At 38.8% G+C, this 60,948-nt stretch overlaps 2 protein-coding genes across 2 annotated transcripts; both read left to right on the top strand.

The window, feature by feature from the left end:
• The first annotated feature begins 3,527 nt into the window (after positions 1-3,527).
• Positions 3,528-20,004, top strand: LOC139710228 (UDP-N-acetylglucosamine transferase subunit ALG14-like). The gene is made up of 5 exons (XM_071622158.1): positions 3,528-3,622; positions 14,100-14,245; positions 15,142-15,264; positions 15,737-15,796; positions 18,300-20,004. The coding sequence occupies exons 1-5, from the start codon at positions 3,544-3,546 to the stop codon at positions 18,468-18,470; spliced, it is 579 nt and encodes a 192-aa protein (XP_071478259.1). The 5' UTR covers positions 3,528-3,543; the 3' UTR covers positions 18,471-20,004.
• A 4,084-nt stretch (positions 20,005-24,088) lies between these two features.
• On the top strand, positions 24,089-55,579 carry LOC139710229 (TLC domain-containing protein 4-B-like). The gene is made up of 8 exons (XM_071622159.1): positions 24,089-24,203; positions 32,213-32,446; positions 33,670-33,759; positions 39,987-40,045; positions 45,711-45,805; positions 50,212-50,285; positions 54,066-54,208; positions 55,410-55,579. The coding sequence occupies exons 2-8, from the start codon at positions 32,268-32,270 to the stop codon at positions 55,577-55,579; spliced, it is 810 nt and encodes a 269-aa protein (XP_071478260.1). The 5' UTR covers positions 24,089-24,203; positions 32,213-32,267.
• The last annotated feature ends 5,369 nt before the right edge of the window (positions 55,580-60,948 follow it).

Below are 60,948 nucleotides of genomic sequence, written 5' to 3'. Positions count from 1 at the left end.
CTCCCAATGTTGCTGACAGTAATTGCCAGTAGTTGCGCCCGATGCCCCCACCCCTTAATTTCCAAAGCGAAAGATAAATATAGCTACAAACGGGAGTTTGAGGACTGTAAATGTCAAAATTTTCAAGCTCGCTCGCTTCGCTCGTTCGCATTGAATCGTTATGCCACTCTCCTAATGTTGCTGCCAGTAATTGCCAGTAGTTGCGCCCGATGCCCCCACCCCTTAATTTCCAAAGCGAAAGATAAATATAGCTACAAACGGGAGTTTGAGGACTGTAAAATGTCAAAATTTTCAAGCTCGCTCGCTTCGCTCGCTCGCATTAAGTCGTTATGCCACTCTCCTAACGTTGCTGCCAGTAATTGCCAGCAGTTGCGCCCGATGCCCCCCCCCCCATTTAATTTCCAAAGCGAAAGATATAGCTACAAACGGGAGTTTTGGGACTGTAACATGTCAAAATTTTCAAGCTCGCTCGCATTGAATCGTTATGCCACTCTCCTAACGTTGCTGCCAGTAATTGCCAGCAGTTGCGCCCGATGCCCCCCCCCCCCCTTAATTTCCAAAGCGAAAGATATAGCTACAAACGGGAGTTTGGAGACTGTAAAATGTCAAAATTCTCAAGCTCGCTCGCTTAAAATTTGCTCGCTCGCATTGAATCGTTATGCCATTCTCCTAATGTTGCTGCCAGTAATTGCCAGCAGTTGCGCCCGATGCGCCGCCCCATTAATTTCCAAAGTGAAAGATATAGCTACAAACCCCAGTTTTGGGACTGTAGAATGTCAAATTTTCAAGCTTGCTCGCTTCGCTCGCTCGCATTGAATCGTTATGCCATTCTCCTAATGTTGCTGACAGTAATTGCCAGCAGTTGCACCCGATGCGCCCCCATTTATTTCCAAAGCGAAATATATAGCTACAATTAAAACTCCAGTTTTGGAACTGCTGATGTAGAATATCAAAATTTTCAAGCTCGCTCGCTTCGCTCGCTCGCATTTTATTGTTATGCCATTCACCTTATGTTGCTGACAGTATATAATTTGTCGATCGTTTCACACCGTCATTCCATAATCCATGTAAGGAAAACTTACAATGTTCCTCAATGACTGCGTTGTTGAATGTATCACATTCCGTAATGTATTGTAGTCCCATTATTGCTCACGCACACACGCACAAGCATACAGACCGTCAAAATTACTTTATGGTTCCCCCCATGTTTCGACCCACCGTACGCCACTTTACATATATATATATATATATATATATATATAATAGATGTGTGTGTGTGCGCGCGCGCGTGTGTGTGTGTATGTATATATTGTGTAACTATGCATGGTCGAATCTTGAGCCCCCTCCAATGTTTGCCCCCCCCCCCCCCCCCCCAAATCCAAAACTGCTTCCGGCGCGCCTGGTATAGGGTATTACTATATGGCCATCATTATTTCCCCGCCTTCTGAAGAAGGTAAGTCAAGTGCCAAAGTTTGAATATTGCCAGAAAGTAATATGTGAGATTCTTTATTTTTTTAATTTCTAAAGCATTTCACCCATCAGATTTGACTTTTATTTACCCCCACCCCCATCATTATTTTATCCCCATATAGTCCATATCCCGACAGGCAGGTAAAAGGTGGATAATTGTGTGGGGAGGGGGGGGGGGGGAATAGACACGCGCAACTTTGAAATTAGCCTAAGCATCTCAAATTTGAGGGAAATACAGAATTATACCAAATTTCGAACATTTACTCAGTAATATGAGCACAAAGGGAAATGAAAATGGGAATGTTAAGGATGATTCGGAAAGAAGAGGGTGTGGCTTCAAGTGGCACCAAATCCCCAGAACGCGCCGTATACGCCCACCATTCAAATTCAACTCATATTCAAATCAAATTGTATTTCCAACATCACTATATTATCATGCAGAGCCGAGGGACTCCAACCCGTTGGATGAGCTTGTTTGCAGTATAATGCAAAACTTAAAGCCTTCATGATTACAGAAATGAAGGATTCCATTAAAGAGTCGGTGGCTATGGTGCTGACTAAATTCCAAACAGCTCAACAGTAAAAGTAAAACGGACCTTGTTCAAGCAAAATTATCAGCATTTCCAAACGAGATGTTGGAAAATGAAGAAGACAAGTGTCGCTGAACTGGAGACGAACCCGTGTCGCCAAGAGAGTTTAAGAGACCTGAGGGGAAACATTGTCCAAGTTTAGATTTATAAAAAAAAAAAAAACTGACAAAACTGGCATGGCTGGTGGTGAGGAATGAGACATTGCTGGCAAACAAAATTCATGACAGAAACTTATATCATTGTATTCATTGGATAGAAAGCTCGAACAAAATTGTCTAATTCCTTGTCATCCTCGCAAAGTATTTGCATCGTTTCTCTCATGTAGTAACACCTCGCTCATTTTAATACTTTGTGGCTTGCACTCTCAGTCAGGTGAATTTATTAATGGAGTTATTGATACATTGTAGGCCTATAGGCTCATATTGGTACGCCTAAACTGCTAAAACCAAACAGACCGGGCCCGGAGGGTTCAACATCAGATTTCGATTGTGCAGATGAAGGGCATTCTACTTCTAAATACAATCTAAATTTGAAAGTAGGCCAGATGACACAGAGCATAGCGTTGATTTAATTAATCACTTTCATTATAAGAATGCCTCGGTATGCGGCACGCTTTGTTCGTTATTTTACAGTGAAGTGTGGTATGATGGCTGTATTTCTTTTGTTTCTATCAATTTGATGTGAGTAGAGTACCACCTGAATTGAAAGCGGGAAGGGGAGACAGTTTATGAAGGGAGATGAGAAGAGATGTCTCTTCCCACCTCCCTGGTTCATGGCATTAAGGGCTCAAGAGGGGGCGTGGCCGTTGGAAGGGATGTTGAGGAGTTAGGGGAGGTTCTTATTTTGGTCGTTTCTTTTTTATTCGCTGTGTCGTTTTGTATTGTATTTTTATGCAATATTTCAGTAAATTAGCTGATTTCTGTGTAAAAACAAAAATAAAATGTCTGATTTATCGTTTGCTGTGAACAATCAAAATAAAAATATTTGATAATGTACAAGATGATAGTCATTGTGTGAATTTGGATGAAATGAACAAAACAAAATCGTTTGAACTTGATTTTTACATGTCGCGTTCCATAGTTCATAAGGCTCGTGCTATCCACAGATGGTGCTACCCGTGGGTGTGTCGTGTTTTGTTCCACACACGGAGGCTTCATGGTTCGGTACCGGTTGTACACACCGTTGAGGTTGGGTTGAGATAGTTGGCACGATCTTATGACAACCAGCAACACAAGCTACACAAGCTCGATTCGAAGCAGGAGGTAGTTGTAGGTTTAGGTAAGGTTTGTTGCAGCATAAAACTGTACCACACCGTGAGATGGTTACTGCACAACACGCCAGTCCCTGTCGAGACGAATCAAACTAACGTTAAACCCACGCACAAAGAATGACATCGCAGACGAATGTGCCGCTGGCTGCTGCAGTCACAGTGTCAGTGGGATCGATCCTGCTTGGTGTTGTCATTGTCTGTGTTCTCAGATTGATGATTGTCTTCAGATCACTAGGAAAAGTCAAACCGAAGTGTGTGAGGCGATTAAAGACTCTGATTGTGGCAGGATCAGGCAAGTGACTTTTGAACATGTATTGTCGTACCTGCCTGGTTCATATTGACTCTCAGACAACAGACGAGTTTTATTAACCCGTAATTTGCGTAAACTGCTAATGACAATGCTTTTAAATACTTAAAGCCTGACGTTATTAAAAGGCTAACGTATTAAAGTAAGTAAAGGCCACTTCTGTGTTTGAATTTATTTATTTTCCGCTAAAAAGTCATATCACATATAATCATTGCATATAATACATACTGGTACATAAAATGAACAGAAGGATGGCCCTATGCCTTACTGCGATCAGCCCCATACGCAGGCCCATTACGCTATGCGTATGGGGCTGCTGGTCACAGTTACCCTATGCCCTACTCAGCTCAGCTATGTTTGTCATCAACACAGCTGTTTTCCAGAGCAGAGGGGTCCGGACTCCTAGAAATTAACAATGTTTTGGCCCTGCTATTTTATTAAGGCTTAAGCTACACTTTGTGTCGTTTTGTTATTAAGAACAAGTAGAGTCTATTAAAAACTCCTGTTATTTTACTGAAACACATTTAAATTAAAGTAAGGCGGAAAAATTAAGTTTTATAAAAGAAGTGGCATTTTACAGCCAAAAATGATGTCAAAATATATGCATTTTCGCACAAAGTACCACAGAAAAATCTCAATGAGGGACTACATGAACATTGATAACATGACTCACAATTATGCAAATATCTCAGTAGTGAAAAGAGATATGTACCTGAAATTGCTGTTTTTGTGTGCTAAGATATCAATGTCCAAAATTGGGTAGAAAATTTGGAAAACCAGGAAAGTTTGAAATATATTATAAATTGTCATTTTTTTTTACAACAATTGTAATTTTCTATTGTTATATATAAATGTTTTGGCACAAAATATGAAAATGATGTTTGAAATTTATCAAAAGGAAATTTTGTTAGTTACAAGTTGCAATTGTCAATGTATCCTCTTCAAAATGAGGTCTAACATGGCATAAAACACCAGAAATATAATAGTTTGAAATAATTTCCATAATATTTGTGTGGTCCAACAGCTAAAAATGCTAAAAATACCCTCGGCAGTTTATGGGTTGAAGTAATGTGTCCAAATCAGTTTTACATTCATTGTCATTACCTCATCACCTTACAATGCAATGGCTCAATACTCCCATTTTGGCAGCGTAGCCACAATAATGCTATATACATTGTTGTAATTTAGTCTAAATCATTCTTCTTTTTTGCCAAATAAACATTAAACATTAAACAGTATCTATGCTGTACTACTTAATTTTTAATTTCTTGATTATAACAACATTACTTGATGCAATATACTTGTTACAAATTTTCCCTTGTTCATTAGAAAAAGAAAAAAAAAAGAACTTAGTGAAGCTTGACTTTTTGTGCAGGCCAATTTGAATATGGGAGATGTCATTACCTCTCCTTTTTTATTGTGTGTGGTTGTGCCCTGCAGTATTTCGGGTTCCTACAACTGTTTTTTTTTTTATTTATTTTTTTATAGAAAAGCAACCTGTTTCTTTTTTCAGAAGCAATAATGCAACTTTTCCAATTGCAATTTGCAGTTTGGATTTATTTTCATTCAGGACAACTTGGACAGGACTTGAAAGCCATTGGTCCCATACGGAATTTTTAAAATTTAGACCTACAGTACAACAGTGTACATCTTCTTCTGTACTGTTGGCAGGCATAATGTGGACGTGTTTATGTACAGTGCAGATTGAAATAACTACATTTTCTACAGTGCAGCTAAAAACACCCCATTCCTTTCTAGCGGAGTTGATTATCCTGCACCAGGTGCTTAAACTGAGCTAAAGTGGTACAGTTAAAGGTATCCTAGGGCAGTACAATGTATCTGCAGTACATTATGGGTGAAAGTGGCTTGAATTGTCCAAAATGATTACAAGTATAGTTACAGTTTCTGGAACATCACCCAAGTTTGGGTTTTATGCTTGTACCTGCAAATTCACCATGCAAGCAGTACGATTTATACCTTAGAGTGAACCATCACTTTAATAGTAAACTGAGGTGTTTGTGCAGTAGATCAAGGCCACCTGTCACTATGACCCTGTCTTCATTCAAAATGTAAATTTGATTTGGAGCAACTTGATACCTGATGAAGTGATTCATCAGCAGCTCACACAGGAAACTATACTGGAATAGGTGAAGTGAGCTATCAGAAGGAGTGTCATGATGTGCAGGCAGGTGGTGGGCCAATGTAGCAATTGATACAGTAAAGTATACTCTGTCAAGAGCAAGTGAAAACCTATTCAATGTATTTAAATCATGTGGGAACCTGCAGGTGGCTGCATCAGGATCGCTCTTGATGGAGGGGAGGGCAGCCTTTGTAACACTGGACATTACTTTATAACCGGAGGGCCAAACCCCAAAAACTCGCTTATTTAACGAGTGAGTTGCACTCTCTCTACAAACTAAGTAGACCATGCTTATTTTCAAGTTTTTATTGTAACAAACAACATTCCACTGGTCTACCTCAAAAAATTTGTTGCGAAAGCCTCCAAATCCAAGATGGCGTCCAACATGGCCGCCATATTTACTGAATTTGTTATTTGAATGATAAAATTTGATAGCAACATCAGATTTCAACAAATGAGATATCATATGAAAGAGAATCAAATTTTCTACAAGTTGATACCATTTTTGTGGGTTATTGTGATAACTGGATTGAGATTTTAAGGAAAAAACACTCATTTTTTGATATTTTTCTGAAAAAAGGAAAATCATGAAAATGCTTGATTCAGCATAAATCAGAGAATAACTAAAAGATTATCTTGAAACGTTTCAGGAATCTTGTTTGACATATAATTAATATTTGGAGAAAATTAGGGGTCATTACCGCTTTTGGTTCAGGAGTAGTAATGTCTCAAACTTGAAAACTCACTATGTAAAAATGGGCACGTTAGTTGTGACCAAGACCTTGTTGGTCATAAAAAAGTTTGCGCGCGTCAAGACTACTACACGCACCACTGGCACTGGCGCGTGTAGCAGTGCCAGTGGTGCGTGTAATAGTCTTAGTAAACGCAGACTCTTTCTTTGACAAACAAGGGTTTGTGCCTGCAAACGAACTTTTCATACCAAGTGGTAGCTTAGGTGACAGTGATCGCTATTATTTCAAAGTAGATTGTTCTGAAGCAGATGAGATGAAGCAAAAATATCTTTCAAATAGAGGTAGAAGCTGAAACAACCTTGCTATATAGAAAGTTTCTAACAAAATTTGGATCAATCACTCAAAAAAAAAATCAAGATTGCAGACCATCAAAGCTGACATAGTGTATTGCACCAAAGTAGATGTATTATTTCGATTTTGATACATTTTTGTCTGTTTTGCAGCATCTATATGGTTTTTATATATTCTTAAAATTGTAATGGTATTTCAAACCATCTTAAGCTTTTATGGAGACATTGTTCAGAATGCACCGTGAACATTTCAATAAAAAGTAAAAAGAAATAAATGAAATTAAAAATGTCTATGAAAACCATGTAGAAATTAACATCTTTCCCATATAATCAATATTTGGAGAAAATTAGAGGTCAGCATTGTATTTGGTTCAGGAGTTATAATGTCTCAAACTTGAAATACCTTTTTACATAATATCATGTATTTACACGCATCTGTTTCCAGAGATGTCACAGAGGGTCAAATCCAAGTTTGTGCTTACTTTTCGAGTTCCACTCTCTCTATAAATAAGACCATACATAATAATTATTGAACATACTAAGCAATGTTTCGTAAGTACACCTCAGAAGATTTGTTACAAAAACCTCCAAAGTATAGATGCGGTCCAATATAGGGTCGCCATTTTTATTGAATTTAACATTTCAAACATAAAATTTGATAGAGACATTGGATTGCAGAAAATTTGATGTCATATGAAGGAGAGTAAAACTTCCTAAAAGTTGATACCACTTTAGCTGTGTATTGTGGTAAATGGGTGGAGAGGGTTGTTTGCTTCTCTCTCTTTTTTTTTTTTTTTTTTTTTGGGGGGGGGGGAGGAAATTCATATTTTTATACTGTTTTGAAGAAAGGATGAAATGTGAAAATGCATGATTTTGTATTTATCAAAGAAGAACTGAAGAATTATTTTGAAACCTGCGATTGAGATTGAGATTTACTGAGATGAGACATAATTCATATTTATGGAATTACAGGCAATATCATAAACTGTTGACAAGTTAACATCTAAAACTTAAAAAAATATATTTATGCATTATAAATTTTGCATACAATGTGATTACATGATCACATGTAATACTGTATTGGTCTAGTGACTTACAAGTGCCTGTAAACTAACTTTTCATGCCAAGTGGTAGGTGACGCTGGTCGCTATTACTGTATAGCATTTCATAGTAGATTGTTCTGAGGCAGATGAGATTGAACAAAAAGTATTATCCAAAAAGAGATAGGAGCTTGGAATTTGGCAAAAATTTTGCCAATGTGTCATATTTAGCGACAAACATAGTATCCACACAAAATTCAAGATGGCAGTAATTAACTGAGGTTGTCGTTCAAGGCATCATTTACCATAAGTGCACGTAAAACAAAAACCCACCTCTAGTTAATTCCTCAAACTAGTTCTAAATTGTGAGTTAGGGATAGAACAACTAATGTACAACGTTCACCTTCACAGACATGTGGGTTGAGTGAATGCAGCAATATTAGTAGAGCACATCATTGAGAGTTTGACAAAAATCGGACAATCCGTTCAAAATTTCTGAATTTTTGAAGTTTCTGCTCATTCAAGGCTGGATGAGAAGACTACTATAGCTTGTTATGTCACATGAGTACAATGGTATGAAGAAAGAATAAAGAAAATTCAACATATTTTCACTTTTCTCGCATAACAAGAGAACACTTGACTTCTCTCTTTCAGAAGGCAGGGAGAAAATAATATTACCCTTAACATATGTAAGTAAAAGAAATGTGCACTTTATTAAAAAAGTAAAGTTTTGTGAAATTCTCTTTTTATTTTCTTTGTATGGTTGTATGCATATGCCATCATACACTGTAGTAGTCTTCCCATCCAGCAGTGACTACGCAGATACTTAAAAAATTCATAACTTTTGAACAGATTGCCGATTTTCCTCAAACTTTCAATGATATGTTCTAATAATATTGCTATACATTCATTAAATCCACATGTCTATGAAGGTGAACTTGTCCTATAAATTAGTATAATCAATGCAAAATATTATTAGATATACTAAATAGATCTGATAAGAACGTTTGTTTTTTTATACTAAGCTGTTAACAGTTATCATGGTTATGGTTTTGTGCAAAGAAATGGTGATATCTCCGTGTGTTTTAGGCTTTATTATAATTTTTTTACATGGTAGAATGTTTGTGATACAACCAACCTGCACATAAATCGAATGTGATATCTCTCCCAATGATAAACAATACCTTTTGTGTGTTGCATCAAAGTTAAATCTCAACTTATAATTTTTTTTTCATATATTTTTTCAATCTTCTTATATTGCTGTCTATTATATGTTTCTATACATCTGAACGATATTGTACTAGTGTAAACCATATTGAGGGTCTTTTTTTTTTGGGGGGGGGGTGGAACTCATTCTAGTGTTTCGGTAAGGCTCAATCTTTGATAAAAAAGAAATGCTTCTGTATCAAATTATGCTTTTTTACTTGTATGTTACTCTGCTCTTGTAGAAACGTGAATGATGATGGTACTACACTGCAAAAAGTCCGGTGTTAAATAGTGAACACCGAGCTGGTGTTAAATTTTCGGTGCTCATTTATGGTGTTGAATCAACACCAACGGGTGTCATTTCCAAATTTTAAACTGTTTTTTGAAGAGTTTCTTAGTAACTGCACTTCTTGTTGATTTTTAATTTAAACAAGACGATCAAGCATTTTACATTAAAATACTCGATTTTTGAAAAAATGTGAAAATAAATTTACACCAAAGTAACACCAGCTGGTGTGGTCTCTTATTGAAGCTGGACGGGTGTTAAACCATTGATATTAACACCAACATATATCAAATCAACACCATGTGGTGTCATTTTTGAATTAACACCAGTACAGTGTCAAAATAACACCAGGTACAGTGTCAAATTAACACCACGAAGTGTCAGGTGAACACTTTTCAACACCATCACAGTGCATTTTTAACACCTGTGGGTGTGGTCCTTTATTGAAGTTTGATCGGTGTTAGATTTAACATCCGTGGTGTTAAATCTAACACCGATGTTTTACAGTGTATGTGTAATAATGTCCGTATATAGATCCGTATAATAGATGTCCTTGAAAGCCCTTCTGATCCCAACCCCCCCCCCCCCCCCCCCCGAAAAATCCGACATGGCCTCAATTTCTCAAATTTGCTTTTAAATGTGTTGTGTGAAATTACTTTTCAGTATATTCTTCTAATAAAACTGTCCAAATTGATTTTTCGTACTGTATATTCACATTTACAAATAAGCATGCTGAAAATGTATTTACTGTTAATAGATTTTTCTTACATTGTTTTAAGGCTGATTTCATGTGGGTTATAATAGTGTCACAATTGATCTGAACTTAAGCCATTGTTAGATGCTTTCCCATATTAGATATCAGGATCACTTGAGAGTGAAAATGTTAATTTTCATTCATTTTAGAGTGACCTCAGGGATCACTCGAAGAGTGACGAGTGATCCTAAGGTCATTCTAAAATGAGTGAAAATGAACATTTCCACTCAAAATTCATTCCAATTTTACTCTAATTCACTGTTTTCTGTTATTCACTCCTTCAAAAGTGAATACTTCCACTCGATTTTTTCTTTCTTTTTCGGAGAGTAGAATATCACTGGTCTTAAAAATGTCTCCATAAAAACCTAAGACAGTTTGAAATAGTATTACAATGTTTAAAATATGTAAAACATATAAATAGATAGCACAACAGACAAAATTGTATCAAAATCCTGATAATACATTTAATTTGGCGGAATCAACTATGTCAACTTTGATGGCTGTCATCTTGATTTTTTTTTTTTTTTTGGTGGTTGATCTAAATTCTGCCTTAACCTATCTATAACAAGACTGGTGCCAAGTTTTTTGCTTCATTTCATCTGCTTCAGAACAATCTACTTTGAAATAATAGCGACCAGCGTCACCTGAGCTACCACTTGGTATGAAAAGTTTGTTTGCAGGCACAAACTATTGTTTGTCAAAGAAAGAGTCTGCGTTTGCCAAGACTATTACACGCATCACTGGCACTTCTGCACGCAGCAGTGCCAGTGGTGCGTGTAGTAGTCTTGACGCGCGCAGACTTTTTTATGACCAACAAGGTCTGTTTCAACTAAAGTGCCCATTTTTACATAGTGAGTTTTCAAGTTTGAGACATTATTACTCCTGAACCAAAAGCGATAATGACCCCGAATTTTCTCCAAATATTAATTATATGTCAAACAAAATTCTTGAAACGTTTCAAGATAATCTTTCAGTTATTCTCTGATTTATGCTGAATCAAGCATTTTCATGATATTCCTTTTTTCAGAAAAATATCAAAAAATGAGTGTTTTTTCCTTAAAATCTCAATCCAGTTATCACAATAACCCACAAAAATAGTATCAACTTGTAGAAAATTTTATTTCCTTTCATATGATATCTCATTTGTTGAAATCTGATGTTTCTATCGAATTCTATCATTCAAATATCAAATTCAGTAAATATGGCGGCCATGTTGGATGCCATCTTGGATTTGGAGGCTTTCGCAACAAATTTTTTGAGGTAGACCAGTGGAATGTTGTTTGTTACGATAAAAACTTGAAAATAAGCATGGTCTACTTAGTTTGTAGAGAGAGTGCAACTCGACCTCTGTTTTCAGCTTTTGGCCCCCCGGTTATTAGAATTGGGCAAGTCCAAGATAAGGTCCCCTCAGAAGGCAAAATTTCATCTTTGCTCAATATTGACATATTTGGTATCATTTTGAAGCTGATGAGTTGAAGTTTTGATTTCCATGGAGGAAAAAAGGATATTATGTAAATTTATGCAAATTTCAAGGGCTTCATTTGTATAAATGTAAAACACAGCATTACATATGGGACATTTATACAAATTCATATTTATTCAAAGGAAAGCAAATGATATTTAATTAATATGTGGACATAAGAAGTTCATCAAATAGTTTAACTTGGTATGAAAATTTAGGGATTATGCAAATGATTATGCAAATTAGCTCGTGTCCTATCATGAGATGTCCCATACGTAACAAAATGAGGTCATTTTTTTTAGGTTTTTTCTGAAATTGCTAAGGTTATTTGAATGCCCTTTCGGCAAGTTCTAATTTATTGTTTAGAGAAATTAGATACCATAGAAAAACGAAAAAACAGTAAAAGAAATATTCTTTATTAGGCATTGAAATAATGTTACGTATGGGACAAATGCGTTACGTATGGGACATCCTCATATATATTGCATGTGAATGCATACAACCTAGCTGGGAAGGTCTCTCAGTACACAAATGGTCAATCATCCTGGAGAAAGCATCCCAACTTTGTAGCTACTTTTTGAGTTATAGACACTTGAAACAATACTTGTACTTGACTGAACAATTTTCAGAAAGGGGGAGGGGAAGATGGCAAAATACACAATGAAAATCAGCATTAAAGGGATGGTATAGTTTTTGTAGAAATGGGGATTCAGTTTCCAACATTTTATGAGATGACTGGAAACCAATAATATGAATTACTAAAGAGCATACAATTCTAAGACTAGAGGAATTCAAAGTTAATTTGATGGAGATCCAATTGAAACGGTTGTGATATAAAAAAAAATAATGAAATAAAGTAAAATGATTTTTTTTTTTATTGCAAGTGATACACAAATTGTCCTTATTCAGTTTTCAATAGTAGCCACAACAAAATTCATGGGTATACATACTGAGGTGTGACTCAAATCAATGACCTGACTGCTAGACAGACATCATACATCTACTCGATTACTGGAATTCCACGCAGCAGGTATTGCTTATCTATTAAAATTAATATTTCTTGTGTCAAGTTGTTTTTTATTGAAACTAAATGGCAAATTGCCCTTCATCAATGGAAGTAAACACTTTAAACTATTCAATTTTTTAGTAGTAACTATCCTGATAAAAAAAAGGGCATACATACTCAGGTTGGTCATAAAAAATATAGAATATGATTGAATATGATTATGTTGGTAAATATTTGGGGGATGTTGTTCCCTTGACAATCTGGATCAGTATTTGAATAATTTCAACTGATTCCACCTCAATAATTATGCAAAAATTTGTTTATGGGTATTTTGCAAAATTATTTTGCAAAATACCCATAAACATGGTTCTTCACACACTAAACGACTGGGGGACAAAGGGCATGCATACTCAGGTTGGTCATAAAAATATAAAAATATGATTGAATATGACTATGATGATGAATATTTGGGGAATATTGTTTCCTTGACAATCTGGATCAGTATTTGAGTAGTTTCGACTGATTTTACTTCAATAATTATGCAAAATACCCATAAACATGGTTCTCCACACACTAAATGAATGGGGGACAAAGTGTCCCATACGTAACTGTCCCATACGTAACACGTCATGTCTGTCTTTAATTAGAGCCTGTAATTAGAGCTTTTTGCCTAATGACATGAAACTTACCTGTGATAATCTTGAGTGTTGTGACTTTCATCACAGTGAGTTACAAGTTGTAGAATGAAATACTTTCAGAGAGTTTTGAGGTTGAAAAAAATGTTCAAAAAAACAAAATTTTTCTGGTCCCATACGTAACGGCACATATTTTCTCTTCTAGAATATAATTGTCAAGGTCATTTTTCTCAATCTTTTACATGATTATACTTCTCCTAGATATCAATCACCATGATAAAGTTCAATATGATCAAAGGCCATTAACACTATTTTTCAGGTCATAAAAGTCTCTGAATGTCCCATACGTAACGCGCGTGTTATCTTGGACTTGCCCAATTGACAGTTGAGCGAGGCAGCAGGATTATATGCCAGCAATATGATGGTGACCATATATGCAAATAGACATTTGACTATTTGTTTAATGTTTATTGTGTGTTTGATTTCAAGAGACATTTTCAACAGTAGATGTAGTTTGAAAGAAAAAGCTATTGGACTGATGTTTGATATTAAATTGATAACAATGTCAGCTTTGCTCCAAAGTGAGTGTTAGTGCTTGCTGACCTGATAATATACAGTTGTTCACATTTTGAGATCTGATCGGCACCGGTATTTCGAATAGATCGTGCATATGATATATTTTAATAGGTAGGCCTACTGATAAGCATGTGTAACTGCAGATAGCACTTGGATAGTTTCATGTGACATTATGGAGCAACGTGGACTGTGTTAATTGTGATAGAGTACTTTTGTCAGTAATAGAATCTAGTTTCTGTCATTTTTGTCCATTAAAGTATGCATCATTTACAGTAGTTTTCTTCCTTTCCAAATTCAACCCTAACATATTTGCAGGTGGCCATACCACTGAGGTCCTGCGTCTTCTTAGCAGCCTGTCAGACATTTATGCACCCCGTGTGTATATTCTTGCCAACACAGATAAGATGAGTAAAGACAAGATAAGAGCTTTTGAGGACAGCAAGGATAGCAAAACAAGAGAGGTAAAGTTCTGAAAACTAATGAGTCCACAGAGAAGACAGTTTTAAAAGATCATGGATCTATCATGTCTCATGTCTGCTCCCTGTTTAGGCCAGAAAAGCCCATGCTCTGGGCTTGCTTCCATTGCAGGGCATCTGTAAAAAGTGGCTGCTCATCACACCGCCTGTGCCATGTTTTCAAAAGGGGGGGGGGCACTTCTGGGTTTCATGAGCTAACAGGCAAAAAACAGGAAAAAAAAAGGGCCTTCAAGCACAACTTTTGGTGCCACTTCCAGGTTTCTTCAGTTGACAAGCAAAAAAAAAAAAACCAAGGGGGGGGGGGGGGTCTTTAGCTCATCTTTCTCATTCTACTTCCTCGTTTCTTCAGCTGACAAGCAAAAAAAAAAAACCAAAACAAAACAAAACAGGTCTTCAACACATTACCGTGCTTAAAGGTCAAGGTTTCATTCTATTTTCTTTTTTTGTTTTTCTACTGCCACTTCCGGGATTATGGAGTACAGTACTGAACCGGGAAACGTATGCGTGCATTGTCACATTTGTGTTGAATAGGATCAGAGTTGATATTTTTGTGTGTTTTTAAATTCGTGAATAGCACCCCACAAGTCACATCGCAAGGTATTCTTAGAGTTTTGTAGGTTTCACTTGGGACAGTGATCCAGAAAAATATGTTGGTAAATGTGTATTTCTGATTTTGCTCATATTTTTTTCTGCTTGGCTATTATGTCAAGTTAACTCTGATCTATGAAATGTTTCTTGTTCCTATGTTCATCTGTTACTTTGAAAGTTTTCTCTGCTGTGAGTATATTGAATATTTTCCCTCTGTGGCTAAGGCAGATTTGTTTCATTAGCTTCAAACATACTTTACTTATAATTTCAGTATTATTATTTTTTTCCTCCAGTATATCATCCAGCAAATACCAAGGAGCAGAGAAGTTAGACAGTCCTACATCACAAGTATTCTCTCCACCCTGTATGCAACTGCTTATGCCTTCCCTATCATCTTTCGTCATGCTCCAGACCTGGTAAAGCAACAGTGAATAATGTATAACCATACAGTGTTGTTGTATACACACTTTGTTAAAATGGATGAAAAAATGGTCTCTTCTTTTCTTTTTATTGATTTATTATCGATAGCAATTCTCATAAAACATATGAAGAAACTATAAAAGCACTCCGAGAGTGCAGACCTCCGCCAAGCAGCTCTTTTTTTGTTCTCAAAAAGGCCCTTTCCACAGCTTGTATGTAAATTTTGTGCTCTGCTATTAATCTTGATGTTCTTTATAAAGTTAAGATTAGATTATGACATCCATAGCAAAAGTTAAATTCATTTTCATATTTCTAGTATAGTAAGAGGATATGGAGTGAGTGCTGTAAAGTTATTGACTGTAATGAGCTCTGCTAAGATATATAATGTACCTTATTTTAAGCATCTATGTCCCTTATGCCAGTTCAACCTCATTTCAGCAAACTGTAATTATGTTTCACTGATCACAGGTTCTCGTCAATGGCCCAGGAACCTGTATACCATTATGTGCAGCTGCATTTGTAATGAGGGTAAGGTTATATTTTCATCATTGCAACCTCGTGTGCATTATGTGAAAGATGTATATTGACATTTTAAGTTCGATGATTTACCAATAGTAATTTTTATTGCTCATGAGGTGTTACGCATACCATGATTGGCATACATTTGTTAGAGCTTCAAAAAGGCTCAATGTGTATTGGCCCTTGTAGTGTAGTATTATAGAGATCCAGAGACTTGTATTTTGCATAGCACTTTTGTACGCCCTGCCATTCTCACATCATAGAATACTCTCTCAGTCTGTATAGTACAAGTATTGTGTTGTTTTAAAAACCCTTTGGCCTGAATTCTCGAAGGTGATTTAAACTTAGACCATGATCTAAGATAAGCATGAAATAGGTGTACCTTTGACATGTGCGTATCAGTGCACATTTGTTACTAGACGTCTGTTGGCATATGCAATCTGTCAGTCATATTTGTGCAGAAGAAATTTGCATAAACCATGGTTTAAATTTAAACCACCTTCATGAATTTGGGCCTTTCTGTCTGATAAGTGTCCATGTGACCCTGTGAAAAAGGAAGTCACAGGGTGTTAACCCTTTCTGTGCCTGGGATATTTGACTGAGTGTACAATTCTCTGGGGTTTTCTATACCATTCAGCACCCAAAGCACACAGAGAGTTAAAGTGTATCTGTACACAGAAATTTAGTTTTCTGACATTGTAGGTTATTGTACTGGTAATATCCCTATGAAATATAAGAGTGCAGCGTTACTCACATACAGAGATATAGCAATATATAAAGAGACATAGAGCAATCTCTAAAATGCCAAAAATCACATGCGCCTTGATCTAAGAGTAGTCGTAATGCGTTATCGACTGCATTCGATTACGTAGTTTGATAATTTTCTGTACGATCAGTGTACTACAATACCCTCAAAATACGCAAACGCACACAAATGTCCACGTATGCAGCTAGGTTGGTGCTGCCGTGCCACACCGGACCACTGACCAGGCAGCCACGGCAGCATCTACTCATGCGGATGCATATGGTTCGATGAGGCGATACCGATAGACAGTATTTGATATAGCTGTGTGCAGAAGGAGGCGAACAAAGGAAACGTGCACACATTGATGGTCTACGCGCAGCTACTATTTTCAGATCTGGCTACTATTGCAAGTTAATATTTCACAGTTTTGGGCATTTTTTGTGATGGGATAGAATTTTCTCTAGAGTTCTTAGGACATGCTCTCACACCTCTCAAACTTAAATTTTAGGGGAGAGATTCCCTTTAATAAAAAGGGGCTTACAGGGCAGTTGCATCCAGGATAAATCTAGCAAACGGCAAACCCTAGGAGGTTTTTGTATTTTTTTAAAAAATCACTATTGTAGTATACTCTCTTCACTTGCACATTTGTGGGCAGAAGTGAACAATATGTAAAAATGAAAAACAAAACAAAACAAAGACTTATATCGTTGTTTGGCAACATTTTTCTTTCAGAAGAGTGATTATGAGTCTTTAAGATTTCTGTCATAGGATTATGAGCACGAACATATAAGCATCATTACTTTGCTTTAAAAAGAATAGGAAAAGGAATGTTTACTGCACTGAAAGCTAATCCAAGAACAAAGCATGTGTTTCACCTACACATTGACATGCATTCACAGGTCTGTATTATGTTTTGTGACGTCAGTATGTTGCCGAAAATTCTCATGTCATGATTTTGATAGTTGACTTTTCCTATGAAGTTATATCAGTATTGTCTGTAATGTGGCATTGAAATAAGCTAGAATAATGAAAGAAAAATCAACTCCAGGCAAACAAAGTAACAATCTGTCAATAGCATTCTGGCAAATTGACTATCTTTCATGTTCACTTTCTTGATGACCAATGTACGGCAGGATGGTACATGTAGGTAAGCAATGAAGCTGTTCATGCTTGCAGTGTGGATACTTCCAGGCTGGTGGGGTCATTTATCAGCATTTCTTGGGATGCGTTTGAACGCTCTCCTAAAGTGAACTGTACCGAACCATACCCGAGCCAGAGGAGCGTTCGAACACTCCTTGAGTGTATCATACCGTACTGAACCGAGCCAAAAGTTCTCGATGTGCTCCAAAATTGTACCAGCGTACCAAAAGTTCGCATGTGAAGAATGCGCATAGCATGCACATAATGTTGTGATGCAAAGTAGAGGTCATTCTCTTTGTTCGGGACATCTGTAAGTAGTTTAAGTGCGCCAGGTGAATGACCCTCTTGCTACAAATGCGTGACTCCCTCTAAAAATAACTTATGAGGTACGCTTTCTCAACAGAGCGCTTGAACGCTCCAAATCTAGCACAGTTCAGTATGGTACGCTTTAGTTCAGTTTGCTTTGGAGCGCTTGAACGCACCCTATTATACATTGTTTTCATATTTCCTGCTGGTTGTGTGCTAAATTTTGTAGTAGTAGTCATCCATGTAATGAGAGCATAGTTGCATTCATGTATTTTTTCTTTCCGCTCTCTCTCTCTCTCTCTCTCTCCCCTGCCCCTCCAGTTTCTGGGCTGGAAGCCAGTCATTCAGATCTATGTAGAGAGCATCTGCAGAGTGCAGTACCTGTCAGTGTCTGGCCTCATTATGTACTACTTTGCTGACCATCTCATGGTCCAGTGGCCAGCCCTAAAGGACAAGTACCCCAAGGCAGAATACTTCGGCAGAATAGTCTAAGGTTCTACTCTCACCTCTGAAGAACATAGGACAATGATCCACATATCATCATATAGTACAGTCTTCCAGCTGATGGTGGCTTTATACCCCAGAAAGTAAAGTGTGTGAATATTCTATGATGACGGTCCCAAGGAGTTTTCATGGAAGAAAGCGGAAATATGCATCCACACAGGGTAATCTCATAACAAGGTCATCGGGTCCAACTTACTTGTCCTCATTACATCTGCATCGTGGTCCATTTGTATCTGTACACTTGGAACATGCTCATAAATGCACTAGGTGTATGAGCATGTTCTGCTATGATAGAGTTTATACATGATAGGGCGCAATATTGATGAAAGTTCAAAGAGTATTCTTGCCAACAAACAAACAAACAAACAAATAGTACTTATTCTGGACTCTTCCTGTCAAATGATTTAGGTATAACAATCGTGTTGCAGACTTGATCTGTCTTTCATTATGTATGTTAATGAATCTTAACATGTATGCATCGTCTTCATATTGTATTAATCACACTACACAACACAGTTCCATTAGAGGCAAGGTTTGAATAACAAATCTGGTGCTGCTCTTTGAAGACAGCTTTGAGCGCAAGAATTGTACCTTATGAGAGTGTACTTGTAAAATCTTGTGCCAAGCGATAGCGCTTTGTTCCATTTCTGACGCTATATGATTATATGGTGGATTTTTTTTTTTTTTAAAGGAGAGATTGCAGTGAAAATATGCTTTTTAAAGGTTTAGCAGAGGCATAAATTCTCAGTAAATGAATATGAAAGAAAAAAATTAATATCTCTCTTTCAATAACAAGTAGGTGTGCACTGCCAAGAATGGCATGTGACACTGGGTTCTATATGCTCATGAGTAATGGATCACTCTTCTGAGTTTCTGATTTTGTGGTATGATCAAAGTTTCAGTTACAAAATACAAAATATTCCAGGTATTGATGGACAGCACCCCATTCTTATCTGTCAAACAACAGTGCGAAATAAGGGCAGTTCTAAGTCTGTCATACTTCTACAGTGACACCTCCCAAGCAATTGACACATCACTCTTATCCACCAAGGCAACTGGCACTCAGATAACAGTTACACATAAACATCCAGTGCCATATTTCTGTGAAATTGTCAGCAACTTGTTGCCATATCCATGCTATGAAGTTATATGCAGAGAAATGTGAATGTCTTCCATGGACATAATTGCATACACGTAGGAAGTGTGAAAGAAAATACAACAGTATTAACCTAACAAAAACAACGATAAAAGGGAAGATGGAAATCTGTCAGAGGGAAAAAAAAAATTGTCATTTTTATATATCTGTAGATGTTAATTTTGTCCAATGTAAAATGAACTAGGGGTCTGTTACAGATTGATTGTAAGATTGATGCGATTCTAAAAGTTACACTCAATGTGCTATTAAATATGTGCTTTAAATCATGCGTAAGTACAGTTGTATCTTTATGAAACAGACTTACGATCAGGATTGATCTTACATTCAATTTATTGAGTTATGCTCAATAAATCGAGCATAAGATCAAATGATACTCTTCATGAAACAGGCCCTAGACCTGACAAGTGCTTTGACAAAGAATACTGTAAAACATGATATATTCGCGGCATGAATTTTTCGCGAGTTGGAGCCGAAGGCCTTTTTCGCGGCATGAAATTTTCGCGAACTGCCACTGGCATTCAATGCATATAGTGTAGACAAGAACTTTCGCGTGCATTTTAATTTTGCGAATCTTGGCGCTCGCGAAATTCGCGAAATTAAAATGCACGTGAACATCAATCATTTTACAGGTTTACTGTATTAGTATGACTGAATCAAACGTCTATAGCTATGATTTTGTGAAAATATGTGAAACATGCATATGGCAGATCTTGACATTAGCAGTAGTTCAAAGCCACTAAAAATTTATGTTGGGCCACCAATTTCTTTCTTTTGGTGGCTCGAGTGGGGAGCTGAAATCCAAAATAAATTTTTATATGTCCTATTATTTCGGGCTTATATTTCTGTTTTGGGCCACCAAGCTTTCAAATTCTAAGTGTCAATTCTTAGTGTCAAGCCCTGCATATGGTGTAATCCAATTTTTAGCTCACCTGAGCCAAAGGCTCAAGTGAGCTATTGCGATCGCCCTTCGTCCGGCGTCCGTCGTGCGTCGTCCGTCGTCCGTCGTCCGTCGTCCGTCGTCCGTCGTCCGTCGTGCGTCGTGCATAAACTTTTTACATTTTCATCTTCTTCTTGAAAACCCCAAGACCGCTTTTCATCAAACTTGGCAGGTAGCATCCCTAGGGGGTTAGGAACTCAATTTGTTAAAATGGGCACCATGCCCCACCCAGGGGGCCCCCAGGGGGGCCCAAACCCCCCAAAATTAAGGAATCTGTAAAAATCTTCTTCTCTAGAACCAGAAGTGATAGAGCTAAGTTAATACTATGAGTTAGTACATTGATGACTATAGTTTCAAGTTTGTTCATGGCAGAATCAGGGGTGCCCCCCTTGGGACCCAGGGGAGGGGGGTGGGGAAGGGTTCTAATGGGGCCTAAATTGTACATTTTCATCTTCTTCTTGAGAACCCCATGACCCATTTTCACCAAACTTGGCAGGTAGCATCCCTAGGGAGTTAGGAACTCAATTTGTTAAAATAGGCACCATGCCCCACCCAGGGGGCCCCCAGGGGGCCCAAACCCCCCAAAATTAAGGAATCCGCAAAAATCTTCTTCTCTAGAACCAGAAGTGATAGAGCTAAGTTAATACTATGAGTTAGTACATTGATGACTGTAGTTTCAAGTTTGTTCATTGCAGAATCAGGGGTGCCCCCCATGGGACCCAGGGGAGGGGGTGAGGAGGGGTCCTAATGGGGCCTAAATTGTACATTTTTATCTTCTTCTTGAGAACCCCATGACCCATTTTCACCAAACTTGGCAGGTAGCATCCCTAGGGGGTTAGGATCTCAATTTGTTAAAATGGGCACCATGCCCCACCCAGGGGGCCCCCAGGGGTCCCAAACCCCCCAAATGAAGGAATCTTTATAAATCTTCTCTAGAATCAGATGTTATAGAGCTGAGATAATACTATGAGTGAGTGCATTAATGACTGTAGTTTCAAGTTTGTTCATAGGAGATCCAGGGGTGCCCCTATTGGGTGGGGGGGGGGTGGTTGGAAGGGTCCAAATGGGGGCCTGAATTGTACATTTTCATCTTCCTCCTGAAAACCTCATGATGGATTTTTGTCAAACTTGGCAGGTAGCATCCCTAGGGGGTCAGGATCTCAATTTATCAAAATGGGCACCATGCCCCACCCAGAGGGCCCCAGGGGGCCCCAATCCCCCCAAATTAAGGAATCTTAAAAAAATTGGGCCCTTATTGTACATTTTCATCTTCTACTTGAGAATGCCTGGTCAAATTTTGGTAGAGCTGTGAATAATTTAGATTAGTGACTGCGTGAAAGGTGAACTTGCGATACTCAGGTGAGCGCTAGACCCGCGGGTCTCTTGTTTTTTGCTGAGATCAGCTATACCCCCTATGGATTCATGCTTAAAAAGAAAGTTTAAATACTGAGATCCCATCATGTTTTGTTTTTAGTTAGTGGAACACTCACTGGCATCCAAAATGTTATAGCACCCTCTCCTCTCTCTCTTGTCTCCTAACCCGTTGAGGACGGTTTGATTTTGCTACAACACACATTTCCCATAGACACCTGCCTGAGTATACTCGGGACTCGTCCTCAACGGGTTAATGAAAGGTCACAAGATTACTAGATGCAATGAGTTCCACCAGTAGTGGATATTCAGTTTTAAATTGTTAGTTTCAAGATTCATAGGCATATATTTCAAGATCAAGAAATTTTCACTCCTTGACTTGTGCATATACTGTGCTGAGTACAAATTCAAGTACAAATCACAAGACTTTTCTGTAGTCTGGTGTGTTCTCTGTTGTGAGGTTGAATAATGGTCTGTCATGCGCCAGATTCAGAGCTACCAAGTCTCATGCATTCTGTGTGAGACTCCAGCATTTAGGGTTCATCTCACAATCTCACACATGGCACCCATTTTTTTTTTTCACAATCGGGACCATGTAGCTCAATGGATTAATAGTTGCAATTGAAGGTATATTTCCCTTTTGTCTTTTGGAATAAGTAAAAAATAGTCACTTAAGTATGCACCAGATCGCACCATTAAGAGCTAAAAATTGTAAAAGCTCCCTACCATGGGAGGGGGGACACCACCCTCCCACACTGTACACTGTACAGTGCACTGTATTAGATTTTCTTTTTAATAGCTTACCATATCATAGTCCTCATTTATTAAATTTAGGTTGATGATGTGCAATAGTTTGCATGAGCAGGTACCATTGAAATTTCCTGCATTGTGTTAGGGCGCTGTATGAAATTGATCTGTGAATGCAGTCCATGTGTAGCACAGTGTATTTTGAAAAAGCAACATTATGAAGTTGTTACTGCTGATATTAGTAAAATTTACTTAATGCTTGCAAGTGAGTGCTATATTTAATAGAACATTTTGGCTTATTCTGATTAAAATAACAATACACTGTATTGTCTGAAAATGTGACCATTTTTGTTCATTTGAATTCCATTTATTGTGTGTGTATATGTGCGTTCTAGTTGTTTTTTTGAGGCATGGTAGAAAGCGTATTTTTTCTGACAAATTTGTTTTCAGCCAATCAGATGCAAGGATTTCAGTACCTTTAAGCAATATGTCAGACATGCATGGTCAAATAGATCTTTTCAGTTCAGTTTAGTTTATCTATTTTAAAAGGGAAGGCAAAGTTTTGGTTTAGATGGGGCTGCAGGAATCCAACTTTGTTGTGTGTCTGTGTTTGTGAGATATATGAGAAACCTCTTATGAAATATGAAAGAACATGTAATTCTTAGAGGAATTCAGTTTATTTGATGAAAATTTGTCTTGAAATGGCCGAGATATCCAAAGAAGCGGTCCTTATAAAATGTAACAGGCAGGCCACAGCTTTCATTAGGATCTCTTTGTTTTACCTTGTTTTTGGATATCTCAGTCATTTCAAAACCTATTTTCGTCAAATAAATTTCAATTTCCCTCTATAGAATTGTGTGCTCATTTCATGGAGTGGTTTCTAAGTACAGTACCGTGTACACTGTACCGGGTATCTCACAAAACATTACAGTACCGGTACAAGCTGAATCCTCATCTTAACCAATCCCTTTAACACCAAAAGCCAAACATAAGTGCAATTACATATAAAGTCATTAATCCATTAAAATATATATATATACAAAGTACATATGAATGGCTTTCAAGGTCCCCTTAGGTTTTTCTCATTACCGGCACTCGTTTACACCGGTATGATGCATTGAGTCCAAGACAGTGTTCCAGTTTAGTGAACAAAAACCACTGCCGACCCTCGACTCCTAGATTCTCTGCTTGAATCGGTGGCGTTCCATAGCTGCATTGGGCTAGGCTGTGTGTGCGCGGCGCATGCAGTGTGTACGTTGTATTATTGTTCGTACATCGATCTTTGGACGGCTTTAGAGGTGGTGGAAGATCCTGTACGTACGTACGTGTAGGCCGATCGCGATACGATTAGATAGGATGTACAATACAACTGAACAAGATGAACATTAACAATAGACGACTGACCTCGGCCTCCGCGACCTGCTGGCCTGCCACGGATCAACGGAACGGGATCTGACGCAATCTTCCACTGTCATCTGGTTCTTGCTGAGCTGAGGCACTGCCTAAGAAGGTACAAAAGGCACATATTATGAGATAGAGTAAGACGCAAAAACTTTGGGGAAATTAGATAGGGTCTCTGACTGAGATACTTCTCTGCTAGTAGTGCTACCCGTGTCAGGTCAGGTGGGGGTTGGACCAGCGAGGTGTTGCCCGGCGGCCGCCGGCGCGGCGGGACTTCAACAGTGGTTGGTACGGTCTCGCGGCGTTCCGTGAGGTGAGGCCGGTTGCGCCAGTAGTATGCTTCGACTTTCACGTGTGCTTCACATGTGTCGGTCGTTGCTGAGGCATTTAGCCGCGGAACATTTTTCGGGGGGGGGGGGGGGGGGGGGTGCTGCTGACCCCAGGGGATCAGACTCAGAAGTCGATATGTTAATAAGGGGATCCGTTAATAATTATTGCTTGAGAATACCACACTCTGTCCACTACAGCCCGACCAGACCAGACGCTGTGCTCGTCAGACAGACGGAGCCTCGGCTCTCACCATCAAAGTGGGGAACCACGACACAACTACAAAACTTAGACTATATCAATTTATGCATGACTTACCGTAGTTTAATATGGGTAAACTCGGCCTAGTGCTGTAGCGGGTAAAGTTGGCCCCCAGCGCGCACAGTAGGTTCTACAACTAGGATACTTGTATAATGCGCGCGCTGGGGGCCGACTTTACCCGCTAGGCCGAGTTTACCCGTAACTCAGTATAGACATCAACATTTGTACATTACTCACATAAAGTGCATGCTTATACAGTCCGGGAAACTCGCTCACGAGGACTGCCCCACCTCATGAGGCCCCCCGGGAGGCCTCATGAGGCCTGCCGGGGGGCGTCAAGAAGCCCCCCCATTCACTTTTTATTCATCTCACATCTGACGTTAACCCCGTCGCGGGGCGCTGTAACAAGGTACGTATTTGTCCGTACTTATGGGGTCGCTGCTGCAGTTAATCTGACGTATGAATTGTCTGTGGGTAGTGGAGGTCGGGTTTCATCAGGGTGTATCGTTAGATGGTAGGTTTGCCTACAGCAAGCAAGGCAGGAAGGGTAGGAGGGAGTTGGTGGTGGAGGCGGTTAAGGAGAAGGAGGAGGAGTATCGCTTTGTCAAGGCTGTACAGCAGGGAGTGTAGGGAGCATGGACTCGATGGGAAGGGGTGGAGCAGAGGAAGGTGTCATGGAATGACCTTTGGTCAATGTCCTCTGGAGCTGTGCGTTTCATGATCAGTTCCACCTTTGATGTTTTGCCGTCTCCAGTAAATCTCCAGAGATGGGGCATTGTGGAGGATGGTGGATGAAGATGTGAGATGAACAAAAAGTGAATGGGGGGCTCATGAGGCGGGGCAGTGCTCGTGCAGGGCAGTGCTCGTGCGGGGCAGTGCTGGTACAGGTGGGCAGTCCGCGTGAGCGAGTTTCCCGGACTGAAGGTACAGAAGGTACATAAGTACTTAGAGAGCCCTCACAATAAGTCCATTGAACCAAAAAAATTGCACTTTCAAGTGCAATATCCGACCGTCGGGGTTCATCGTTGCAGAATTCAAAATGGCGCGTTAATCACTCAGCAAATTATGCGTGTGCGTGGCTTGAAGTGCAGCGATCTATTGCGTGCATGCACTCTTTGCTAGCAGCACGGTGGACAGCGTGACCTTTAAATGTGCATTCAGATCGCATGAACTGCCGATTATCAGAGGTACCGTTCGCACATGCTGCATAAATCTTCATTTTTGGTAAGTTGTGAAATGTGTATGTCAATATCGATAACATAGATATGTAGTGTCATTAATGAAGATTACATTTAATGAGTTTGAGGTGACAAAAAATGATGTCAAGTATCAAAACTCAAAAGCGATCGTAAAGGGATCGCTGAGCTCTCTTTGTGTTGTGGGCCGTGCCGGTACGGCCCTGTCGCTATTTATACAGCGACTGGGCTGCGTATAGTTAACTGTCCACAGGACTCATGCATGAGTCATGGGCATTCGCACTACTACTACTACTACCACAGCCCAGGCTCATGCAGAGACTCCAACCCCAAGCACCTTCTGATCTGGAGATTCTCCCGCCTGAAACCCCTAGCAAACGGGAGACTCCAACTTGATGTGCGCGAAGTTCCTTGCAGTGTAGGGTTCTAGATGCTCTCTCGCGCTATCTAAGGCTTATTTTTCAACATACAATGAAATTAAGTAAGAAATCATTTCAAGCGGGAGAAATAAAATCTCAAGCGGGAGAACGGGAGATTCTGCAAAAAAGGGCTTTCGGCGGGAGATCTCCCGTCGAAAGCGGTAGAGTTGGAGTCTCTGCTCATGTGTACTAATGAGAATAGCCAACTGCCTGTGATGTCGATGGTAATGTACATACAGGTATGGTATTACCGGACAGCATGGCAATTCCGGGCACACACATTTTTGCGTATGACATTCAATACGCACGAAACTTCGTAGATTAGCCTCAGAGAGCGTTGTGTGGACCAAAATATAAAAAAAGGCGACATAAAAATGTAAAAAGTCAAAGAAATTCACATTTTACCTCAGATTTAGAAGGAGTCGATTTTGCACAAGGTTTTATCACGTGAACTGTTCGAAATGTTCAAGTTAGACATTTTACGTAAAATATGAAATTTGAGCCTCATTTGCCGATTTTTTCTTTGTCGTCCACTCAGTAAGAATGTGTACGGTGATTCGTGCGTATGAATTGTGATTGTGGTGCAAGGATAAGGTGTGAAAGACGTCGATTATTCCATTATGAAAATCGTGTCCGGAATTATAACGCTATTTTACACCGCGCAAAAAGACAACTTTTTGGAGAGGGGTATATTTGAAGTCTATTTTCCAAAACTCGAAGTGAATGATTTTCATAATTTTGCTGAATTCGTAATTTTCAGGACTTTGTGAATAACTGGTACTATTTTTGGCTGAAATGAGTACGGAATTCAGAGCCACGAAAAAAAAGCGTCCAGTGATACAATCAACTCTCCAACATATCCTATGGTACAAGTTTTCATTAAAAAAAAATGGAAGTACCCTACAAAAATACCACAGGATGTTCTTATGTGTATATGTATGTGTTTGTGTTTGTGTTTGTGTGTGTGTGTGTGTGTGTTTTGTGGATCCATATACCACAGGACTACCACAGGACAATACCACACAGCAGTACTTACTACATCTATAGCTAGGAGTACCACACAGCCAAAACCTCACAGTATCGCACAACACATGTTGTCTGATACTGTGAGGTTTTGCCTTTGGGGTACTGCTGTGTGGTATTGCGCAGTACCACACAGCGATACAACACAGATGTACTAGGTGTTTCAAAAAACATTTCCCACTTTTGATCATTAATAGTTCAAAAACTATTCATCCGATAAAACTGTTACTGATATAAATAATAGCTACTTATTCCTATCTTTGTCTCTCCTTCTCCCCCTATTCCTCTCGTATCTCTACTCCACATCTCTTCCGTATTGATACTTACGTTGAGAATCACTCTCACAACGTTATCTTTTCCCCATATTTCTGCAAATTCTGAATGGAGAAATATGAAATTTGTATCCATACTTTTGTACAGTTAGACGAATTTTTCTGTGAATTTGATGTTATTTTGATGATGTTTAAAGAAGAATGTGGGTTACGGGGCTTTGGAAGGGTCGGTTGAGAGTGCTATATGTAGGGTATATAAGTCATATGTGATAACTCAGCCATCAGAATGAAATTTTGTTATGAAATGTAAAAACAGTGATTTAATTATATTTGGGGTTGTGCAATCACATTTCGAAATACCTTTTATTTATCAGTCATGTAAACCTGATGTTTTGTGTATGATGTTTTGTAGTTTTAATGGAGTAGAGGCAAATCAGTCGTCACAGTATTTTTTGTGTAATTCTGTTTGTTTTGACAAATGCGGAATATGTTCTTATCTTGCATAATGCTCAACTTATTGATTTCTGTAATTATGATATTTTCCCACTTATTTCTATCACACGTGTAAATGCTTTATTCTGTAATTGTCTGAATGTTTGAATTTGTATGTACATATTTTATGTTATATTACACGCAATTTAGCCCTTGGGCTACGAGATGTGATATGAATAAATAAACCTTTCAATAAATAGCTAAATAGTGTACAATTTGGTTGAAGGTAATTTGAATCTGAAAGCATAAATCAGTTTCATTAAATTTAAGATTGATTTTGAAGTAGGGTTTCAGATTTTGGTCAAATTTTAACCCTCTGTACAAAAATTGAACCTGCACAGGAACCAATGATGTGTATGTGAGTGTGTGCTGACAATGGCCCTGAACAATGGACATGCCTGAACCACCTGCTGACTAGGTGTCAGTCTCGAGCTCCCAGGCACATGAATGCTTAATCAATAATTCATGTGGATTGCCCTTGGCACTGCTAGTCTGGATTCATGCACGGTAAAGGGTAAAATGCATGCACATGGAAAAAGAAAGCACATGTTTCTATGTGCTTGCAAACACCACATTCCATTCCAGCTGGCAATCATTTTCATTTTTTCCTTCACATATCACTAAATTTGAGATATAAATAAGCATAAATGATCTAAAGTTCCTCATTTTTATACAACTGTCTACTAATTAGATAGTCTGACAAATTTTTCGCTTTTTGATACAAAGAAATCATTTTTGGTAAAGAGTTCAGCATTTATCATTGGGGCGATATGTTTCACAGTAGATTTATTTAAGGCTCCATTTACACAAGTGTATACTCTAATTGATTTTCTTTGCTTCATGTCACCATGTTTACGATAGAACAGAAGGTATTCATTGTAATTTCATATTTCAGAAGTAGGGAGAGCACTGTCGAGACCCAACGACAGTATCGGCAGGCGTTTGACTTTACACAGATACTGCCAGAGGCTGAATAAAGACTAGTTGTGCTAGTGGAATTTCTCATTAATAAATAATGAAGCATTCAAACCCTAACCATTGTTTAGGACCATTGTCATGGTGTTAACCACACACTCCCATACACACCCATTGACCCCTGTGGAAAGTGAAATTTTGTACAGAGGGTTGAAAATAGAGCAAAATCTGGAACCTAACTGTGAAATTAATCATGGATTTCATGAAACTGATATATGCTTTCATATTTAAACCACCTCCAACCAAATTGTACACTATTCAGCTATTACTCATATCAATGACAGTGTCATCTGATATATAGTTTATGAATTATTAAGAATCAAAAGTGGGAAATGTTTTTTGAAACACCTAGTACCACACAGAAAAACCAGGGTACAGAATCACACAGCAGTACCACACAGCAATATCTCACTGGAGTACCACACAACAAAACCAGTGAAAATATAACAGAGAGTACCACACTGCAAAACCGTACAGTATCGCACAGCAGTACCACACAGAAGTACCACACAGCAAAACCAGAGAAAATTACAACAGAAAGTACCAGAAAATACCACAGGATATTCCTTTGGTATTTTGAGACATTTACCACAGGACTACCACAGGACAATGGCACACAGCAGTATCACACAGGAGTACCACAGAGCAAAACCATACAGTATTGCACAGCAGTACCGCACAGAAGTACCACACAGTAAAACCTGAGAAAATACAATAGAATTAAAGTACCACAGGATATTTCTGTGGTATTTTGGGACATATACCACAGGACTATTACAGGGCAATACCACACAGCAGTACCACACAGAAGTACCACACAGCAAAACCACATAGTATCGCATTGCAGTACCACATAGCAATTCCACACAAATACAATAGAAAGTACCACAGAAAAATACCACAGGATATTCTTGTGTTGTTTTTTTTTTCTTTACATGTTATACCACAGGACTAGCACAGGACAATATCACAGAGCAGTACCACACAGGAGTACAAGTCAGCAAAATCACAAAGCAGTACCAACTGGAATAAAAAACAAACAAACAAACCACATATTCCACAATTAATTGATAGATGAGTTATGCTGTGATTTATAACAATTGCTTTTGCATTACTTAATACAACTCAGTCTTCTTGAACTTAGCAGTGTACACTGCCTGCACAATTTACAGCTGAAGTTTGAATATTATTTTAATGAAGTGGGGAGCTTAAAATCAGCCTACAGTGTTCATATGTACGAATGATTATGGCCAGTAAAGTGCACTATACAGGTGATAAATCAACTGTGGTGTTTCGGGATAAAAATGATAAAAAGTTCTTGTATGTGTTCAGGTGCTTGTCATGTACAGTGTGTCTTTAAAAAAAGTTAACCCAACTTCAACAGCAAATTTTCAGAAAACTATAAGATACTTGCACATTATTTTTTCATAGTTAGATAGTCCAATAAGTCCTCTATCCAATGATAACACGTAGGTTATGTAATTCTCATGCATGACTGAGCATGATTCAACTTTAGTGAATGGGTGTGAAATCATCACTGTGGCAAGTTATTTCTTGCTATTGTCATGCATTCAGGGCATATTTGAAGTTCAATTTTTGTCACATGTTAGGCCTATGATTACATAACAACTTCAGCAAAGGTTGTTCCTGACACATTCACACTTCACATGCTTTACAAACATGGTACAGTTGACAATTGAGCATAGAGTATTCCTGGTAACTCGATACCAGGAAACAAGAAGTTTCGTGGAAGTTCAAGAGGCTTTTCGGGTGCAGTTCCCCGACAGGCAGCCTCCAACAAAAAGAGCCATCTGGTACAATGTGAGAAAGTATGCTGATCACGGAACTTGCCACAGAGATGATTTCACACCCATTCACGAAGTTGAATCGTGCTCAGTCATGCATGAGAGTTACATAACCTACGTGGTATCAGAGGACTTATTGGACGATCTAACCATGAAAAAATAATGTGTAGATATTTTATGGTTTTCTGAAAATTTACCGTTGAAGTTGGGTTTACTTTTTTTAGAGACGCACTGTACATTGCATGGACCTGGTATGTTGTACATGTACAAATGTATGATGTAACTGCAGAGTTTATATGGATATGGGTAGTAAGTGTTTGGATGTTTGTGTGTATCTGTGCATTAGAGGCCAAGGTGGTTTAGTCAAATGCGTACGCAGACGCACGGCGCAAGTTTCCTATAGAGACCTACGCTATCAACTCCTCTTTAGCGCTTACGCTTTGGCCCATTTCCCCCGAGTCTGAAGAAGTCCGATCCACTGTAGTCAGCGGTCCGATCACAGTTCGGCTCATGATTCGGCTGAGGAGGATGGCAGCTTTAGCAAACTTCTTCTGTGATGTCATACTAAGAAGCACATAACGCTTTCTGGCATCACTACAGACTGCTTGACGCGCAGAGAAGACAACGAAGGCAATGTTACTTAGCAACACCTACACGCTTTACTCTTGATGACAGCTCAACTTCAGCAATCTTCGTATCATGCTAACGGTGATCGGCAGTGGTATCATCCAACAGCGCCCTCTAACCTACCGGGACTATGCCCCTTTAAAATGTATGTGTGTGTGTGTGTGTGTGTGTTGGGGGGGGGGGGGGGGTATTTTGTGTGCATTCAAAGAATTGCATTGACATATTTCTTTCAACTTGCCATTTTAATCATGTGTAGGCGCTACATTAATTTCTAGGCTCCTGTTGCTTGACAGGCAACCCTCATATTTTCCTAAAAATAGCTCTAGGGTTAACTTGAAATTCAGATGGCACTAAGAGTGAAGACTAAAGAATGAGTTGTTTTGAGCAACAACATACAAATTGAGGTGGATATCAGCGCTTCCCATTTATATTTGTTGTTCAGTGAGTGTTCTTATTTTGTGAAAATTGGCAAAAATTTCACAATTCAATAAATTACGTAAAATTTTGTGATTCAGTTTTGATAAATTTTTCATCTCTGTGTATAGAAAATGTACTCTTTATTTCCAGACATCTTTTAACTGGTCTGGAGTTCCTCTTTATAGTAGATGAATGGAATATGTTGTCATGTGACTTTAAAAACTAAATTTTTGTCCTTTCACTTTTCTTTTAGCAAAAATTACATTTTGAAATCAAAAGTTTACCAGTCCTGTTTGTCATTCAGTCTTGGACCTGCTGAGCCTACTGACTTGGAAAACTGCTAAAGGGGAGAGTCAAGGATGGCCAATCATAGTGACATTCCAGAGATTGTCTTTGATGACTCCTACCTTCCGATTGCCATAAAAACCTTCATCTTCTTTCTTGTGGCCTCCTTCACTGTGACACCATTGATCTCCTGGTACTCCTGCCTCACCTACAGAGATATCTCTTCATACCAGAAATATGACTGGAATACAAGGTACTCTAGGTCACAAGATATTTATACATGGCTAACTTTATTGTTGGAATGCTCAGTTGCAAGGAAAACATAAAACACTTTCCATACTGGTTAGTAGTAGCATTAAGTGGACAAATTATGTGAAAGTGGAATTTTTTGCTCTCAGTCAAGTGAGATTAATATTCAAAGTGCTGGATATATGTTTCCAGCACTAATGCCAATTCATGTAGACAAATATGAAATCATGTATGTTTATTTTTGTACATCATAGTTTACAAGTTAAAAAATATGAACACTGCTTAATATTCAACATTTACTGTATTAAGTGACATAGCATCATAATATGCTTGCCATGGTCAGGATTCATTATGTATACATAAACAAAAGTCCAAGTATGAATGTAGGTTGAGTGAAAACAGCAAATTAGTATGATATCCAGTGAAAATTTGAGGAAAATCAGGCGATCCGTCCAAAAGTTAAGAATTTTTAAAATTTTGGTGCCATCATTGCTGGATAGGAAGACGACTACACCATGTTTTCAGCAAAATAAAAGCGTACAATATTGTGTACTTGTCTTTCTTCTTTTCAGGAATTAGAGGGAAGTATCATACTTTTTTAACATAGTACCTTTAGCAAGTTGATGGAATGTATACTATTCATGAAAAATGAAATTTTTTTGATTTCTTCTTATATTTTCTTCATATTGTTCAAAATAACATCATGAACTGTAGCAGCTTCATCTGGCACTGATGGCAACAAAACTTCGAAAATTCACTTTTGAATCAATTTCTTCTCAAACATCCGCTTATGTGTTCTATTAATATTGCTGCTTTCACTCCATTAACATTTATATTTAGGCTTTGGTTTCCTTTAATTATTAATTCATAAACACAAATTGGGCTTTGTTTTATTAGAAAGGATGGAGTGATATTGAATGAATTTTACTATGTCATTGCAAACTGCCAGAAAATTGGTTAAGAATTTTGACAGTCAGTACAAATATCTGACCTAAATTAGGGAAATTGCAATGAAGTTGCCAATGAGGGCAACCGTACGTGATTGCCAATGCAAGCAATGATGTAATGCTGCGATACTTGATGTGTTTCTAGACTTTCTTGGCATAGATTCAGTTACATGAATGTGTGTGTGTGTTTGTGCATTTATTTGTAATTGCATGGTCATACACGTTACGCTTGATTGATCTTATGACACAAGATGAAGTGAATGTTTCTATTGCCTTGTAGAGTGCTGTCCTGTGTACACGCTGTCTTCGCCAGTGCCCTTGGTTTCTACAACCTTCTCTTTGATCAACCTACTTGGGAAGATCCAGTCTGGTGAGTAGGGAAACCCCATGAATGCTTCTGTCATGGTAACACATCAGTATGTATTATTAGCTCACCTGAGCCAAAGGCTTAAGTGAGTTACTGTATACACCATATACATTTGTATTTCGCGAGTCTAAATTTTCGTGAATCCAAACTTCCTGACGATTTCGCGAGTGGTTAAATTCGCGACCGTGGAGTCCTTTACTGAACGCAGAAATGTGTACGCGTACATCCCATTCATATCGGGATCAGAGTCAGTATTTTCGCGTGTCTTTAATTTCGCGAATTGCAGCTGACTCACGAAATTCGCGAAAATAAAAACCTCGCGAAATATTCGGCATATACAGTATTGCAATCGCCCTTCGTCCGGCGTGCGTCGTCCGGCGTGCGTCGTCCGTTGTGTGTCGTGCGTGAACTTTTTACATTTTCATCTTCTTTTTGAGAACCCCTAGACTAATTTTTGCCAAACTTGGGAGGTAGCATCCCTAGGGGGATAGAATCTCAGTTTGTTAAAATGGGCACCATACCCTACTTCGGGGGCCCCCCAGAGGGGCCAAACCCCTCCCCCGCAAAAAAAAAAAAAAAAAAAAAAAAAGATAATAATTAAGTCATCTTAAAAAATCTTCTTCTCTAGAACCAGAAGTGATAGAGCTAAGTTAATACTATGAGTTAGTACATTGATGACTGTAGTTTCAAGTTTGTTCATGGCGGAATCAGGGGTGCCCCCCTTGAGACCCAGGGGAGAGGGGTGATGAGGAGTCCTAATAGGGCCCAAATTGTAAATTAATTGTAATCTTTTTCTTGAAAATGCCATGATGAATTTTCTTTAAACTTGGCAGGTAGCATCCTTAGGGGGATAGAATCTCATCCCCATCGAATGGGCACTGTGCCCCACCTGAGGGCCCCAGGAGAGCCTAAATTGGGGCCTAAATTGTCAATTTTCATCTTTTTCTTGAAAACCTCATGGTGGATTTTTACCAAGCTTGGCAGGTAGCATCCCTAGGGGGATAGAATCTCAATTCCATCAAATAGGCACCATGCCCCCCCCCCCCCCCCCCCAGTAAGGAATCTTTAAGGATTTTCTCTAGAACCAGAAGTGATTGAGCTAAGTTAATACAATGAGTCAGTATATTGGATTGATGACTGTTGTTTCAAGTTTGTTCATGGCAGAATCAGGGGTGCCCCCTCCCCTTGGGACCCAAGGGAGTGGGGTGGAATGGGTCCAAATGGTGATGTAAATTGTACATGTTCACAGGGTTCTCGCCAGGAATTTCTTCACGCTTGTCGGCATTTATGCGCGCTGTTCTGGGGGTAGGTACGGGAGCCTTCGCTAATGCTCAATACAACACAGATAAATCGCCGCTAAAATGCCACTAAATGCGACATTTTCACGGAGATGTAATGAACGTTGTGAGGGGCATATTCTCACAGAAATAATGCAGAAACTCCATACCTTTCGTTAGCGGCAGTTCCTGAATAATAAATGAAAGAGAAGTAGGTGCCGATGGTGGAGGTTCCGATTTCTTTTAGGCCTTTCCTGTTTCACTGTTGCAATAATTACTAGTAGCCGCCTCTGCATCGCAACAACGCGCGCCGTGTTGCTTTCTCGCCGTCTGCTCGACCACGTGGTAGGCCTATTGCATGCAGATGCGCGAGAAGCGATCGAGAACTTTCGGGACATCGTTGCACTTTCCTTTCTGGGTATACTCAAAGGGTATGACATCAAAGAGATATCATACAAAAATGTAATGATGGTCATTATTCCGAAGGTTTGTTTAATCATAAAATGAAACGATTCATTACTGAGTACTTTGAAGGTTTGTAATCGAAAACAACAACAACACCAAAGGTCGGTACTACAGATGAATGTTCAAAATAAAACTGATTTCGTTCGAAGATTAACAAGCATTTTTTCTTTATTATTTTCCGATCAACGAACCTTCAGAAAGGAATCTATCATCTATCATCGTTATTGCTTCAGAATAACAAACCTTCAGAATAAGAAAACACCCTTTTGGGGCCGTTGTTGTATTCCGAAATTATACTGGCAGAACATTCGAAATAACAAAACTGATTTCGTTTGGATATAAACGAATATTTTCTCCTTTATAATTTTTCTATTAACGATCATTCAGAATTAAGAATGTAGAGTATTATTTTGCCATTATTCTTTCGGAGTAACGAACCCTGAGGGTAAGAAAACTGTAACCGTTTTCATTTCTTCTTTATCGTTTTCCGATTAACGATCGTTCAGAATTAAGAATCTAAAGTATTATATCATTATTCTTTCGCAGTAACGAACCTTCAGAGTAAAAGAAAACTGTAACCGTTTTGGGGCCGTCGTTTTATTCTGAAATTTCACTGACGGAAACGTTCGAAATAACAAAACTGATTTCGTTGTGAAATGAACGGACATTTTTTAAAATCATTTTTGGATTAACGAACCTTCAGAATAAGGAATGTAGCATTATTTTTTCATTAATCTGTCGGAGTAACGAACCCTAAGAGTGAGAAAAGTGCAACTGTTTTTGGGGCAGTTTTATTCCAAATTTCACTGGCAAAACGTTCGAAATGACGCACTGATTTCGTTTTGAAATTTACGGACATTTTTCTTTATTCAATTTTGGGTTAACGAACCTTCAGAATAAAGAATCTATTATTATTTCATCATTACTACTTCTGTCGGAATAACAGACCCTTATAGAGTACGAAAACACGCTGTTTTGTGCCGTCGTTTTATTCCGAAATTTCACTGGCAGAACGTTCGAAATAACAAAACTGATTTCGTTGTGAAATGAACGGACATTTTTTCTTAATCATTTTTGGATTAACGAACCTTCAGAATAAAGAATCTAGCATCATTTTATCATTAATCTGTCGGAGTAACGAAAAAAAAAATGAATCTTGGTGGCGATAACTGATGCTGGTGTAGAGAAAAACAAAGACAGCTCGCTCAAAAGATGCTTCCTTCTTTCAGTTTATTTTCTCCCCAATCATTCCTGTCGTTCTCCTCCCATGAACCCTTGCCATGCAGGGACGATGAACAAAACAAAATGTTACCGATGCTGCAATAAAAAATAAAAAAAAGAAACACGTCCTCAAAGCAAATTATCTACACTTTTCAAGTTGAACAAATTGATGTTCGTAATGAAGAATAAAAAAAAAGCACGACCTCAAGCAGTGGGGAAACTTGATATCATGGCTTGTGGAAATTTCCATGAAATTTCCACGAAAGCCAGGTGTCAGATAAAGAATGTCGCGCGTACTGCCACCTTGCTTCAGTGGTCGTAAACAGCGTGTACATAGCATGTAAACCGACTGGGAACATTGATGAATGATCATCATTTATTTTCTGCCCGTGAAGGCCCCCTAACCCACCTTTTAACAAACCAAGCCAGAAGCACGTGGAGCATTACGTATACGTTGAACTTGAAAGACCATCATGACAGAATTACTATAAATTTCGACCCGGAGAAGGAAAATGGAATATTCACGAATGACGTTTACAAATCCATAGAAATTGAAAAGGCTAAAATGGAACGCATGGCTTTTTAGATTTAAAAGAAAATAACCCACTGAAACTACCAAAACCTAAATAACAATTTGCATTTGCTTACTCCATCGCACGTTCTTTTTTCTTTTCTTTTTTTAACGAAAAATGGAGTTAATTTTCTCTCTGCGGCAATGCTTTGAACGCATCTAATTTTGCGTCATTGCCGATGGCCAGCTTCCTAAAGAATTGATACGAATCCTTTCAAATATACGAAACAAAGTCTAAAGATCCTGGATCCTGGCGGTGAATTTCGGTGGTATTATAAATCCTGCTCACTATCAAAATTTAATCATCTGTTCCTTGCGCCATTTTACCAACCAACTGTTCCTGAAAATTTCATCCTAATCTGTTCCCAAATTTTGACTTATTTTGCGAATAGAGAGACAGACAGGCAGACAAACTAACAAACAAACCAAAGCAGCCAAAAAAAAAAAAACAACCTTTGGCGGAGGAGGGCATGCATTTCATATCGTTTGTTTTTGCGTAACCCGACAACAAGCGTGACAACAAGCGAGCACGTGTCAGCCTTCCTCAGCCTCCTTCGGCCTCCGACCCTCTCTTTCCGTCCTCTCTTTCCCTCTCACAATACACTGTACCGTTGTACACGCAGGCGGCTGTAAGTGGCCGGCTGGGTGCTTGTGCATGTGTGTGTGGATCCCAAATCAGAGCGCATGTGAGTGAGCAAGTGTGTGATGTGGTGTGTATCAGCAGGGAGGTCAGACCTCCCTGGTATCAGCTAGTACGTCGCTCTGTTGAGCCGCGTTGTTGTGATCGGTGCGGTGACTGCGTGGGTAAATTTTTGCGCTTGTATAAGTATGTAAACTGCTGCTGCTTTCAACATCTAGCTTCTTTTCTCGCCAGATAATAAAGACTGAAAAAGGCGAGAAATTGGTCTGAACTTAGCTCGTCAAGCAAGTTACCCTTGTCGGCAAGTTCACGCGTGGTGTTACCCTTGTCGGCAAGTTTTACCCTTGTTGGCAATTGCTTCTTCAAACCGCACGCTTGTCGGGGCCGACAAGGGTGATATACGCTGGCGAGATCCCTGGTTCATAATCGTTGAAAACCCCTTAATGAATACTCACCAAACTTGACAGTTAGCGTGCCAGGTGGTTAAGATCTCAATTTGTTCAGCAGGGCACCATGCTCCCTTAGGGGATCCGAGGGGGCCTAATTCCCCTCCCCCCCACAACATTAAGGAATATTTACAATTCTTTAAAATCAGAAGTGATAAAGCAAAGTTACTGAGAGTTTGTACATTGATGACTGTAGTTCCAAGTTTGTGCATTGATTCATCTTCATGCTGAAAACAACATACCACAGGTAATAGATTTTCACCAAACTTGGCAAGTAGCATTCCTAGGGGGATAGGATCTCAAAGTGTTTGAATGGGTACCATGCTTTCCTTCGGGGCCCCAGGGGTCCAAGCCTCCTAAATTAAGGAATATTCAATAATATTCTTCATCTAGAATCAAAAGTAGGGCTTTAACCCTATTCTAACTGGGCTATTTGAGACCAAGTTTTTACTGGTCTCAAAATACGCGGGAGACTTCAATGCAAAAAGTCATGAAACGACACGGCAAAATCTTTGCGCGTCGCGGAATCGTGGCGCGAAATGTCGAGGGGGGGGGGGCCAATTTGACACCCCCCCCCCCCCCCCCCCCCCCCCCCCCCCCCCCCGTTGGAATAGGGTTAAGTCTTTTTTTCCAAACTGCATAATCCAACATTCTATAAAGTACAGTGTGCTTGGCAGGTATTTTTTACCAGTGTGATGGAATATGGTATGCAAATGGACACCATACCCCCAGCTCTCAAAGCTGCCCCTGCCCCAAGTTTCCAATGTTCTCAGGTAAGAGTCTGCAAGAATGCATGGAAGGTGAACTTGCGATACTCAGGTGAGCGCGAGACCCCCGGGTCTCTCGTATCTTTTGCCTTACTTGCAGCTTTATACCGAATTTGTGTGTTCAGGTACCGGTATACAACCATATAATGGTACAACATTTCCATGGCATTATGTTGTTCTACTGTAGCTGACATGTGATGTAAACCTTGTACAGTTTTGGATAGACTCTGACTGATTTGCTCTGTGTATTAGAGGTACTTGATAAATGCTGAAGAATGATGTTACTTACAATGTTGACATCACTCATGAAGGCAAGTACATAGAGAACACACCCAATGGAGCTGTAATGATAATGTACAAGTCATTGTTTGTTTAATAGCCACAGATCAGATTAGAGTTCAGGAGTGAAAGCACTTTCCTGTGACTGTATGTATTTGTGCAGTGATATTGCAAAGTCACAAGATAGACTTGGCAAAATAATTTTCTGGACAGATTTGAAATCTTACAACTGTAGAAATACCATCCCATTGATTTCAAGAGGGGAAGAATAGGACTTTGTTCTTTGTGATTCACTTGAGTTCATGAATTGTGTGCGGTTGACTTTTGTTAAGATGGCGGAACCATTTTGGTCTCTGAGTCTTCAATATCCAAGGATTTTGTAATTTTCACAGATTCGTGATTTAAAAACAATTCAGACTGGTTGCATTGGTATTGAAATACTCATTGAGAGGAATGGAGGTGAAAAAACAACAACACAGGAGTACTTTATTTTGTATTAATGTTTATGATCAACTCATCTTCATGTGTTTACATTGACCCAGTTTATAATTGATTTTTGTGCAGGGGAACATCATATTTGACCAGAGCAACAATAGCAATAACAACTGGATACATAAGTAGTGGTGAGTTACACTGCCTTTACTTTTTGTCCATTATATTACAGACCTTTGTTTCACAAATCAGCTCTATTTTTCTTTTACTTTTTATTGTGTGATCATACATGTATACTTAAACCCTCCCAAACTAACTTCTGCATCAAACAGTAATTTCATATTTCAATAGATATCTTTTGAACTTATGGTATATAGCCATGTAGCCTTTTGACAGGGGTTGAGGTTTATATCCCCAAGTTGGCACAGCTGCAGCTGAAATTGAACTAAACCTAGTAACAGTAAGACCCTGTGTGAATTCTCAGTGAGTAGATAAAGCCGCTTGGCCTCTTTGATACTGGTTGGGATTACTTTGTTTCCAGTGTGAATTCTCTACCCAACTGCCAGAGGCCAATCATCAATCGCATAATTTCTATGATAACAGCCCACATCCAGTATGCAAATTTCATGCAAATGAATTTATTCAACCATGTTACAAGTTCTCTCCCACATACACAACACAAATGAAGAGGTCTGTCTTTTGTATTTCAAACTTGTTGAACTCTTGACATGCACTGCACTATCAGCAGAATGTGGATCTGATAAAGAAGGCTTTGAACTTCCTACATGCTTTGTCAGGGTTTCTTCCATGATGTGACATGAGCACCTGGTATTACCTTCACAATACATATTGTAGCGGTATGTGCTGTGTACTTTGCCAGTGGGAATAAAGGCGTCGTGGAATCAGGAAATGTATCATAGATGCAATAAAATGGAAAGTGGTACAGATTCCCGAGTGAAAACGTTTTCAACAGTTCTGCATGCATGCTATTTGTTTGTTTGTTGTTGTTGTTTTTTTTCTCCAGGCAACTAGAATTTGTTTGACAACATCAAAATATCACTCCATAGAGAGATGGCATGGAGTACTGTAGGCATACTTGGAGTTGCTTTAAAAGAGTGCTAAAAATCACTTGTGTTTAGAATAGATGATTTGCCAATGAAGCAGTATGTTCGGATAATTTTGTTAATTGAGCCTCAGCTGGTATCTTTGCATACAGCTATGAATGATTCATACTCTACATCAATTATGACATGACAAAAGAAAACTGCAGGTCCTGAGGACGTCGTTATAACGGGAGTCGCCTGCATGTTGAACAAATGACTCATTCTGACCATCCCTAGCTTGCTGTGTGTATCTTCAGTGACCACTGAAACAGAACATGATCTTGTGCTTGTGCCTGTTTGAAGATATGTAAATATTGTGTGAGTCATACAGTTTGTCTTCTGGTCGGTTCGCCAGTTTGATGAGATGGCTATCACTCAGTGGTGTGTAAATATCAATATGATGTTGAAACTATGTGTGAATATGTTTTAAGTGTAGCAAAAGAGGCTACTGAAAACTGCTTATCCAAATACTGGCGAGCCAATGGAGTAAAATGGAGTCAAAAGGGGCCTGAGCTTTCGATCCTAGCAGAATCTTCGTCTGAGGCAAAATGACAAACAGGCAGGGAAAGCAATCACATGTAATGACTTCACACAACAAGAACAGTCAGGGACAGGCTAGGGACACAGAACAAAAGATACAAAAGGAGAAGGTAGGAGGTCATGGGCAAGGAGCCCAACAGGTAAAGGGAGAGGGGATTAGGGTGGACAGACAAAAGGCAGAGGAGGGTCAGTAATGATCCTGAGGACCAAGGGGGCAACCATAGAAGGAAAAGGATGAATAGGGAGGCAACATCAGACAAGATGAGGAACAACAGAAAGATAAAGAAAGGAAAAGAGTGAAAAAGCCACAGCAAGGGGGGGGGGGGGGGGGGGGGGGACTGAGCAAACAGCAAGCCCTGCAAAGGTGTACCAAGAGGAGGCAACAAAATGGAAGTGAGAGTCAACCAACAAATGCAAGTGATCAAACATATACATCAAAGTATACATAATAATGGTAATAACAACAACAATGATGATAATGATAAAAGTTCTAAATTAAAATAATAATAATTGAAGCACATAAGAAAAAAGGGGGGTGGGGCACAAAATCCAAGGGAGAGAAAAATTGTATATGTTGAAAAGCAAGCATAAATGGGCATAGTAACACACAAATATGTATAAACACAAACCAAAACAAGTGTTTGTATGTGTAGGTGGAAATGGGCTGTATGAAAGAGACTCTGACAAGAGGAAGGAATGAATCTGGGGGGAAATGGTCTGCAGTGAAAAGAAAAGAAAGAACAAAATAGATTAAAAAGGAAGGAAAATAATAATTAAAAAGAAAATGAAAAAGTAATATATAAGAGAAATGAAATAAAGGTGGTTAGTCATTTCCCTCCTGGATATTGAGGCCGTGGGGTTGGATGGTGTGAAGTCGTTTCATCCAGAGCTTCTCTCTGCTGGTTCGGACTGTGTCTGGACGAGTGCCTAAAGATTCAAAGCCCTGTAGAGTCATATCAGTGATGGAATGATTGGGATGATTGAAATGGTGGCCCACTGGAGTATCGAGCTTGGCTGTGTTGACAGTAGATCTGTGTCCATAGAAGCATCTTTTGAGTGTTGTCTTGGTTTCCCCAACATACTGGATTCTACAAACTCTGCAAGTGACGAGATACACGACATTAGTGGTAGTACAAGTGATGTTCCCCTTGGTATGGTGAGAAAGGCCGGTAGAGTTGCTGGTGAAAGAGTTACTCTCATGGATGTGTGTACTACAAATGATGTCTGGCTAAACTTTTTTTTATTTGAATGTGCCATGCTGTAAAGGAGAAGAATTGTCAGTGAGGGAGAGTACTTCAGCATGAACGATGAGATCCTTGAGGTTGTGGGGGCCTCGGTATGCCAGGATGGGAGTATCTGGAACGGCCTGTAAGAGACAATCAGAGGTGTGAAGGATATGGTGATTGTCATGAAGGATTTTGTGGAGAGGGAGTAGATTGGGATGGAAAGTGGTCACGAGGGGTATTCTGTCAGTGGTGTCCTGCTTGTTGGTTTTCGGTTTGAGAACTTCAGATCTGGGGAGAGAACGAACTTTGTAGATGGCTTGTTGAACTCTCCTGGTACCGTAGCCCCTGGCTGCAAGATGTCTCTTCAGGTTCCTGGCATGGAAAGAGAACTCAGAATCCTCAGAGCAGATACGGCAAAGTCTGAGGGCTTGACTGTATGGGATACTGATTTTGCAGTGGTGGGGGTTGCAGCTGGCTGAGTGAAGGTACTGATGGGTAGTGGAGTGGGTTTAGTGTAAAGAGTGGTGGTGACATGGTTAGTTAGACTCCTTCCTTACGGTGACATCAAGGAAGTTGGTCTCTTCCTGGGAGAAGATACGTGAATTTGATGGTTCTGTGGAAAGAATTGATGTGGTCACTGAAAGTGTGGAGGCTTTCTTCCTCCCTGGTCCAGATGAAGAAAATGTCATCGATGTAGCGCCACCAAGTCCATGGATGACAGTGGGCTGAATCTATCATCTGCTGCTCCAGCTTTGTCATGAAGAGACAGGCGAAGGAGGGAGCTATCCTGGTACCCATAGCTGTGCCAGATACCTGTAGGTACCCGTAGTGCTTGTCCATGAATGTGAAGTTGTTTTTCGTCAGTACATGTGACATGAGGGATTTGATGTCAGATATTGGGGGGTTGGAATGGCTGCTGCAAGCCAAAGCCTCACACGAAGCTAGGATGCCTTCATCATGGGGAATATTGGTGTAGAGAGAAGAGACGTCGAAAGTACCGATGATTGCAGTCTCGGGTATCTGGTCCTTGATGTCATTGAGTTTCCTGAGAAAGTCTTGTGTGTCATGGATGTAGAAGGGTGAGAGTGAGACAAGAGGTTTGATGTGGTGATCAACAAAGAGGGAGATCCTATGTTCTCTGTTGGGGAACCATTTCCAGAGAGGATGGGACGACCAGGATAGCCAGGTTTGTGGATCTTGGGGAGGAGATAGAATTGGGCAGGTTTGGCATTAACGGGGGAGAGAAATTTGTGAGCCTTCCAGTCAGTCCGCAGCGCGTGCGATAATGAGGCATGAACGACAATTTTATTCAGAATCACGTTTGCGCAGTTTGTGCCCTTGAGACTGACGAGATTTCGCGATACTTTGCGAGAGTTTTTGCAGAGGTCGCAACAACAGCTTTCATAGCTTTCGCAGTGCATTGTTTGACCCAGGATGGTTGGGTAAGTTATAGAGCTGATTATGCTCATTAATTTGATACCTAATTTCCCTATTTTTGATCTCAATATAGTAGTCCATTTTAGCATCAAAGTAAACAATTATTTTGTCAGTGTTCAAGAAGCTTTTAGATCATAGTTTGATGTTTTGCTAGTTCCTGACTGGTATTGAAAATAGATCTCCGTAATTTCTTCGATTTCACAATCGTGAAACTTGAGCGAGTATGATCAATTAAAAAACGAAGAGGGGCACCATTTTTAAGGTTGTGAATTTTCCTGTTGAAAACAAGGCAAATTATGTTTTCTTACTGGAAGTGGGGTAGTGAATGAATACGCGTGGAGTGTGTTGTTGATACCCAGACAATGGTTGTGGACAATGAGCAGGATTGGAATGCTTCATGAGGAATTCCACTATCGCAGCTAGTCTTTGTTCATTCTGAAATGTGGTGTGTGCAAGCACATGGAAACATGTGCTTACTTCTTTCATGTGCATGCATTTCACCCTGTGTCAAGAATTCAGACTAGCAGTGCTCAGGGCAATCCACATGAATAATTGATAAAGCATTCATGTGCCTTGCAGCAGAGCTCGGGACAGGTGGTAGCCAGGTCCATTGTTCAGGGTCATTGTAAGTGCACACTCACATACACATCATTGGTTCCTGTGTAAAGTTCAAGTTTTGTATAGAGAGTGAAAATTCCATCACAATCTGGAACCTAACATTTAAAAAAATCATGGATTTCATGAAACTAATATACTGTATTAGGCTTTCATTTTCAAATTACCTCCAACTCAATTGTACACTATTCAGCTATTACTCATGTCAATGACACTTTTATCTGATACATACATGTAGTTTTTGAACTCACAGCATTGAGTCAGCAGCCAATGGATACTACGCAATGCGACACACCGCGTCTTGCGACAGATTTCGACCAATCACAGACCCGGAATTCCGGTGCGAACGCGAGGATAATCTTTTTAAACTCGACGCTAGACATGTCCCTGAATTTTGCTAGTTCCTGACCCGTATTGAAATGAAGATGAGAAAACGTGCCCTTATTGTGATACTATATACTTTAGCGGACATAGTCTTCACCATATTTTAGAGGGGCATGAAAGATTTCAGGTTTGTTTTTTGGCATCAAACGTGAAGGAATATTTTTGAATACAATACCAAACTTCGAGAGAGATTTTGATATTCTATATTCTTCTTTTCAGTTTATTTGATCATGAGCATATTTGCTAATGTTTTCTCTTTCAGTCGATACTAAAAGTGTCGAAAACTGACAAGAAATGCTTGTTCTACACGGATTTATTCATGACTATGTATCTGCTCATTACATATGCAAGCACCGCTCAGCTGTGCATACGACTTGAATAAATACGTGCGTTTTCGCTCGCGCTGCGGACTGACTGCTTCTTCAGGCCCCTTTTGAATATGTTTTAGTGATGACTATTCTCATAAACCACATACAAGGCTTATTCATCCATGAAATTCTGACCAAAAAAAAAACATTTTAATCACTCCTCTTGTCTGTTTTATTCTTCAGATTTGGTCATCATTCTCTATGCATTCCCATTGAAAGACTCAGTGTTCTACATCGTACATCATCTTGCTGTAGTTTTAGCGTACCTGGCAAACATGGTAAGTCACAGCATGATCCATCTACCTTCATGAAGAACTTTATGAATATCGCCCCACTAATGAGAAAATGATAAACCTAGATCACTTTGAGATTGCAATTTACTCAACACAAAAGGTTTTTATTTCAAACACACTGACATAAAAAAAACCTCCTATCAGAACAGCAGCTAAAAACAAATGCCTCATGACAGAGACAGCTGCCTCTTTACAAGTAGAAATCAGACAATGTAGCAGGTTTCACTCTGTGTGTTGGTGTGTGCCATGTATTGATGGTACAGATCTTGGAGGGACTCAAGCGTATAATGATACGTAAGATTTACAGAACGATGAATATGTCATGTTCTGATAATTCTTCATTTTTTTTTAATTGATCTGTAGAACAATAGACCTAGGTGAATTTTTTATTGAATTTTATCACTTGTATTGCAATGAATGGAATTCAGCCAAATTACACACATATTGTAGGTTTGAATTGGAACAGTACTACTTTTTTTTTTTCTTTGAGATTTTCCTGGTTTTTTTTTTTTTTTTTTTTTTTTTGGGGGGGGGGGTTGGTTTGTTTTTTTTTTCTTGCCATATGAGACACAGGTCAGGGGTCATCATCAAGGTCAAAGTCATAGTACAATATCATGTGGGTTAGTTAAATGCAAACTAGTCAGAGATCGACTAAAAATGATGATGTGATAACAGACCACATATACAGTATTGTACTCCAGTGGGCAGAGCATTCGTGGGGGTCTTCTCCCACAGGAGAATATGGTATACAGGATTGTGGCACATAATAAAAATTGGACATGCAGTTTTGGTTTGCACTGATTTGGTATGCACTGAGTGCATAGTGGGCAAAGAAACAAAAGCTGCATATCATTAATCAAAGCTAGCTATTCTTGGGCCTGTTGGAGATACTGAAACAATTACACAGCAGTAAAATTGCTTTTGTTGTTTTTTGAAGAATATCTGTCCAGGGCAGCTGAAGATAGGCCAGCTCTTATAGCTAAAGATAGGATTGCATTTGTCTTTTATTGACTTAACCCAGACTGAGTTATCTTCTGTGTGCAGTAAAGATCATTGCTCAGTGATAAGAGGACATATCCCCTGCATGGTAAAACCTGCCTGGAGCAGAGTGATTCTAGGGCCATGTATTGCCACTTTGTTTGCCTTGTACAGCAAAGCTGTAATGTGAGAGACCATTCACCCTTGTACTATTGTAGAGTAAATGGTATGCCACATGGCAGAGATCTTTTGTAGGTCAGGGTACTGCAAGGACACATATGTTGACTTCCTGATAATGTTTGTTTCTTTCATTTCACGTGCCACTACTCATGTAGTTCCTGTGGAAAGTTCTGGCTACTGTGGTGGTCATATGCTTACAGGTCAATTCCATTGTGACTTATGGGACAAAGTGACAATTTTTGGGAATTTCAAACCAGTATTTTGAGAAAATAGTTGCATTAAATGCATTTTTCTCAGTGCAGGGTTAGATCCATCATATCACAGTTTATGGAAACACCATACTTAGTTTGAAAAGTGTCATTGCATTACGTACAGCAACGAAAAATTGCTGTCGTGACTTATGGGACATTTGAGGACCACCGTTTTTCACATGGGAAAGTAAGTTCTGAAATATTCTTACACACAGAGTCTCTGGAAAGATATTTTCTTTCCTGAATGTAGCAAAGGGTTGGCGCTTACCCTGAGCCAAGTGGTATGAATATCTACTCATTGGTACAGCAGCAGGATAGGAAAAACCATTGTGACTGATGGGACACAAAAACGTGACTTATGGGACGCTATCAACTACCACATTTTGAGATTGAGAGAATGATATTTACTGATGCCAGAACAAGTTCTAGAACATCATAAAACCAATCTATGACCAAAGAACATTCAGAAAATAAGCCATCTGAGAATTACACAAGCTGTATTATGGTCATAATAGTGTATCAGAAATGATACACAAATTCTGCAAAAATTGGCAATTTTCATGAAAAATGAAGGTTTTTCGGAGATAACTCCACTCCATGTTCACCGATGTTCACAAATGAGGTATCAAAATATCCGTTGTGAAAGGCTGCTTTGAGTAAACAATATCAGATCATCTAATTAGGCTTCATTAATCATCTATACTCAATAGTTTGATTTTCATAAAATGCAACCTTTCCGTGGAATTGACCTACAGTGTGCACCCCTAGGAACTTATGTGAACAGTATTGGTACAAAATATTAAGTTTTTATATGGTAATTACAAATGCATGTCCATTCATGTGGTGAAGTACATGCAGAGTTCAGTACATGACCAACCGAGTGTAGGCAAATCCCAAGTTCAATAGTGCGGAAGATGTTCATCATCGTGGTAGTAACTGTAGGAAATAAAGCTAATCTTCTGTCTCACGAAGCGAGTGTTTACCTCGCTTCGTGAGACAGAAGATTGATTTAGCTTTATTCTTCAAATCCCAAGTTGTTAAAAGTTCTAGTGCTGTGAAGAGAGGAACACTGAAGAAGGATTAAAAGCACAATTTGGATTTTGGTGAAAACAATCATAAACTTTACCGGAACTGTGGCAGACTAGCAAAGAAGAGCAGAATCCTACATGTTACCATGAACTCTTTGAACCCTGAATTATTTGACATACTTTCCATATTTTATTTTTACAAAAGTCAGAATAAAAGTCAATATTATAGCTGTCTGAATTTGAACAAATCAAAATCACAAATTTTCTATACAAATTTTCTATTAGTCTACTATAAAAAGTACAACACATAAAGATATAATGATTATCATATTTGAAGGAATGTGCTGACAAGTTAGAATAAGAAAACTTCCTTCTTCTAACATTTTCTTCTGTGCCTTCGCTGTGCTGTGACCATCACCATCTTGGCCATGGCCACTTGCTCCATCTGCGCACTGACTATGATCTCCCCTGCTTGCCCCAGGCTGGGAGGTGCTTACGAACCACTAAAAATCCATTAACATACCCGCTGCAACGTCATCCCCTGTATCAATTTCGTCCTCAAAATCACTACCTTGACAACATTCAGAGTCATCAATGTTTTCTGTGGATTCTCTCAATATTCCCTTGCAAGAGCCTCCTCAGCTGTGTATGTTTTTCTTGCCATTTTCCCATTTTGTCTGTGATCAAAATGCACAAAAACTACGCCTTATTGCCGTTAGTGATCACCTGATCGAAAATAGGGTAATGCAGGAGGTCATATTGAGCTAAAAAGAAGACACATGATGCGAGGCCGGTGTACCGGCCATTCGGGTTCAAAGGGTTAAACTGCCAACTTTTTACCGTGTTGAAGTTTGATTATAATAAATCAGATAAATGAATGGAAAATTTCATCAGAATCAGACAAAGAATAAGAAAGTAAGGAATTTCTAAGTTTCACACATTTTCATTAAATAGTGATATTGGCTGCAACCACGATATGCAAATTAAAAGAGGTGATGATATCATGGTCTTACATATCTCCAATGGATTTCTACACAACACCCACAACCCCATATCACTGTAAAGTGTAAAACTGCAACACACTTCTCATACTTACAGTAGCTAATGTCACATCTGGTAAAGAAAGTTAAATGAAGGTGTATGTACAGGTCAGTGGGAGACTTGTGAGGTGATACATCATTACCTCTTCCAATTGCACAAGGAAATGTGGACTGTAGCTATCATCTGTCTCATGAAAACAGATAAAACTTTGCAATTCCACAATGTCTTACGTTAGGTATGAGTTTGTTTAAACCTCTATCATTGTTCGTGTGATGAAAGTCTCATCATCAAAGCCAACAACTTTAACATGATATGGATTTGCACATAAACTTCTTGTTTGACCCTTAGCTAATACTACACCATGTTTGTTTTTATTTTTGTTTTTGTCATTAAAACTTTAAATGTTACATTGCCAGGTTCCATTATCTCATTCTTAGTATCGTAGTCATTGTTAATGATGGTAATAATGATGATGATAACGATAGGTAGTACAATGTAGTAGTTAATATACTGTAAAAGTGGAAATTTTTGCAATACAACGAGAAGCTAGCGCAAAAATAAAAGCACGCAAATATTTTTGCATGCCATATGTTCCAGTACTTGATGTCTTGATTCCGCGGAATTAAAAACACGCGAAAGTCTTCTGACATGGCCAAAGCGCGAAAAATTAGTCGCGCGAAAATATCCACTTTTACAGTATATGATTGTCATTATCATCGTAGTTTATGATAAGTAGCAGTACTGGTATCATTATCATTATTACCTTGATCTTATTTATTCATTTTTTTTTTTTTTTGAGGGGGGGGGGGGGGGAGGGTGTCTTTGGAACAGTTCTAGTGTGTTGTAGTACATTGTACTCATATGCTACAGATGTTATACATCTTGGTATCCGTTCTCTAATTACATTCCACAGGTATATGGTCCTCTCACTTTCTTTGCCAATGCGAGAGTAATTGCAGAATTTTCAACACCATGTGTTAATTTCAGGTGAGTTTGTATTTTATATTTCGGATCAAAAATTTATCGTTCAGTGATTGAAAGAGCCTCACAGAATTATCTCTAGGTATTTTCAGCTTTGTCAGAATGTTGGCATGCTCGATAAACCATGGCATACCATATGCAAAATGACATCACTTTTTATGACGACATTTTCCAAATAGTGCTATTTGTCAAATGATATCAAAAAGCAGTTGTGACATGTGAAAGCAATTCTGGTATCATGAGCTGCTTCGTGTCACATTGTGAAATGTAGCAATTTCTATTCAACCAAACAATTGTTATATCGCCAAGGAATTCTGACATTGTGCACTGCTTCATACCATCACTCTAACAATTTCTAACAAAATAATTGTGACATCCACCACACTACTTCTCACCTCATATTTTCCCCTTCTTTTTTCTTTTTCTTTTTTTTGTTATCCAAAATATAAAACAAATATACTCTGCCTAATTTTGAGTTTCTGGTTAAAGCTATAGGCCTCAATGCCTCCAAAGTACTATTCACATTGGGGCTTCACCCCTCAGTGAATAGTCCTATTTTGGAGTCTCCTCTGCCCATAGTTTAAACAAGAAACTCTTGAGGCAAAGTATAGAATATTAATCTTTGATCTTTCCCCTACACTGTCCGTGTTGTATGTTATCTTATAGAAATTTATGTTAAAGGGTTTGCATAGCATTTGAAATTGACTGGGATGGAACTTGGGGGAACAAACCTTCCCAATAGAAAAAGACAAAACTGTCATAGGTGATAGCTTATTATACCCCCGCCAAACGAAGTTTGAAGGGGGTATATAGGAATCAGCGGACGGTCGGGCGGTCAGTCGGGCGGTCGGTCGGGCGGTCGGGCAGTCGGTCGGTCGGGCGGTTTGGCAGTCGGTCGGGCGGTCGGTCCGTTGCAAATCTTGCGTCGCGAACTACTTCCTCAGTTTTCAACCGATTCCCATAAAATGTGGCACAGATGTGTGCCTTGGGTTGTAGATGTGCAAGACGTATTTTTTGACAGTACCCAAAAGTACGTTGCCATGGTAACGGCATATTATGGGCAAAAATGGGTACAAATATTGCGTCGCGAACTCCTCCCACAGTTTTTGATCAATTTTTATGAAATTAGGTACAGATGTTCATCTGAATATGTTAATGTGCAAGACAAATATTTCCGCAGTGGCAAAAAGTGTGTTGCCATGGTAACGGCATGTTATTGGTAAAATATAGGGCAAAATGCTTCATGGCAAAACTGCTTCATCAGTGTTCTTCCAATTCTCATGGAATTCATATTGAATGTTTGTCTTAGGATATAGGTCAGCATGACACATTTCTTGACAGTGACAAAAAGTATGTTGCCATGGTAACAGCTCACATATTATGAGCCAAAATGATGGAAAATTTTGTGTTGCAAACTACTTCCTCAGTTTTTACAGATGTGTGCCTTTGGTTGTAGATGTGCAAGACGCATTTTTCGACAGTACCCGAAAGTACGTTGGCATGGTAACGGCATATTAATGGCAGAAGATCAAGGAAAGATCTTGCGGATTTAACTACTTCCTCAGTTTTTTGACCAAAGCTTATGAAATGTTGTTTGGCGGGGGTATAACCAGTCGCTGTAGCGACATTTCTAGTTGAAGGCAGACATGGCTTTGATCGTTTGATCCATTGATGAGAGAAAATATCAGAAAATTCTGAGGAGTTACTGTGAATACTCATGATTAAGACAGGGACTAATGCACAAACAACTGCAACTGATTTTGCTGTACTCAGTACTTCAATTTTTGCAGTGTTGCAATAAACACAGATAGGATCGATGAAGAGGGGATATTGACTTCAAGAGGTTTATGAAATGAGCACTTCAAATGTTTAAGTTTGATAAATGGTTTGATGTAGTGGTCTAATTATGAGAGCGAATAGCTGAGGAGTTACAGATAATGTTCATGATAAAGACTGGGATTAGGACAAATATAACTGCAACAGTTTTTGCTTTATTTCAATTTTTGCATGTTGCACATTGTAATAAACACGTGAAGGATTGAAGGAGAAAAGATATTCACTCATAACAGGTTGATGAAACACTTTAATAAAGTTTAATACAATGCTCAGAAGGATATTGCTTACATTCTTACACCCTGTGGTCCTCCATAGTCTTAACTCTTTATGTGCCATGGTATAAACCCCTTGTGTGCCACATTATTCCGAGACTGCAACACAGTCATGCTTTGGGAAAAGGATCTGTGAAGCTGTTATAGATTTTTGTTACCCAGGACATTATAAAGCGTAACGTTGGAGAGAAAATACCACGCTTTGTTTTTGAAATAAATTGTACTACAAACCTGTGATTGCTTTCACCAGCAGCTACATTATTGTAAAGGCATGATTTTTTGCACACAAAACAGTAACAGAAACTTAGAATTTACTCGCAAATCCAGTAGGGAATACCCATTGATTGTCAATCACCACATAAAATACAAGCTACATTTGAAAGGAATGGAATCGCAAGAAACGCATTCATTGTACTACGGCATTTGGCAATTTATCGATCAGTTTGGGCGGGATTGTGCATTTGAGCAGAATATGCGAAGTTGGCACGCTGTCGAATGAGTCAGGCGTGCGAACGTGGCACATAAAGAGTTACAGAATGGGTAGCAGGAATCCTGCGATCTCATTGGTCGAGAGCTATGTGTTGATTTTTACTGGCCGCACGCTGAGTCACAGTGGTAAACATGTTATCGCGCACTTGTAGCAAGAGTACGCGTACTTGTAACGAAGGTTTGCGCACTAAGCAAGCGTTTGCGCACTCAGTACAAGACGCCTATTGGCTAAAACCACCATGCATCAGTATTTATCGTGTAACGCCAGAAGAGATCCTTGTCATTTGATTGGTTGTTTGACATTGATTATTCGGCCCATTTCACTATGACGTCATCATCCATGCAATTGTGGATCCATTTACCGTGCAATTTTGGATCCATACGATTTGCTCCATTGCACGCTCGCTGAGAACCAGGCACACTGCGCGTGTTAAACGCGCTTGCGTTTGCAGTGTGTGTATGCGACAGCGTGCTAGCGTAAAGCGCTCAGTGAGCACTCTCGCAATCTCAGTGTCTCTCTTGTTTCTAAATTAATAAAACATCAAATGACAAGGATCTACTTTAGGCGTTATATAAAACAAATAATAAATGTTTTTCATTCGTGCAATGGACAGAATATTTCATTCGGTGAAAGATAGATGAAATTGATCCATTCAACTTGGCTGCGCCTCGTTGAATGGATCATTTCATCTTTCACCTCATGAAATATTCTGTCCATTGCACTCATAAACATTCATTATTTGTATACTGATGCATGGCTGGCCGTGCGTCCAGTAAAAATTGAAGCATGGTTTTTGAGCTCTCGTCTATGCCAAGCCAAACGGAAATGCATCCAGTAATTTTGTCATCGGGTAACACGATAGAAAAATGGGTTTTTGGCAAGAAAATTACCATTCTATAAATCAGATGACGCACATGTCTTTTCGTGCATCAGTCGGAATATAGTGTGCATGCGGTAACTGTGGAATTTAGCCTAAACCCACTCGGCTTCGCCTCGTGGGTTAAGCATTCCTTAGTTACCTTATGCACACAATTCCGACTGACGCACTCAAACCTGTGCGTCATTTGTATATTAATTAACATGTGAAAATACACCATTGTACAGTTGCATATGATGACTGCGAAGGGATGGGGGATGTAATGCGGAATTATCCTATTAAAATAATATTCTCTAAATTATATTTTGCAGGTGGATGCTGCAACTGACTGGTTTTAAAGAGAGCAAAACATATCTCTACAATGGCTTTGCCATGCTTGGCTCCTTTTTCCTTGTCAGAGTGGGAATCATTCCCCTCTACTACTACATCCTCTTCAAAACATTTTTTGTAGAAGGTAAGCCTTTTTGTCATTGTTGTACAGATTTGAGTCATGTTAAATGCAGTGTGCATGTGAATCTCACATAGGGACAGACTGAGGAAGTTCCTCTCAAGTCCCATGATGGTCACATGTCTTCAGGGGCTAATGTGTAGGTGCCTGTAGTACACCATATTGAATGATTTACTGTCATCTTCTGACATTTAGATAGCCAGAACTTCCTCATCCTGTGTCCAATATGTGCATCTAATTACTCGTACACGTGATTCTCGGCGATCTTCTCTTCTTGTTTGTTTCTTTCAAGGATAATCTTTTGTGTTTGATAGGGTAGCTTTAGTAAGTTTTATCAGTGATATCAATGGTAGTCCCATCACTTCTTTTTGCTGGTCCAAGCATTCAAATTTTCAGACTAAGAAGTGAAGTTTAGTGACCTTTCAACAAAATTCCTCAGGCACATTGTACATACAAATACCATTGTGGCATTGGCTTCATCTGGGTTGATTTAACATATATATGTAATTTGTAAACTTTCTTTGAAACTTGTTGCTATGAGTAGTGCGTATTGGCTGTCTGTCTATTTGAGATTTGGGAATGTGAGTAGTGAGGGTCAGAATTCAGCGAATTAGTAGTCCTAAAATATCAATCATCTTCATTCATTCAGCTTTATGGCAGCAGTTTTTGTTATTGATTTTACAATTTGTATGTCATGGGGAGTGTAAAGATCATCTTGAGTAATCATGGATACTGCTGTTGGATATGTGAAATCTCAATGTCACTATAATGTTGACACTTTGTCAGTGAAAAGTCCGTTGAAAGGAAAAAGGTAATGGAGGTTAAATGATGACGTCACATGCTGTGCATTTTCAGAATGGCCCATCCTCTTTCTGCCTTCATATTCTCTCAAATGAAAAATGTCACTGCTTTTTTTTGTCTTTTTTTTTTGACCTTTGCATGATTATGCAAAACCATGTTTCAGATTGATAGATAATAGTAGGCATTTTATCAGCAGTCTTATAAAGATACATAGCGCCACATGCAAATAGAAGTCAGCGTAAAGAGATGATTGTGAATTCATTCACTATCTGGTAGCTTTGACTATTTTGATGTGGTCATAATCATTGCTCATGTCAAGAGTGAGAATGACTTGTATGCAAAGATGGAATAAAAAACAAATGGGCATCATGCACATGTTTCCATATGTTGTGTTTGGCTGCTATAGGTGGGATCAACAGACTACCCATTTGGATGACAGCGGTATGCTTTGTAGCTAGTCTAGCACTGGACTCGGTCAATGTCTACTGGTTTGTGAAAATGGCCCGGGGAGCATACAAGATGCTGAGGAAACCATCAAATTCTGATCCTGCCCGAACAAGAATCAAAGGAGAGTGAACTATTACTGTCATGCCTCTTATTATATGTAAAACAAACATTTTTTTTTCCTTATGTGTACATACTGTTTAAGAACTTGTTGGTCACAAGGGACATGGGCTTGTGATGGTGTGAAGTATAAGGGCCAGTGCCCATCCCCCTGTTATTATGCCAGCGTGATTAAAATGTGGTAATCGATTGTTTTAATCATGACCCAAGATGAATTGTGAAGTGCTTTTTGATCCTTTGTATGCTGTGAATGTATACAGAAAAAATATTATAATGGTATTTCAACTTGTAAACAGATTTCTGTCATCAAGAGTTTGTTCTGATAACATGTGAATTCGCACTGCAAGCAGGGAAAGTACTGAGGAAATGGTGATGCAATACCAAATTATTCACTGTGCAATGTGTCTTTGTTCAAAGTAACTTTTATTCATGGTTTGCTTCTGCCTGCATGGACCTACTACACGTGGACATTTATCACTTATTAATGAATTCATGCACCAGTTTCTGTCACTCGGTTTCTGTCAAAAGTGTTACAATAACATTTTAACCATGCTTTATTGCTTTTATCTATTACTGCCAGCATGATTGATTTTTAATCTAGTATGTCCCATTTTTCACACATTGTTTCAGAGCAAACACAGACAGTAACGGTAGACGACATGTATGTCTTACCATATTCCATAACGAAACGTTGCTTGCATGTCAACAAGTGTCCACTTTAGTCATTACCAATCTTGTGACACAAAATTTGTCATGTTTGGAGGTTTGCTGCTCCCCATCATCACTGTTTATTCAAAGGCAGTTGAGTCTGAAAAGGCACCTCCGCCAAAGAAGACCAAACAAAGGAAATGGTTCTTTTGTCAGTTAGGATACAGGATTATACAATCGTCATTGTCCAGAAATCTGAATGTACTCATTAAGATGCACATTTCGATAATCAGGTAGTGGCAGTAAAGATTAGATAGGATCAAATACAGACCTTCGTTCATGGTCCATGCGTAGTAGGTCTAGGGTGATACAAAGTGAACATACATTGTCCTGGTACTTGTGACTTTGTGCAATTTTCCTTAAAAGACAACTGTACTGACATTTTCCAATACATGTAATGTTATAATTCTTATTCTTGATTAACATGTAGAAGACCTACTGTTAAAAAGAAAAAATTTTAACAGCCAGATAATTTTGTACTAGATTTGTGATAAAAATTGATACTGTAATAAGCGAGTCATGGAACGATACATACTAGTAATAATTGCATACATCATGGCAGCCCATCAAGCCAGTATCCTGAATAAACCTTACACAAAGTACTATGATAATTCCAGAGTTGTGATAGTAAAATTATAATTCAAATTCTTATATGAATTCAAAATAAAGTTGTGTGAGTATTTATGGTAATTAAACATGAATCACTAAAGATTGATTTATTGTGCGAAAATCACAGGTAAACTTTTGCTACCTGTTTTAAAAATAAAATTTGCATTGTATCAACACTGGCTTTCATCGAGAGCTGTTTTTAAGTATTAAAGGTGTTAAAAATGCATTATGTAACTTGTACACAACATCGATAGCTATTGCCGAGTTGTTTCAACCATTTTTATCATTGAATCTCAGAAAGTCTTAAGTATGAATCAAAGTTCTGGAGAATCAAAAGAAAAAAAAGATCTTCATCTTTTGTTCATCGGTTCTGGCAACGGGAATAAAACAAAATGGCCCAATATTGAACAATGGTGCGCCTACCAGAAGGCAATCTGGCAGGTACAGCACACATTAAAAAAAAAAAAAAAAAAAAAAAAAAGCAGTGCAAGAGGCAATAATGACAGTGATGGTTTGCAAATGCCCAGAGTTGGCCCCATACTCACTAGATATGACATCCAAATCTCAGACTCTGCGGACTACAGATCTACTCTGTAAACTAGAGATGAGATCTGGATTTCTATCTATAGAGCATTCTGGCTTTGCATTTAGATTCTGATTTTTCTGATGTTTCACATGGCATCTAGTTGGGCTACACTAAGGTGGTTATTGGAATGGTTAGCATTCGTATCATGCCAAATGTGAAGGTTCAAGAAAGTAAAGATGAACACATGCTCATTATGCTTTTGATCATATTCCCTTCTGAAAGTCAAGGGTCTATCCTCAGAGTCTTCATAGCTGTGCTGAAATTATGTTTAAATGGCATCAGGCTTCAGGATTTTCTGAGATTTACAGCCAAGGCAAATCGCTTGGCAGTCGTTTTCTTCTTTGAATGCGGTAAGCTCAAAGTGGTCCTCGCAAACTACATGTAACTTTGAAAATTTCGATGTTCATTTGGGCTTGTCAGTTAGTTAGCATAAATTGCACAAAAAAGGTGCATTTTTAATATACACTTATGGATTATACTCTGAAATTCTGTTTGTATTTTTGCATCTTGGTCTATTAGGATTGGAAGAAGAACATGTCTCAGAAGAAAATACAGGACATTTTCTTTTATTAGTGTGCAATGTGTTCTAAACCAAAGGTTGTTTTGTCACATCATAGAATTCAAGAATATTATTGAACTCAGTAAAGCTGTTTGTGATAGGAGAGCCCATATTCCTTGTGTGCTGTCAAGGTGTGTGATTCATACTAAACACCAGAGTATCAAAGTCCACCTCGTCTTCCCCATTTAGCGGTGGGATAGAGGTAAACAGTGTTGTTAAAAGAATGGTGAAGGAATTGACATTTCATCAATCTTTATGATAGAATGTCAATTGCACTGTGAAACTTTATCCTCATAAATGATTTTTTTTCCTATTTTCATTTGGTTGTGAGAAGTGCTTTCAATTTTTTTTTTTAGTATTTTGATATTGTCAAAGGTTGTACAAATGAGTCAGATATATGGATATTTGTTACCACAAAGGAAAGACTTAATACCTGCAAATCAGTATTTAGACTTTTTTATTGGTAGAATTTACATTCCTGCACATTCTTTTTTACACCCATTGCTTAAAATGATTTTATGATAGCTTTGTTTATCTTTTTTGTGTGTGTGTGCATAAAATGCATGGCATTATGATACGGGTACTAAATTATTCAAAATAATTGTTTTGAAAAACTAAAATTCAAGGAATATTTTTTCCTCATATCAAATGAGATTTTGATTTGGTTGTCTGGTATTGATTTGAGGGATATGTGGAGATCATGGATAAAAAGACGTAACATTTACCACAAACTGGAGTTGAACGTTTTGATGGTTTTATAACATTGCTTGGTTTACATGTAGGCACATCAAACAAACAAACAAATATGTATAAGGCCATCCCTCCCCTCAAGAAAACTTGTGGCATCATTATTTTGTGTACAATTGTGAATTATATCTCCTAGACAAGCTTGGTCAGTGGCCAGACCACACTATAAGTAGTAATTTGTAGTATTAGTGTAATCCTGCTCTGGTCCTGCCACACTGGACAGATCACCACCACATGTTTATGAACTTCTTCCATTTGTTTCAAATTTGTACATTCAACATAATACTTTTATATTTTTCATCATGTGCAAGCATGTGTTCCCCTCCCCCAGCCCCATTTTGTGAGTTTAAAGTTATGTGTAAATTAATATCGTATGTATTGTATGTTCATGGTTTTCCCCTGTTGACAGGCAGTTGGGTCAGTCTAAGGAACAGAAATGGAGAACTGAACTGCAGATGTTTTGCTATGTGTGAGGAACTCAAGGTGTTAGGTTTACTGTTGGTTTTTTATGAGTCACTGGAGAAATTTTGAAATTTCAGGATGTCCAGTTTCTGGCATTGAAGGATAATGACAATATTAATTCATGTTTTCTTTTGTACTTGCTTGACAAGAATATTCTTAAAGATTGCTCTATCTTGGATCTCCCTTCAACTCTACCTAATAGTCTGCGGATGATAATGTGAGAAAGTTTCTCCCTGCTGCATGTCTGAATTTGGATGTGAACACAATAATCAAATTGCTAAATACAGCAGAAAAGCAGAAATAGGCCATTGTAAGTGTGCAAGAGGCATGTTTCATTTACAGTGCACTCCCGTCATAACTAACATGGTTATAATGAAATTCCGGTTACAACGAAGTAAAAATTTAGGCTCCAACATCGGCTCCATCTTTTTTATCTACATGTATTTGTTCGGTCATAATGAAATTTTGATATACAGTATACAGTGCACTCCCGTTATAACGAAATGCTTTGGACCAGCCGTTTTCTTTCGTTATAATGAAATTTCGTTATAACCGAACAAATACAATATATAACAAAAACAAGGAAACCATGCATATATCATATCATGCTCGTTGAATACTCATCATACACTGGAAAGCGATGTGAAATGGGATTGAATCTTCTTGATTTTGTTTGGATATTAGGCCTACATTTAAAAGAGAGCATAAAGTTGTTTGTTGTCATATAGTCGTATAGAAAATGATGGTTTAGGATTCCGTTACAGTTCGCTATTCCAAAGATTCGTTTTTCACTTAAGTTCGTTACTCCAAAAGACTCTTTGTTCCAAAGTTTCGCCATTCCCGGGAATCCCAAGGGTTGTTCATTATTTTGAAGCTTCGCTCTTCCGACGATTCGTTTTTCCGAAATTTCATGATTTAGATCGGTTAGGGCGGTGAGTTGGCTCAGTCGGTAGCGCGTCTGCCTCACGATCACGCGGCCCGGGTTCGAACCCGAGTCTGGACTGAGCAATGTTGTGTGTAAACATACCGTCCCCTCTAGCAAGAGGCAAAACACTCTGTCCCTCGGATAGGACATAAAATGGAGGTCCCGTGTTTGAGAGAGTCACAGCTCATGCACGTAAAAGATCCCGCTTCATTCATTCATCGCAAAGAGCAGGGTGTCTAACCCGGTGAAGTGGTCCCACCCCACATCCAACTGGACCCCATGGAAGACCAGCTTAGTGTATAGCTGAATATGGGCTATCCAGCCATCTTCACAGATGGAAAATGAACAACAACAAGATATAAATATATTGAATCATTTTCCGATGGCTCGTTTATCGAAAAATGAAATGAGTTTCGTCATTCCGAAGGTTTGTAGATAAAAAAATGAGAAAGGTTCACTGTTCCGAAGGTTTTTTAAGCCAACAATGAAATAAGGTTTGTTATTCCTCCGAGGGTTTGTAAATAATAAAAAAAAAGATAGAAAAGTTAGTTATTTCGAAGGTTCGGTTATCTTAAGACGATTATGAGGTTTGCAATTCTCAAGTTTTGTTAGTGGACACTTCTTTTTCACCTTTGGATTAACGAAACTTTTTTTAAAATGTTCCGATTAACGAATGTTTAGAATTCCAGTCATTTTCTGACTAACGAACCGTCGTAATTAGAACCAAATCTCATTGTCGGTCTAACAAACTTTAGTAATAACAAACTGTTTGAACAGCGCCAAAA

The sequence above is a fragment of the Diadema antillarum genome, unplaced genomic scaffold, assembly GCF_040938485.1.
Source record: "Diadema antillarum isolate AM-2024a unplaced genomic scaffold, OU_Dant_1.0 seq00001511_RagTag, whole genome shotgun sequence".
NCBI classification, from domain to species: Eukaryota; Metazoa; Echinodermata; class Echinoidea; order Diadematoida; family Diadematidae; genus Diadema; species Diadema antillarum.
The sequence above is the reverse complement of the archived record's forward strand: the minus strand, read 5'-3'. Positions and strand labels throughout refer to the sequence as shown.

Coding starts and splice junctions, on each gene's coding strand:
- LOC139710228 (XM_071622158.1), top strand. CDS start 3,544: ATGATTGTCTTCAGATCACTAGGAAAAGTCAAACCGAAGTGTGTGAGG. Junction 3,623..14,099: donor TCTGATTGTGGCAGGATCAG/GCAAGTGACTTT, acceptor ACATATTTGCAG/GTGGCCATACCACTGAGGTC. Junction 14,246..15,141: donor AGGATAGCAAAACAAGAGAG/GTAAAGTTCTGA, acceptor TTTTTCCTCCAG/TATATCATCCAGCAAATACC.
- LOC139710229 (XM_071622159.1), top strand. CDS start 32,268: ATGGCCAATCATAGTGACATTCCAGAGATTGTCTTTGATGACTCCTAC. Junction 33,760..39,986: donor ACTTGGGAAGATCCAGTCTG/GTGAGTAGGGAA, acceptor ATTTTTGTGCAG/GGGAACATCATATTTGACCA. Junction 45,806..50,211: donor TAGCGTACCTGGCAAACATG/GTAAGTCACAGC, acceptor TACATTCCACAG/GTATATGGTCCTCTCACTTT.